At 53.3% G+C, this 58613-nt stretch overlaps 1 protein-coding gene, 1 long non-coding RNA gene and 4 other non-coding genes across 7 annotated transcripts; all 6 read right to left on the reverse strand.

The window, feature by feature from the left end:
• Positions 1-15989: 15989 nt before the first annotated feature.
• LOC144579541 (uncharacterized) lies at positions 15990-19699 on the reverse strand. 2 transcript variants are annotated; one of them, XR_013527362.1, is made up of 3 exons: positions 19490-19699; positions 16816-17055; positions 15990-16488 (listed from the first exon to the last, which is right to left on the reverse strand). It is a non-coding gene; the product is annotated as an uncharacterized LOC144579541 (long non-coding RNA). The 2 variants fall into 2 exon arrangements; XR_013527361.1 differs by lacking the exon at positions 19490-19699 and adding an exon at positions 19258-19389.
• A 23338-nt stretch (positions 19700-43037) lies between these two features.
• RPL3 (ribosomal protein L3) lies at positions 43038-49612 on the reverse strand. Its single transcript, XM_002763492.7, has 10 exons — positions 49584-49612; positions 48438-48630; positions 47193-47361; positions 46466-46601; positions 45473-45659; positions 44803-44963; positions 44237-44338; positions 43802-43897; positions 43339-43458; positions 43038-43138 (listed from the first exon to the last, which is right to left on the reverse strand). Exons 1-10 carry the CDS (start codon positions 49584-49586, stop codon positions 43094-43096), a joined length of 1212 nt encoding a protein of 403 aa, XP_002763538.1. The 5' UTR covers positions 49587-49612; the 3' UTR covers positions 43038-43093.
• LOC118148447 (small nucleolar RNA U83B) lies at positions 43999-44090 on the reverse strand. The gene has a single exon (XR_004735260.3). It is a non-coding gene; the product is annotated as a small nucleolar RNA U83B (small nucleolar RNA).
• LOC118148444 (small nucleolar RNA U83B) lies at positions 45318-45412 on the reverse strand. The gene has a single exon (XR_004735259.1). It is a non-coding gene; the product is annotated as a small nucleolar RNA U83B (small nucleolar RNA).
• LOC118148465 (small nucleolar RNA U82P) lies at positions 46602-46656 on the reverse strand. The gene has a single exon (XR_004735280.1). It is a non-coding gene; the product is annotated as a small nucleolar RNA U82P (small nucleolar RNA).
• LOC118148380 (small nucleolar RNA SNORD43) lies at positions 49025-49089 on the reverse strand. The gene has a single exon (XR_004735187.3). It is a non-coding gene; the product is annotated as a small nucleolar RNA SNORD43 (small nucleolar RNA).
• Positions 49613-58613: the final 9001 nt, after the last annotated feature.

Genomic DNA, 58613 nt, shown 5'->3' on the forward strand with positions numbered 1-58613 from the left:
GATTCTCCTGCCTCAGCCTCCCGAGTAGCTGGGATTACAGGCACTCGCCACCACTCCCAACTAATTTTTGTATTTTAAGTAGAAATGAGGTTTCGCCATGTTGGTCAGGCTGGTCTCAAACTCCTGATCTCAGGTGATCCACTCACCTCGGTCTCCCGAAGTGTTAGGATTACAGGCATGAGCCACTGCGCCCTTCTTTTTTTTTTTTTAATTTTTCATTTTGAAATCATCTTAGATTTACAGGAGAGTTGTGAAAATAGTTCAGAAATTTCCCCTAATGTTTACCTCTTACATAACCGTGCTGCATTTATCAGAGTGCGGGTGTCAGTATTGAGACGATCCTGTAATCTACAGCCTGTATTCAGACACCACAGCTTCTCCACTGATGTCCTCTCCTTGTTCCGGGACTGGCTAGCATCCCACATGGCACCAGGTCATCAAGTCTCCTTCATCCCCTGAGTCTCCTCCCACGTGCGACAGCTCCTCAGTCTTTCCTGATCCTGACACTGTCAGGAGTGCTGGTTAGGTATTTGGTAGAAGCTCCCTCCTTCTGGATATTTTTTTCCTGCTCTTTTTTAGTTGGAGTCTCGCCCTGTCACCCAGGCGGGAGTGCAGTGACATGATCTTGGCTCACTGCAACCTCTGCCTCCTGGGCTCAAGTGATTCTCCTGCTTCTGCCTCCCAAGGTGTTGGGATTACAGGCACATGCCACCATACCCGGCTAATTTTTGTATTTTTAGTAGAGACGGGGTTTTGCCATATTGGTCAGGCTGGTCTTGAACTCCTGACCTCATGATCCACCCACCTTGGCCTCCTAAAGTGCTGGGATTAGAGGTGTGAGCCACTGTGCCCTACCTTTTTTTTTTTTTTAGAAAGAGTCTCACTCTGTCACCCAGACTAGAGTGTAGTGGGGCTATCTCAGCTCACTAAAACCTCCACCTCCCAGGTTCAAGCAATTCTCATGCCTCAGCCTCCTGAATAGCTGGATAGGTGGGACTACAAGCACACACCACCATACCCAGCTAAGTTTTGTATTTTTCGTAGAGATGGGGTTTTACCGTGTTGGCCAGGCTGGCTTCCGATCCTGATCTCAGGTGATCTGCCCACCTTGCCCTCCCAAAGTGCTGGCATTACAGGCGTGAGCCACTACACCCAGCCCCTTTTGGACTTGTTAAAAACAGCTTTATTGAGATATAGCTCATATACCACACAATTCATCCATTTAAAGTGTACAATTCAGTGGGTTCGGTTTATTACATTATTAATAATTAACGGTATTTATTAATACCATTGTTAAATTATAGTAAAGTATATGTAACATAACACTTATGATTTCACCTTTTTTTTAAGACAGAGTTTCGCTCTTATTGCCAAGGCTTGAGTGCAATGGTGAGGTCTCAGCTCACTGCAACCTCCACCTCCCAGGTTCAAGTGATCCTCCTGCCTCAGCCTCCCAAATTGCTGGGATTACAAGAGCCTGCCACCAGGCCTCGCTAATTTTCATATTTTTAGGAGAAACGGGGTTTCACCATTTTGGCCAGGCTGGTCATGCACTCCTCACCACAAGTGATCCGCTCACCTTGGCCTCCCAAAGTGCTGAGATTACAGGCGTGAGCCACTGAGCCTGGCCTATCTTACCATTTTTAAATGTACTTGCTTCCCTCTCAGAAAGACCTCGTGATCACGGCAGGCCTACCTGGATAATCCCCACCTCAAGGTCCTAGACTTGGAACCACATCTGCAGAATTGCTTTTGCCATGAGAGATGGCATAGTCACAGATTCTGGGAATTGGGGAGTAGGCATCTGGAGGGGTCTGCTATTCTGTCTACCTTCCTTCAAGCTACCAGCCCCCTCACACCCACAATCACCTGTGTCCCTGTTGGACCTGGGATCCCCAAGGCTTGGCCAGTCTCCATCCCTGCTATGTCTCCAGCACCTAGAGCAAAGCCTGGGACACCCAAATTCCAACATGCAATTAGCACTTAACTCTAACCTGGAAGTGGGATACAGTCATTGTTTTGAAGAATGGTTAAATCGCCATTCCATCAGGTCCACCCTGACTTGCACGGGCCACAGCATGCGCAGGCTTACCGGGAGGGCCTCGCCTCCCCTGAACAGCGGTCCGTGCACAACAAGCCACCCCAAACCCACTTTACAGATAAAAAACGAAGGCCCAGAGAGGTGAATGAAGTTCCCACATTTGCACATAGGTGTCCCTGCCCTAGGCTGGGAGTCACCAGGACACCATTTCAGGATTTGCTGCCGAAATGCTGAAATACAGGCCAGGCATAATGGCTCAAGCCTGTAATCCCAGTGGACAGATCACACTTGAGGTCAGAAGTTCGAGACCAGCCTGGCCAACATGGTGAAATCCCATCTCTACTAAAAAAAACAAAACTTAGCCGGGCATGGTAGCATGCACCTATGTTTCAGCTACTCAGGAGGCCAAGACAGGAAGATCGCTTGAACCAGGGAGACAGAGGCTGCAGTGAGCCGAGATCACACCAGCCTGGGCAACAGAGTGAGACCCTGTCAGAAAGGGAGAAAGGGAGAAAGGGAGGAAATGAGAAAGAGATAAAGAGAAAGAAAGAGAGAGGGAGGGAGGGAGGGAAGGAAGGAAAGAAAGGAAGGAAGAGAGGGAGGAAGGGAGGGAGGGGAGGGAGGGAGGGAGGGAGGGAGGAGTGGTGGGGGGAGGGAAGGAAGAAATCCTGAAATACACCTGAACCAGTTGTAACTAGCCTCTGCTTCAGGCCTCCAAATGAATGCCCGTCGCACTGCCTGGACCCTCCAGAGTCTCCAGGCCCCCTCTTGAGCCAGTAACTAGTGGTCACTGCTCATGCCAGCAGGGGTTCCCGACCGGCCAGCACCTGACCCTGCTGTGTGGGAAATGCGCTCCAGTGTTCTGGCCCACAGTAGGCACTCAGTGGGCATAGGGGGCTGAAAAAGTGACTCCCAGTCTCACTCCGTGCTCCCCTCTGCAGTCCCCATGAGGAAATGGCACCTCAGCACGACAGGCTGTGCCCCCCTTCCTCTGGGAACAGTGGATGTGAGGGGACCGTAGGGTGCAGAACAAGAGGGCTTTGAGGCAGCCCTATCTCCGGAGGGAAGTGGAGGAGATAATGCAGCTTCTCACTTTCCCAGCCTGTCCCAGAGCAAAGATAACCCAGAGGAGACGGGGTGCCCAGAGCCCTATGAGCAACGGGGCCACCCACCTGCCCCCCAGGTCTCCCACAGGCCCTGCTATCGCAGACTCCAGGCTGAAACCCGAGGAGCCGCTCGGAAGAGTGGCCCAAGACAGGCAGGTGATAAGCTGGGCCACTCAGCGTCTCCTGGAAAAAGACCTGCCAGCTGCAACTGCCCCTTCCCAAGCCTGGTGCCACCCGACCCGGCCCCAGGGAGCCCACCATCACCATCACCAGGCCCATGCTCCCAGAGCTGCCATAAGACATGGCCTCTGCCTAGCTGCCATCCGCAGACCTGAGGGTCCTTCAAAAGCACCCGGTCCAGCCTTCTCACTGACCAATGAAGAAGCTGAAGAGAGGTTGGGATCTTGCCCAAGTCACACAGCATTTTGATGGCTGAGCCAGCACTTGAACCCACATCTCCTGGCTGCTGCAGGGAGCACACCAGACTTCTGTTCTCAAATACTGGTCAAATATTAAGAGAAGGGGGCAGGGGCCTGGAGAGCACCAGGTCTAAACTGCAGAGGGTGGGTTGGGGGTGGAGAGAAAGAGGCAGCATCATTGGAGGAGGAGTCTGGAGCTGGGAGCCCGACACCAGGCTTCCGCCTCCAGCTCTGCACTCACCCACCGTGACACCTTGACCCAGTCTCTGCTCTTCTCTGAGCCTCAGTTTCCTAATCTATGAAAAGGAGATAAGAATGGGGCTTTTTTGTTTGTTTGTTTTTTGAGACGGAGTCTCTCACTGTTGCCCAGGCTGGAGTGCAGTGGCCCAATCTTAGCTCACTGCAACCTCCGCCTCCAGGGTTCAAGCAATTCTCCTGCCTCAGCCTCCTGAGCAGCTGGGATTATAGGCACGTGCCACCACGCCTGGCTAATTTGTTGTTGTTGTATTTTTTTTTTAGGAGAGACGGGGTTTAACCATGTGGGCCAGGATGGTCTCGATCTCTTGACGTCGTGATCCGCCTGCCTTGGCCTCTCAAAGTGCTGGGATTACAGGCATGAGCCACTGAGCTTGCCCAAGAATGGTTTTACCATAAGAGTTGCAGAGTGGGCCGGGTGCAGTGGCTCATGCCTATAATCCCAGCACTTTGGGAAGCCACGGTGGGCGGATCACTAGGTCAAGAGATGGAGACCATCCTGACCAACATGGTGAAACGCTGTCTCTACTAAAACTACAAAAATTAGCTAGTCTCTGCTTCAGGCCTCCAAATGAATGCCCCTCGCACTGCCTGGACCACCAGAGCCCCCAGGCCCCATCTTGAGCCAGTAACTAGTGGTCACTGCTCATGCCAACAGGGGTTCCCCAGGCCACCCGATTGGTCAGCACCTGGCCCTGCTAGGTGGGAAATGTGCTCCCGTGTTCTGGCCCACAGTAGGTCTCTACTAAAAATACAAAAATTAGCTGGGCTTGGTGGCACGCGCCTGTAGTCCCGCAGGAGGATCACTTTAACCGGGAGGATGGAGGTTGCAGTGAGTCGAGATCGTACCACTGTACTGCAGCTTGGTGGCAGAGCAAGACTTCACCAAAAAAAAGAAACAAGAGTTGCAGAGTAGATTGAACAACTTCATTTGATTAAAGGATTTGGGGGAGTGCCTGGTCCCCAGCAGAGCCTCTGAGGTGCTGCCACTGTGACTCCATCTGTCCTCCTTCTCTGCAGAGCATGCTGTGAAGGCAGAGGCTGGAGGTGTTCAGCTCTCAACACAGGTCCCACGCTCATGGTGTCCACTCCTTCAGCAAGTTTCCTAAGGAACAGCTGCATTGCACTCAGCGCTTCCATCAGGAAAGCGTGGGGGCCATGAGAGGCGAGCGCACATGGCTGGATGAATGAATGAGTGAGGGAGCGGATGCATGAATGAATGAATCCATCTGCCCAGCTTCTCCCCATTGGAGGGGCTCCCAGCCTAGCTTCCTCCCAGCCTAGCTCCCGCCTCTGCTCCTTTGATAGGTCTATGCCCCTCCCCCGTCCTGGCCCCAAGTAGAAGCAGCAGGTGGTCGGGGCTACAGCTGGCCAGTGCAGCGGAGGCTCTTGCTCAGGGACAAATGTGCTGCTTCCCCACAGACTAGCAGCCCAGACACTGCCCGTCTGCTACCTGCCCAGCCCCAGCCTGAGCAAGCCTCCCTCACAGGCACAGAACTCTCAGTGCTCAGTGGCCAAGAGTGTGCACTGGCCTGAGACCCAGAGCAGAGCCCTCACCCATAGCCAGCCCTGGAGGGCCAGCAACTGCAGGGTGAGTGATTCCCAGGTCTGGAACCACCAGGGCCCTGCTCCAGCCTTCAGTACATTCACATGTAGCACCAAATCTGATTCCCATGGCAGGATGAAGGCATTGTTAAGTGGGGAAACTGAGGCTCAGGGTAGGAAGTGTCTTGCCCAAGGTCCCAGAGTGAGACGGAGGCAGAGAGGAATAGGAATCAGGGCTTGGTTCTTCTAGCCTGTGGTGCTGGGGGTCCTCAAATGTCCTCATTCCCCACATCACCATCACCCCCCACCCCCACTACTTTGTAATGCCTGAGGACCCTCCCCACCAGGCACAGTGTCCCAGCACAGCATCCCTGTCTCCACCATCCCTCAAGAGCTCCTTGGAACCCCAGTTTCCTCATTGTCAGTGTGGCTAAGGATTCAATGAAAGGCTCTCATTTGCATAGACATTTCTCCAAAAAAGATCCATGAATGGCTAATAAGAGCATGAAAAGATGCTCAACATGACTGCTGATTGGAGAAATGAAAACCAAAACCCGTGCCTTCAGTGGTGGGACCACTTCACACCCACAGCATGGCTATGAACAGAAAGATAGGAGCCAATGTTGGTGAGGATGTGGAGAAACTGGAGTCTTCCTAGGTTGCTGGTGGGAATGTAAAATGATTCAGCCACTCTGGAAACCAGTTTGGTGGTTCCTCAAAATGTTAAATATGGAGTTGCCACATGACCCAGCAATTTTCCTTTTACAGAGAAGAAATACGTTCACACAAAGACACGTACAAGAATGCTCACAGAAATATTATATTTAATAGTCAAAAGGTGAAAACAACCCAAATGTCCATCAATGGATGAGTGGACAAATTGTGGTATGTCCATACAATGGAATATTACTCGGCCGTGAAAAAGGAATGTTGCTCCTGGCTGCTCTACTGGAAGAAATAACAACAAGGAATGAAGGACTGACACCTACCACAACTTGACACTCACTGAAAGAAGCTAGTCACAAATGGCTACATATGATTCCATTTATATAAAATGTCCAGAACAGAGAACTCTCTAGAGACAGAAAGCAGAGCAGTGTTCCAGGGACTGGAGGAGGGGAACAGGGAGTGGCTGCTGATGGGTGTTGGGTTTCTTTGGGGGATGATGTAAATGTTCTAAAATTAGATTGTGGCCATGGTTGTACAACTCTGTAAATATACTCAAAACCATTGACTCATATACTTTAAGTGGGTGAATTTCAGGGTATGTAAATTATCTTTCAAGAAAGCGCTGCAAAAAATGGACTCGTCCAAGTCGAGGCTGGACAGCCCTCGGTTCAAGCCCAGGAGGCAGGAGCTACTGTGGTTCTTCTTCTTGCTATCGGCACTGTCTCTCTTTGACTCCTCACAATGACCCCATAGGGTGGGCATTTGGCAAAGGAGGCAAAGCCAATTTTGGAGAAGTCGGAGCCCCAGTACTTCTCTGGCCTTCTGGACAGACAAGAGCAGGATCGGGGCAGCCTTCCCAGGGAGGCTGGCTGGGGGCTCAGTGAGCTTCAATTCCACATGCCAGGGCTCTGCAGAAGACTTGGGGAGGGGGGACTCTAAGGTCCCCAGGCCTCTGATCCTCCTACCCCTCCCCACTGCAGGCCTCTGTTTTCCCATCTAGCAAAAGGGTTCCTTCAGTGGTTTTCAAATTGTGCTCCAAGGCACCCTGGGGCTAAGAAGAGATTGCAACCACCCTGAAGAAAGGATGTCCCCAAGGTCTTCCTGGGACCCCACCCACATCCCTGTCTCCCCATCAGTCCTGGTCCACCCCTGAAAGGCAGGATGTGGCTGCCAAAGGTAGGTAGGGAAGAGGAAGGCGTGGGGGGCTGTGCGCAGGAATGGACATCCTGGGGACCCGGAGATGGGAACTCCAGGTGCCTGGAGCCCGGCTTCCGGCTCCAGCCTAGGGAAGAAGCCTCGGCCGCCGCCTCCCGGGATGAAGCCGCCTGGCTTGCCGCCCAGAACCCTTCCCGGACGTGGTGCTGGCATCTCAGCTTCCCTTCGAGTGGAGGAGACACTCTGGAGCCGCTTGCCCAGGGCTTGGGTTTCCAGGACTGGATAGTCCATGGCTCTGGCTACCGAGTCCCAGATACCCCAAGTATCTGGCAAGAGAGTGAGGCTGGGCTGTGTTGAGCGCTGGGGTCCCTGCCCATTCTGTTTGCGTGAGTTTAACCCCAGCACACCCTTCTGCAGAGACTACCAGGTTGGGGGATGTGCATGAGCAGTAGGGAGTGGTGGGGTCTGAGGCCAGATGGAGCACCCCTGGCCCTTCCGAAGTGGGCAGTGGCTACATGGCTCCAGCCAGCAATGACCAGACTTTTGATTTTTCAGGAGAAGCCAGAAATCTGGGTTATAATTTGAAATCTCCAGAGTTTGGAAAGTTTTATGAGCAAAACACATCCACAAACAGGGTACAGCAGGCAGGCTGCTATGAGCAACATTATCTCCGAGACGGTACAACCACCACCTTTCTCATCTTATCTTTTACTTTGTTTATTTTTGGTAGAGATAGGGTCTTGCTCTGTCACCCAGGCTGGAATATGGTGGCATGATCATAGCTCATGACAGCCCAGGGTAGAAGTGTCCTGCCCAAGGTCCCAGAGTGAAACAGAGGCAGAGAGAAATAGGAATCAGGGCTCAGTTCTTCCAGGCTGCGGGGCTGGGGGGTCCTCATACCTCCTTGGTCCCACATCACCCCACCCCCACCCCCACGAGTTTGTAATTCCTGAGGACCCTCCCTCCGGAGCTCAAGGACTTCTCCTACCTCAGCTTCCTGAGTAGCTGGGACAATAGGCACACAGCATTATGGCCAGCTAAGTTTGCTTTTTGGGGGTGTCGGGGGAGGGGAGGTCAGGGGTAGAGATGGGGCCTCACTATGTCTCTCGGGCTTGTCTTTTTTTTTTTTATTTGAGACAGAGTCTCGTTCTGTCACCCAGGCTGGAGTGCAGTGGCGTGATCTTGGCTCACAGCAACCTCTGGGTTCAAGCGATTCTCCTGCCTCAGCCTCCCAAGTAGCTGGAATTACAGGTGCCCACCACCACACCTGGCTAATTTTTGTATTCTTAGTAGAGAGATGGGGGTTCTCCATGTTGGCCAAGGCTGGTCTCGAACTCCTCACCTCAGGTGATCCTCCTGCCTCAGCCTCCCAAAGTGTTGGGATTACAGGCGTGAGATCACAGGCGGCTGGCCCCAGGCTGGTCTTGAACTCTTGGCCTCAAATGATCCTTGTGCGTTAGCCTCTCAAAGTGCTGAACATACTGATGGTGCTTGTGGCGTGGGCCACCGCACCCAGCCACAAACACCATCTTGCAGATGAGAACACTGAGGCTCAGGGGAAGCAACACGGGCAGTCCCTGAGTGGTAAGTAGCCAAGCCCAGACTGAAGCCAGAGTCTATGAATTCCAGATTTGAGGAAGGACACTTCCATGAAGCCATTCCTTTACTTAAAAACAAAACAAAACAAAAAAAAACCCTCCCTCTACAGCATCGTCAAATAACAAGGGAACACCCACCCATACACTGCAGCTCAAGGAAGCTGTTTCTGTGCATTGCCTGCCATTCTCCAAGAAAAGAGCCCCGCCATGCACAGGGTGTGTTTAAGGCAGAGAAGAGAATACAAATCCATCTTCCCGCGTACCCGCCTGGGGCAGCTCTGGAAAAATACACTCAAGAAACGGTGCAGGGACGGAGTGGCAGAACTCCTCTCTCACTACGCGTCCTTTGAGTATTTTGATGAGCGGACGTGTAAACGCATTCGCTCTTCAGCAAGTAAATGGTTGTTTTATTTGTTTTTAATGTTCTCTCAATTCATTCTGAGCCTGGAACCTGAAGGGGTGTTTGCAGGTGTCCCTGGGGCCTGGGGCCAGCTCCCTGGGAGCTGGAGAGAATGAGGGAGGGGATGTAAGCCAGGATGGGACCCCTGTGTGCCGACCACCCTGCCAATCCCACCCACTCCTGTGTGCATGATGAGTATACTTGGTCCGCACAACCACCCCAGAAGAGGAGGGCGTTACAATCCTTGTCTACACATGAGGAAACTGAGTCACAACAACCAGAAGTTATGGAAGCTGTTTTGGAGCTTGGGGGCCAGGTCCTAGGTCCACCTCTGCTCCTCCCCAGTCCCTTCCATGTCTCAGCTGAGGATCCACAGTCTGGGGTCCGTCACAGCCCAACCCAGGCCCCAGACCCCAGGCTCATTCTCTGGTTCCCTCCGGTGAGCTAGTGGGGCAGTTCTGGCTCTAATGGCACCATCACACTCCTGCCTATCAGCTGGGCTGGGAGCAGCTGGATTCCTTCCGGAAATGGCTCCATTCCAGGTGCAAAGACCATCTGGGCTCCAGCCAGAGGCATTTCCACCCCTGAACCTCTGATGCAGCTGGGGGCGGCACCCCCTCCCCATGAAGCCCGTCTCTGGGAATCCCTCAGTACTTCCTGCCCAAGGTGGGATTTGAAGGTAGGTTCCCCAGAGAACTCAAGGCGTCCTCTTGGGCATCTCACAGCATTGCCAGGAAGAGTTTGGCACCCCACTGGCTCCTCCTATGAGGAGAACAGACAGATGAGACCATCAGGTGAAAGTCACACAGCCAGTGGGCAGGAAGATAAACTGTGCTGTTATTCAGAGTCACCTAGACCTGCTTTGGGTTATAGAAGAAATATGCAAATGGGGCCGGGCACTGTGGTTCATGCCTGTAATCCCAGCACTTTAGGGGGCCGAGGTGGGCAGATCACATGAAGTCAGGAGTTCGAGACCACCCTGGCCAACATGGTGAAACCCTGTCTCTACTAAAAATACAAAAATTAGCTGTGCGTGGTGGCGGGTGCCTGTAATTCCAGCTACTTGGGAGGCTAAGGCAGGATAATTGCTTGAACCCCGGAGGCAGAGGTTGTAGTGAGCCAAGATTATGCCACTGCACTCCAGCCTGGGCAACAGAGTGAGACTCTGTCTCAATAAATAAATAAATACACACAAAAATTAGCCGGGCGTGGTGGCACAGGCCTGTAATCCCAGCTACTCAGGAGGCTGAAGCAAGAGAATCCCTTGAACCCACGAGGCAGAGACTGCAGTGAGCAGAGATCATACCCCGGCACTCCACCCTGGGCAACAGAGTGGGATCCTACCTCAAAAAGGAAGAAGAAATATGCAAATGGGTTCTCCTTGGAAAGGAGCCATACTATGCAGATGAGGCCCCCCCTGCTCTCCATCCCCCTTCCCTGCTTCACTTTGCTCCCCAGCATCTACCCTCCAGACGTGTCACAGCTACATGTGAATTACTGTCTGTCTTCCATGAGACAAGGACGGTGTCTGTGGTGTTACCCACTGTGTTGTGTTGCCAGTACCCTGAACCTAAAACCAGGCTGGTCTCGAACTCCTGACCTCAGGTGATTCACCCACCTCAACCTCCCAAAGTGCTGAGATTACAGGCGTGAGCCCCCAGGCCCAGCCACCTGGCTAATTATCCTGGATGATTTGGGTGGGTCCAGTACGATCACAAGAATCCCTGAATGTGCAAGAGGGAGGAAGAAGAGCGAGCATCAGGGTCGGAGGGAGCGGGAGAGGCTGTGCCGCTGGCGTTGAGGGGTGGAAGGAGCCCCAAGCCAAGGCATGCAGGTGGCCTCTAGGATCTAGAAAGGCAAAGGTGAGTCCCTAAAGCCACAGGCCCTGCCCACACCATGACTTCAGCCCACGAGACCCATTTCAGTCTTCCGACCCCCGGAGCTGTAAGAGCACACATCCGTGTTATTTTCAGCCGCCACATTTGTGGTGGTTCCTCCCAGCAGCAATAGGAAACGAACGCAGTTGTAGTGTGGGCCCAAAACCACTTTCCTCTGAATTTACGTTTGTTTTGTTTTGTTTTGAACCGAGTCTCACTCTGCCACCCAGGCTGGAGTGCCGTGGCACGATCATGGCTGATTGCAGCCTCAACCTCCCAGGCTCAAGTGATTTTCCCATCCCAGCTTCCTGAGTGCAGGGACCATGGACATGCAACACCATGCCTGGCTAATTTTTGTTTGTATGTTTGTTTAGATGGAGTTTTGCTCTTGTCACCCAGGCTGGAGTGCAATGTCAAGATCTCGGCTCACTGCAACCTCCACCTCCTGGGTTCAAGCGATTCTCCTGCCTCAGCCTCCCAGGTAGCTAGGATTACAGGCACACACCACCATGCCCAGCTAATTTCTTGTATTTTTAGTAGAGAGGGGGTGTCACCATGTTGGCCAGGCTGGTCTCAAACTCCTGACCTCAAGTGATCCACCCACCTTGGCCTCCCAAAGTGCTAGGATTACAGGCGTGAGCCACTGTGCCTGGCCACCTGGCTAATTTTTTTTTTTTAAGAGATGAGATCTTGCTATGTTGCCAAGGCTGGTCTCCAACTCTGAGGCTCAAGTAATCCTCCCTCCTTGGCCTCCCAGAATGCTGGGATTACTGGTGTGAGCCATGGCACCCAGCCTAAGTTCACATGTTTAAAAATTAACTTCCCGAGTGTGAGTTGCTGTTGTAAATGCTTTACACATCTCAACTCACTGACTCCTTGCACCCACTCCGCAGGAGCTGCTGTAATGAGCTCTGCTTTCCAGAGGCCGGGCTCTTCTTTTTTTGCGGGGGGGAGGCGGGACAGAGTCTCACCCTGTCGCCACCCAGTCTGGGGTGCAATGGCGCAATCTCCGCTCACTGCAACCTCTGCCTCCCGGGTTCAAACAATTCTCCTGCCTCAGCTTCCCTAGTAGCTGGGATTACAGGCGCCTGCCTCCACACCCAGCTAATTTTTGTATTTTTAGTAGAGACAAAGTTTCACCGCATTGGCCAGGCTGGTGACTCTGCGATCCACCTGACCTTGCGATCCACCTGCCTCAGCCTCCCAAAGTGCTGGGATTATAAGTGTGAGCCACCGCACCCAGGCAGAGGCCAGGCTCTTAACCACCCACTAAACTGCCCTGCTTCTATGTATGGACATGTGTGCCATAGCTCTGTCTATCTGTGTTGAGGTGTTTCTGTGTTGTTTTTGAGGCGGAGTCTTGCTCTGTCACCCAGGCTAGAGTGCAGTGGCTTCATCTCAGCTCACTGCAACCTCCACCTCCCGGGTTCAAGTGAGTCTCCTGCCTCAGTCTCCTGAGTAGTTGGGATTACAAGCAGGCGCCACCACGCCCAGCTTAAGTTTTGTATTTTTAATAGAGACATGGTTTCACTATGTTGGCCAGGCTGATCTCAAACTCCTGACCTCAGGTGATCCGCCCACCTCGGCTTCCCAAAGTGCTGGGATTACAGGCGTGAGCCCCCAAGCCCAGCCGTGTTGAGGTGTTGGAAATTGTTCTTCCTCATTGGTCTGGGACCCCACCCATTCAGCACGGATCCAGCCCCCTCTTGCCTGTCCCTCTGTGTGGAAGCACTCACAGAGGACTGGCAGGCGTCCAGGACCACTTTTCCTCTTTCACTATGACACACAGTGCCACAAGCGTGTCCATGAGCACGAGGGAGTGTTTCCTAAGACCTCCCAGGCTGTCCGTCACTGTGGGACCTCGGGGACATCACGCCCACCCTCTGAGCCTCCGGGTCCTCATCTGTTAAATGGAGCATCATGGTCCCTCCCTCACAACGAGCTCTCCCTATGCCAAGCTGGTGCCCTCTCCTCTCCTCTTGGCAGGACCCTGCAGGGGGTGAAGGACAGAGCGGGAGACTCCACCCTGACACTCAGCTGTGATCAGCATGTCAGGTCCTGCCCAGCTTGCCCTGTGGAGCGGAGCTCCAGGGAAGGCCCAGCCCAAGCTGCCCACGCACCAGGTTCACAGAACGAAAAATCTCAGTCATGGGTGCTTGGGCTGGGTCATCAGAGCCTCTGAGGTCAGGAGCTCCAGGAGGAAGGATCACAGTGGCACAGGGATGGGGACAGCAGGACGTTGGGAATAGCCTCCACACTGGCCACCCCTTGGCTGGGGACTATGAGCCAGTCACCATCTGTGCCAGGCCTCGGAGTCCTCCCCTGTAAAGGAGGACAACAATGACCCCTCCTGGGCTGTGCTGGGGGCCCTGCAAGGGAGCGAGATGTGAACGGAGGTGGAAATGACATACTTCCTGGCCCTTAAGAAGCTCTGGTCTGGGCTCGAGTAAACAGGCTTTGACTTTGCAGGGAGAGGGGCTCCAAGTGGGAGCTGGGATCTCAGAGGACACCCCCCTCCCAGCCAGCCTGGGGAATCAGGGAGGCCTTCTGGAGGAAGGGGCATCTGGAACTCTTGGGGCCATGCAGCCAAACCCAGAAGTGCCCTTCTGTAGGGGTGGCCATCAGCCCTCCTGAGGCACGGCAATGACCAGGCCAGGGCAGGAAGCCAGGCGGGGGCCTTCAGAGGGGCTTTCTGGGTGGAAGTGGAAATGGGCTTCCTCAAGGTGGAGAACGAGGTTGGGGCTTGGCCAACCTGCCAGGTGATTCCTCCTGGTCAGCCCCTGGCCTGCCCGTCACCAGCCACTGGTCAGGCCCGGGCTGCCTGATGCCCCCTGTGCTGACTCATGTCCGCCCGGCTGTCCCTGGCTGGAGGGAGGGGGTGGACCCTACTCCACACTTGACCTTATCAGGCCTTGCTGGTGTCCAGCCGCCTGGACATGGGCAGGGCCTCAGCCCCGCAGGCCTGACTCTGGACCTCCCCACCCCCTCCCGGCCCTGGTTGGGCAGGGTGTGCATGAGCTCATGGGAGCCCCAGGCGGGGCAGGACAGGGCAGGGCAGGCAGGGCGGCGGCCCAAGAAGGGATGAAGCCAACAGCCTGGCTGGGGTGCCCGTGGGGCCTGCCCGGCTGCCCCCTGCCCAGCGGGACAGGACTGGGCACAGGCTATTTTTAGTTTCCGGGTGGGCCGTGGATGTAGCAGCTGGTACCCTATACTTCCACCCTACAGCCTGGCCTGGCACACAGGGCATGCACCCGGTATGAAGGCACACACTTGTGGACACACCATGCACAGGAACGCTCTTGCAACTGCTCGAACACACACGAGCGTGAATGTGCAGTGGGTGCACCCGGGCATGTGCCCACATCCGTGTACAGAGACATGCCCACGCCACTTCCAGACCTTCACGCAGACATACCAACTGCTATTCACATGTGTATAAACATGCATACTGACATACACAGAGGCTGGCACATAAGGCCCACCTAGGTGTACACTTTGGGGGACACCAGCTGGCTGAGGGAGACCCAGGACCCTGCCTGTGTGTGCACATGCCAAGTACCAGCTTTAGAGACTTTCATTCCTTGCTGGCCCTGCTAATCATGCCCTCCAGGAGGTTCCAGTCTGGCAGCTGTAAACAGGCATGAGCACAATGGGACTCTTGTTGTTTCAGGTGTAGCACAGAGAAGTGATGACCCAACCTGGGGTGGTCAGGGAAGGCTTCTTGGAGGAGTGGGTCCCTGAAGGAACAAGAAGGAAAGGATTTGCCTGTTTGAATGAAGCCAGCCTAGACTGAGTCATTTTCTCTGCCTAGGAAAATCACAACCACAGTGGTAAACCCTTGCAACAGCGCCCATTTACCACACACTTCCTCAGCACCAGGGTCCACGTGTGTCGTCTCATTTCATCCTCATGGCAACCTTGGGAGGCAAGTCCTGCTACGGTCACCATGTGCAGATGAAGCCCCTGAGGCAAAGACCGGCCTGGACACGTGGCTGGTGAGTCTGACCCCAAAGCCTGTGTTCTTAACCCAGCCTACAGGCTCTGATGGTGACTTCCTTGGCCGTGGAGGCTGTTCCAGTTATCCATTGCTATGTTTCAAATAATCCCAAAATGTAGTGGCTTAAAGAGCAACCATTTATCTTGCTCACAGATCTGCAAGTCAAGCCAGGCTCAGCAGGAAGGCACAGCACTGCTCTATGAGGCATCAGCTGGGGCAACTTGAGTGGGAGCTGGAAGTCCCATTGACTCTGCTGGGGCTGAGAGCTGGCAGGGGTGGAGGGTGTTCCTTCCCACATGGGCCTTTCTTTCTGTGGGGCTGTTGAGCTTCCTCACAGCATGGTGGCTGAGTCCCAAGAGGTGGGAAGTGGAAGTTGCCGTTTCTTAAGACCTAGTTCCAGAAACTGACACAGATCACGGGCACCATATTGATCAAACATCCACAGAGCCCAGATTCAAGCAAAAAGGACATAGACTCCCACTTCTCAAGAAGAGGAGTATCAAATAATTGGGGGGAGAGCATGTTCTAAAACCACCAGAGTGAGGATGGCGGGGCAGGACTCCAAGGCAGGCAACCAATATCTAATGCAGAGCCTCCTGCCCTGTTCCAGACCTCACAACTCCAGCCAAGGCCACAGTCAGCCCAGTGCAGACTGCAGGCTGCCTCCACCCACCCCTGCTCTTTCCTACATTTTCTTTTCTTTTCCTTTCCCTCCCTCCCTCTCTCCCTTGCCTCCCTCCCTCTCTCTCTCTCTTTCTCTTTCCCTCCCTTTCTCTCCTTTCTTTCCTTCCTTCCTTCTTTCCATCCTTCCCTCCTTCCTTTTTTCTTTCTTTTGAGATGGTCTCACTATGTCTCCCAGGCTAGAGAGCAGAGGCACAGTCTTGGCTCACAGCAGCCTCAACCACCCCAGTTGAAGCAATCCTCCCAGCTCAGCCTCCCCAGTAGCTGGATCCACAGACATGCACCACCACATCCAGCTATTTTTTTTTTCCTTGTACTTTTTGGAGAGACAGGGTTTTACCATGTTCCCCAGGTTGGTCTTGAATTCCTGGGCTCAAGGGATCCACCTGCCTCAGCCTCCCAAAGTGCTGGGATTACAGGCTCTGTTTACATTTTGTGTGTGTGTATGCCAAGCACAGAGGGGCCACTGCATGTGGCTACAGAGGTCCAGCTGGCCTGGCACCTCAGCTGGAAAAGGGCAGCCTCTGGGTAGAAGAGCTGAGTGCCCAGGGGGGAGGAAAGCATTTCACTCGCCTGCTGCCAGAGCTCCCTCGTAGCCCCAGAGTTCCAGGCTTCCCAGTCCTATCTCCTCTGCTTTCTCCAAGCCCATTCCAGGGAAACAGAAACCCAGACAGGGTTTGGAGGATGTCACTCCTAGGTCCTGAAGTGAGGTCTCAGAACAGATGTTCTCCCGAAGTCTCCTCTCCTAAAATTTCATAATTCCAGGGTTGGAAGTGTCCCATACTATAAAATCCAAAAGTCTATTTTCCTGCTTCTCTTTTTCTTATTTATTTATTTATTTTGAGACAGGGTCTCGCTCCGTCACCTAGGCTGAAGTGCAGGGTGGCAATCATGGCGCACTGCAGCTGTGAACTCCTGGACTCCCACCTTAACCTCCCACCTTAACCTCCCAAAGTGCTGGGACTGCAAGCGTGAGCCACCATGCCCAGCCTCCTCTCCTTCTTAAGACTCTAAGTTTCTAATATGTTTTGACTCGGGTGGACAGCATCAGTCAAACTGCAAAGGGGCTTACCCTTTGACCCAGCAATTCTCCTTCTACGGGATCTTCTAGCCTCCAGAAATCATCAAGCACGTGCAGAAGAGACACGGCAAAAGTGTTCACAGTGGCTTCGTGTGTAACCAGGAAAATCCGGGAGCTGCCCTCACATGCACCAACGGCCAGAGCCATTTCCAGAATGCAGCGTCTGGTACGTGCCTGTGAAACTTCTGCATTCAACACGCCACAGCCACATGTGGAGAACAGAGAGGAGCCCTGGAGGGAAGAGCCGCGGGTGAAGAAGGGCCGTGGGGCAGGTGGCTACTAGTTTCCTGTAATAATTACCATACACCGAGTGGTGGAAATAACAGCCATTTGTTCTCATAGTTTTGGAGCCTAGAAATCCAAAATCAAGGCCAGGCATGGTGGCTCATGCCTGTAATCCCAGCACTTTGGGAGGTTGAGGAGGGCAGATCGCCTGAGGTCAGGAGTTCAAGACCAGCCTGACCAACATGGAGAAACTCCGACTCTACTAAAAACACAAAATTAGCCGGGCATGGTGGTACATGTCTGTAATCCCAGCTACTCGGGAGGCTGAGGCAGGAGAATCACTTCAACCTGGGAGGCAGAGGTTGCAGTGAGCCGAGATCAAACCACTGCACTCCAGCCTGGGTAACAGAGCGAGACTCTGTCTCAAAAGAAAAAAAAGGGTTCTAAAATCACAGAAGAGAAGTTGTCTTCAAAGATCCTTTGCCTCCCAGGGTCAATGTCGCCAGTTTTTCTGGGAGGCCCGGAGGATCCCTCAGCAGTGAGATGGAAAGGGTCAGCATGGCACGGTGGACGCCTCTGGGACCTGCCCAGCTGACCAGGCTGGAAGTTGTGGAGGCATCCTCAGGTGTCCAGGTGTTAAGCCTCCCTGAGTCACGGGCAATGTGACGGCTGACGATCATAGCCCAGCACTTGCTCTGGGTAGGAGCGGGGCACCTTGGGGTATGGCGGAGCTGGGGAGTAGTGGGCAGTGGACTGGGAGCTCTGCCTGGCACCAGCGACCCACTCGCCTATGACAGGCTCCTCAAGGGTCCTGAGTAGTCACAGATCCCAACCCCTCATTTTTGTTTTGTTTTTGTTTGAGACAGTCTTGCTCTGTTGCCCAGGCTGGCGTGCAATGGTGTGATCTCGTCTCACTACAGCCTCCACCTCCCAGGATCACGTGATCCTCCTGCCTCAGTCTCCCAAGTAGCTGGGATTACAGGCATGTGTCACCATGCTCAGCTAATTTTTGTGTTTTTAGTAGAGATGGGGTTTCACCACGTTGCCCAACTCCTGACCTCAAGTGATCCACCCGCCTCGGCCTCCCAAAGTTCTGGGATTATAGACATGAGCCATCACACAGGCCTCCAACCCCTTGTTTTATTGATAGGGAAATGAAGCCTGACAGAGAAGAAAGGGCTTGGCCAGGGTCACCTCCTGAATTAGGAACCACGTGGCCTGTGCCACTGCTGCTCAGCAAGAGGCTCCCCAGCCTCCTCCACACCCGCTGGGGCAGCCCCAGTGCCTCCCTCTGCCAGAGCGGCCCTTCATTCTCCCAGCTCACCCTTCGAGGAGAGCAGGAGATGATCAGCCTTGTGCACAGATGAGGGAAACTGAGGCTCAGGCTGGCGAAGGGGCAGAGGGGTCAGAACCAGTCGGCAGACACTCACTAGGCTCAGATCCCCCCTACCAGTGCCCCGAGGACACAGAGCCACCAGACCCCCAAGTGTGCTGCGGCAGATTTCATGCAGACCCATCCACCTGGGGCTGGGAGGAGCCCTCCTCACCCTGCCTGGCCTCCAAGGTTCTTTCTTCTTTCTTGATGGTGCCTTACTCCCCGTCTCCTGCAAGCTGTGCTGTGGCCCAGGACCCAGGATGGAGCAGGGTTTACTGGACCATGACAGTGACGTCCCTGCCTGTGTCTGTGAGCCTGGAGGGATCGTCTGTGTACCTCCCTGCTCACATCAGGGGCTGTGAGGCCGGGGTACTGGAAAGAGGGTGCCCTGGTCGCAGATACCAGGTGTACTCAACCGAGCCCCTGTAGGTCTTGGGTAATTAATTAATCACTGGGCTGTTTAAAGATTAACAGCAGAACGGTGGGAGAAAGTCTTAACTCATGATGGGGACACAGAAGGGGGGCTTTCCCTGTCCCTGGCAACCTCTGGACCCTGTGACATGGGTGAGGACGTATGAAGGAGGCTGGCTCTGCACCCCCACCCCTTCCTTCCTCTCCCTCACCATCCCCAGCCTCTCCTAGTCTCCAAGAAGGGGTTCTGAGCTCACTGTCAGGGGGCTGAGGCATATAAAGTGGGAGCAGAAAGTTCCAGGAGCAAGACCCAGCCCAGGCTGGGCGTCCCTCCACAGGCACTGGCCGGGCTGTGTGGCCTTAGGCGAGTCACTGCCCACTCTGAACCTTTGCTTCCTCATCTGCAAGAGGAGGGCACTCACAGCAGTGGTTGCAGATTGGAGGAGAGGACGTCTGCCCTGTCCACGAGCCTGGTGCGCAGTGGGTGATCAGGACTTCCTCCCAGAGACCCGGCATCCCAGGTCTTCACACAGTGCCCTCAGATCAGAATCGCTCTCCTCCGAGAATAACAGTCAAGTTTGAGTCAAACCCCCAGGCAAGGGAAAGTGGCCCTTTCTCCAGGGCCAGGTGGGGAAGGTGAGTCAGCTTCCTCACCTGGACTGATTCACACCTGTGTGGAGTGCAGGTGGGGAGGAGACAGACAGAGACGATTCCTCCCTTCGCTCTGGGGCAGCCCATTCCATCAGGCCGGAGCTGGGAGATGAGGGATTCAAGATGAACCAACGCCCCCAGAGGGGGTGATATATTCCCGAGGCCCAGAGAGGGGAGAAGATTGATGGCTTCACACAGCACCCCAGAAGCAATGCCACAACCCTGCATCCTTTCCCAGCTGTCCCCCCACCACTGTTAGGTAACAGAGCCCAGCCCCACCTCCCACCAGCCCACCCAGCTGAGCAGGCCACCACCCCTCCCTCCAAAGGTGCCCAAGGGGTCAGTGAGTCCCGGTGACTCAGGGTGGGAAAGACCCGTGAAGTCATCCAGCGGCCAGGGCCACCTCCTGAAGCTGTCCTGGCTGCTGGTCTGACCAGCCGAGGGAGTTCCCCAGCTGTCTCCTCCTCTGGCTGCAGGATGGAGCTGCCGGTGTGGACGGAGGATGACCTCACAGGCTCCCAGCCCCTGGCTCAACCCCATCGGCCCCAACTGCAGGCCTCAGAGGAACAGGCCCCTGGCCCACCCAGCGCCTTCCTCGCAGCCCCACCGCAGAAAGGAGTGAAGGAGACGCCTCGAACGCAGTGTTGGCGCAGGGCCCAGGGCTTGGCTGGAGCGGGAGTCAGGGAACACTGTGATCATTTCTATGCTCTGCGGGGCACCCACCGGAGCAGCCAAAGCTTCATCACTGAGCTCATCAGAAAGTGTTGCCCTGGACCGAAGGCCGCAGACACTGGAGAAACAGGGACGAAGGTTCAAATTTGACCTTCCCCAGTCTCGAGGCCTGGACCCCTGCACGCCCTCTCTCTGGGCCTCAGTTTTCTCATTTGCCAAATGGGGCAGGTGAGAACTGCCTGGCCTGCTGGCTGGGAGGACAAAATCAGTGTCCCCAAAGGAAACAGGCACAGGGATGTGAGGAAGGAATCTTAGGGACCTGGCCTAGGGGACCAGGTCTGAGCTGTGCTCATCTGGGATGAGGAGGGAGCAGGGGACACCCCACCTCTCCCCACAGCCCCCCTGTCTGTAGTGCCTCCCACTGGCTTGCCCCACTGCCCACAGAGCCCACTTCACAGGCAGGGGGTGAGGGCAGTGGGAGGGCCCAATGGGAATACCTTCACAGCCCGTTCCTGCTGATCACAGCCACGGCCAGGTTTCAATCTGGGCCCTGGGGATACAGCAGTGCCCAAGACAGCCTAACACCCCCTTCCACGGGAAGAGAGAGAGGGAGAGAGGAGGAGGTGAATTTGGAGAGATGTTCTAACCAAGGAAAACCCTACAGGGCATTCAGAGACCACTGACACAGATGAGGCCCCGAGAGTTGGCATAAGGACCCCGACACCCGCCCCCATCACTCTCCCAAAGTCCAGAGAGGTTGCTCAGGCTTGCAGGGGGTGGGGACCCAGGAAGGCTCAGTTGGCCAGCACCTCCCTGGGCCATTCCAGGCTTTGAGCTGCCATGGGGCAGGGCAGGCAGGCTGCCAGCCAACGGAGCCCACCCCAGGGAGCCGTGCACATTCCCAGACGGGCACATTCCCGGGCACATTCCTGCCGGGGAGCCACTCTGCCACCCGCACCGCCCCGCCTGCCCCGCACACAGTGCCCATTGTCTGCCCAGACACTTTGAGCTGCCGCCGCCCCCGGCCTCTGCCACATCCCCACGCCTCCCATTCCCGGGTGGGGCTCCACAAGCCCAAGCACCCGTCTCCCAGCCCCCGGCCCTGAAGGGCAGATGTCATTTTTTTTGGAACCAAGCAAGGATTAGAGGAGGGAAGTGACTTGCCCCAGGTCACACAGGCCAAATCCACATCCAAATCCCTGGACCCGCAATTAATTACTCTTCCCTAAGAATCCTTCCTCCTCCAACCCTACACCTCTGGGCCGAGGGGCACCCTGGGGCAACAGCTTAGACCTTGCCTCCCCAGCACCTGCTGTGGGCCAGGCTCTGTGCTGCCCCCTGCAACCCTGCCTCTCTGACAGGGCCCAGAAGCCCTGCTGGGTGTGAATTTCCCCAATATCACACAGGACCAAGAAGTGACTCAGGGCGGGAGGAGTTTGCCAAGGCCACCCAGCGAGGAAGCCAGTGAGCCGAGATCCAGGCCGGCCCACGCACTTTCCACCTCCTGCAGGGAACAGTGTGGGGCAGAGCCAGTGGGGGTGGGAGGGACCGAGGGAGCATCCAGGGGAGAAAGTGTGTCCAAACAAAGCCTCGAGGGGGAGGGACCGAGGGAGCATCCAGGGGAGAAAGTGTGTCCAAACAAAGCCTCGAGGGGAAGGGCCCTGCTCCGTGAAGCCAGGCATGCCTTTGTTTGCTCATTCACCCAGCGCCATCCAAGCCCGCGGTGTAGACGACGCACCAGGCTAGGATGCAGGAGGGACATGGGGTGAGGAGTCGAGATAGCCTGCCTTCAGGGAGAGGGGTCAGATAATATGCACTCCTCAGGTCATAAAACCAGGGAGCAGCCAGGCACGGTGGCTCATGCCTGTAATCTCAGCACTTAGGGAAGCTGAGGAGGGTGGATCACCTGAGGTTGGGAGTTCGAAACCAGCCTGACCAACATGGAGAAACCTTGTCTCTACTAAAAATACAAAAATTAGCCAGACGTGGCAGCACATGCTTGTAATTCCAGCTACTAGGTAGGCTGAAGCAGGAAAATCGCTTGAACCAGGAGGCGGAGGTTCTGGTGAGCCAAGATCTCGCCATTGCACTCCAGCCTGGGCAACAAGAGCAAAACTCCATCTCAAAAAATAAAATAAAATAAAATAAAATAAAATAAAATAAAACAGGGGGCTGCCGAGTCTAAAATATCAAGCCCCGCTTTCTCCCCAGCCCCCTTCGTGGTTTCCATCTCTCCTTAGCGCTCACGGGGCCTAGTTCTAACCCACTTCAGAGCCCATCCGTAGACAGTCACTCTACTGACCTTCCCTGCTAAGAGGCTTTGCAGGTGCTGTTCCCTCCCCCAGAGAGCCTCAGGCCTTCTCTCTCGCTTCCTTCAGAGTCCTGTTCAAAAAAGACCACCCTATACAAATAGCAACTCCACGTTCACCCCAGCACCCAGCACCCACCTCCCCCAACCCTGCACCCTGATTCTGGCTCTTCCCACTATCTGATTTACCACTCGTTTACTTGCGTTTCGTGTTTAATGCCTGCCCTCCCATCCCCCTGCTAGAATGGAAGGTGTATGAGAGTTGGATTTTCATCTGTTTTGCTGTATGAAGTAGATGAGGGGAGAATCTGAACTGATGATAAGATTTTTTTTTTTTTGAGCCGGAGTTTCACTCTTGTTACCCAGGCTGGAGTGCAATGGCGCGATCTCGGCTCACGGCAACCTCTGCCTCCTGGGTTCAGGCAATTCTCCTGCCTCAGCCTCCGGAGTAACTGGGATTACAGGCATGCACCACCATGCCCAGCTAATTTTTTTTATTTTTAGTAGAGATGGGGTTTCACCACGTTGACCAGGATGGTCTCGATGTCTTGACCTCGTGATCCACCTGCCTCGGCCTCCCAAAGTGCTGGGATGATAAGATTATTTTAACTCAACATACCAGTAAAACCAGCTCCAAGATCAAGACAGAAAATGTTTCCAGCCCCCAAAAGCCGCCCAGGCCCTCCCTCTGGTCAGTGCCCACCCCTGCCCTCAAGCCCTCAAGGGTAACCACTCTCCTGTCCAGGAGCCCGCCTGGTCCAGACCTCTGTGTCAGTGGGACTGGCGTGTGATTTCTTTTTCTTTGTTCTGAGATGGAGTTTTGCTCTGGTTGCTCATGCTCATGCAATCGCACGATCTCAGCTCATCGCAACCTCCACCTCTCGGGTTCAAGCGATTCTCCTGCCTCAGCCTCCCAAGCAGCTGGGATTATAGCCATGCACCACCACGCCCAGCTACTTTTGTATTTTTAGTAGAGATGGGGTTTCTCCACGTTGGTCAGGCTGGTCTTGAACTCCCAACCTCAGGTGATCCAGCCACCTTGGCCTCCCAAAGTGCTGGGATTACAGGGGCGAGCCACAGTGCCTGGCCAGCGGTGTGTTATTTTTTTACAGGCATGGGCTTCCTGCACTCGGCATGAGCTCCACCCACGCTGCTGTCTGCAGCCAGGGTGACAAGTGGGCTTTTACCTTAAGCAGCAGGTGCAGGGATCCAGAGTTCTGGGAGGTGTGGCCGACCAGCCGGGCCCAGATAGGGTTGGAGATGAAAGTGAGGCAACGGCAGCTCATCGACAGCGTTTCAAGCCACGGAATTTGAGTAATTTTCTTTCTTTTTTTTGAGACAGAGTCTTGCTCTGTCACCCAGGCTGGAGTGCAGTGACGTGATCTCGGCTCACCACAACCTCCACCTCCTGGGTTCAAGCGATTCTCCTGAGTAGCTGGGAGGCACCACCATGCCCAGCTAATTTTGTATTTTTCGTAGCAATGGAGTTTCTCCATGTTGGTCAGGCTGGTCTCAAACTCCCGACCTCAGGTAATCTGCCCTCCTTGGCCCCAAAGTGCTGGGATCACAGGCGTGAGCCACTGTGCCCGGCAGGAATGTGAGTCGTGTTGAACCGGCCACGCCACTGACAGAATCGTTTCTTGCCGCTGCAACCTTCAGGGCCACTCGCTGCAGGTCACGCCTCCTGCCCCCCATCCGCTGTGAGGCGCTAGAAGGACGGTTCGGAAACAGCCCTATTTCAGGAACAGAGAGTTGAGGCTTAGCCAGGGAGAGTGACTGGCCCCCACGTCACTCATCTGATAGGGTTGGGCCAGGACTCCTCGCTCTGTGCTGGAGACACCTGCCCTGCCCTCTGAGTGTGCTAGGTCGGCTGGGGGAGGCCGGGCTCACACCCAAACCAGGACACAGCCTATAGTGAGGGTCTGGGTGAGCTGGGAGGTGTTCAGAATAAGAGAGCAACCCATGAAGGCTCCCGGGAGGAAGCAAACCTGGTGGTGACCCAGAGGAGCCTTCGGCAGGGTAACTCCCACCTGAAGTCCCCATCTCCCTGGCAGTGATATCATTAGCAAGACAGACTGCTCGGGACACACAGCCGGAGGATGGGGCAAGCTGAGGCAGGGACCAGGTGGGTGGTTGGAAATACGTCACTAGCCCGGGGACCAACCCCCATTAGCAGCCAATGGCTAGAAGATGACTGGTCTTCACAAACCTTGGAAACCAGAGCAAGAGGCCATCAGGGTGGGGAAGGTGGCCCATCACCTCCTGTCTAAGCACCTCATTTACGGGGAGGGGAACTGAGGCTGGGGGTGGGTAGCGACTATCCCAGGGTTACATGGCAAGTTCGGGGCAGATGCAGGAGAGGGGCCCAGGCCTCCTCCCTCCCAGCAGTGTTCTACCCTCCAAGCGTGTTCCCTGGGATGTCTCGCCCAGCCGCAGGCCACTCTGTTCCCGCACTGCTGGGCTGGGTTAGCGGAAGAGGCAGGAAGGTGGAGGAAGGCGAGGGCTGTGTTCAGGAGGGACCCCGAGGTCATGAGGACGGTCTACGCCCCCAGGGACTCAGGCAGGTGGAGGAGGGAGGGAGCACAACTTAGAACTCATGTTCCTCCCCATCATGCTCCTCCCACAGCCCTATCCCTGCACCAGGTCCAGGAGCTGGCTACTCAGCGATTGTGTTTTCAGGAATTTTGCAAACTGGCTTCAAAACGCAGCCATGATTAGACAGCAATCTATTTATTTTAGACGGAGTTTCACTCTTGTTGCCCAGGCTGGAGTGCAATGGCAAGGTCTTGGCTCACTGAAACCTCCGCCTCCCGGGTTCAAGTGATTCTCCTGCCTCAGCCTCCCAAGTAGCTGGGATTGCAGGTGCCTGCCGGCATGCCCAGCTAATTTTTGCATATTTAGTAGAGATGGGGTTTCGCTATGTTAGCCAGGCTGGCCTCAAACTCCTGACTCATGTGATCCACCCACCTCGGCCTCCCAAAGTGTTAGGATTACAGGCGTGTGCCACCATGCCTGGCTAATTTTTTTGTATTTAGTAGGGACGGGGTTTCACCATGTTAGTCAGGCTGGTCTCGAACTCCTGACCTAAGGTAATCTACCCGCCTTGGCCTCCCAAAGTGCTGGGATAATAGGTGTGAGCCACCATGGCTGGCCTAGACGTCAAAATATTTAAACTTACAATTCAGGGCCAGGCGTGGTGGCTCACGCCTGTAATCCCAGCACTTTGGGAGGTCGAGGCAGGTGGATCACCTGAGGTCGGGAGTTTGAGACCAGCCTGACCAACAGGGAGAAATCCATCTCTACTAAAAATACAAAATTAGTCGGGTGTGGTGCTGAGCACCTGTAATCCCAGCTGCTTAAGAGGCTGAGGCAGGAGAATCACTTGAACCCAGGAGGCGGAGGTTGCAGTGAGCCAAGATCATGCCATTGTACTCCAGCCTGGGCAACAAGAGCAAAACTCTATCTCAAAAAGAAGAATAAATGACACAAAACTACAACACAAAGATGCTACCCTGGCTTCAAGGTCCTGCCCTCTCCTATCCCACAGCTGCAGGGGGTCCCGGCTGATCCATCTTCCTCCAGGCCAGTTCCGGCCTCTCCCCTTCTCCCCAGCTTCTCATTACACAAGCTTCTGCAAACACAGCTCCTCTAAGAGACCCCCCAACCCTCACCCTCCATCTCCCTGCAGAAGCAGGCCCAGCCACTCGCAGACCCAACACCCACTGGATTTGTGTCTTTGCGCAGACCTCTCTGCACCTATCATCCAGATTGCGTCTGTCCTCACGCTAGACTGGAAGCCCCATGTGGTGTGGGCAGGGCTTCTCACCATCCCACTCATGACGTCTCTCCAGCACCTAATGCGCGGCCTGGCACACAGTAGGTGCTCGTAAATACTCAGTGAATGAATTCATAGGAGGGCACAGGGCTCTACAACTGTGATCATCTGTGCCCATGCAAAGAAGAGAAGGGTTGGGGGCGTGGTCAGAGCCTGTCCCCGTCCTCCCCCAGCCCACCCCAGCCTGCCCTGCCAGCCCCAGGCCGTGGCTCCCTCCCCACCCTCCCTCAGTCTGGACTTGCAGCAAGTGCTCTGGTCCTTCCCACAGCAACCCCTTCCCTTGGGGCTGGTGGGGAACAGGCGGGAGGAATTCCTGGCCCCGAGTCAGAGGAGGTGCCCCGGCAGGCAGGAGGGAAGCAGTGCGCACACGCCAGGGACGGTTCCAAATTCCAGCTCCCACGGGGCCTGGGCCGGGGCCGGGGCTGCTGGGAGCCCGCCAGACAGGGCAGGGGAGGGGCAGTGAGCCCCTCCTCACAAGAGCCAGAAGGGCATGGGGAGCCTGGGGCAGGAAGACGGAAGAAGTCAGCGTGGAGACAGGGAGGGAGGGCCGGCCTGATGGTCCACCACCCCCAGCACCCAGATGGGAAGACTGAGACCTCCTGACAGCAAACACTGAGCTCCTGACTCTTCCCGGGCCAAAGACCTGGGGCAGCCAGTAGTGCATGGAGAGAGGGTCGTCAGGGACCAGAGACCAACATTCAGGGATGAAGGTGGGTGTTTGAGGGCCAATTAACAGGAGACCCATGGAAAGAGCGCCAGACTGGCCAGGGGAGTCCTGGGCTACCTCAGCTCTCAGTGAGACCAGGAGTTGGCCCTGCCCCTGGCTGTGCCTGGACACCCCACTTGTCCACTGGGTGGTTGCCCAAGGTGAGCTCAGCTCTGCCCTCCCCTGAGACTGCTCTCCTGTTGCGCACTGAACTCCTAGTGGCTGAGGAATCTCTGTGGAGGGAGGCTCTCAGCCAGGCCTCTCCTGGGTCCCCATCCTGTCCCTGCCCCCTCCCCTTCCTGGGTCAGGGCCAGGTGCAATGGGCTCAGGCAGCGGCCCCTGCCCAGCTGTCAGCTCTGGAGCTGCCGCCAACACCCACACCAGCACACCTGGCCTGCCCCGTGCCACCCTGCTACCTGGCACCCCTTTCCCAGCTCCTCCCCAGCCCCACCAGCTCCTGTGGCCCCCTCAGCCCACAGTGTGGTATCTGAACTGTGGACCACTGGACCAGACTTCCAGAACCACAGTGCCTTTGAACAGAGAATCATAGAATGACACAGTCGTACAACCAGGAAAGTCCAGGACCACGGACTACTGTCTGGTCCCAAGAACTCTTGGTACTAAATAATTTCAGGAATGTGTATCTTTCAAACAAAGATCCGACCCCATGGAAACTAGGACTTAGGAAATTTTAGGAGCGAGGGCTCTTGATTCCCAAGTAACACTCCCATTGTCCCAGAGGAGGGGAGCCCCAGGTTCTTCCCAGCACCCAGACTAACAGACACCCAGGAGCAGAGCCTGCACCCTGTGAGCCTGCGCCTGGAACAGAGAAGGCGGGAAGGGACAGGGGAAGAGAGAGGGCGCTTCTGTGCAAACTGGAGGCGCTGAGGGCCTCTTCTCCAGGCCCAGGGAGGCTCCCTCCACCTTGGCCAAGAGAGAGGAGCCGAACAGAAAGAACACGGTTGATGCCACAGGGCTTGGGCGGTGGGTGTGTGGTCACCGGGGGTGGCAAGAGCTCTCTCCTTCCTGGCGGGGGTTTGGAATTTTCTTTTGGCGGGAAGGGCCCACCCTCCTAGGCATGGAAAACAATCCTTGGCAGTTGGCCCTTGAGGCTGGCAACGTCTTTGACAATCAAATATGACTGTCCTTCCTGCCCTACCCCCAGCCCAGTGCAGAGGGGAAACTGAGGCAGAGTCTCCATCTACATCAAGAATCCAAATCTGTCCCTGGCAGATTCATTCCAGTCTTCCCCATCCCTGACCGTGAAATGCCCAAGAGAGAAACAGAGGTGGGGCCAGGTGAGTCCCTGCCAGGGAAGGTGGGAGCTGAGACCAGAGAGGGCAGTGGTTTGCCTGAAGTCACTCAGCAGGCTGAGGTAAGGTCTCTTATTGCCTCCACTAAGGCTTACCTCCAGGGCCCCTCCTCCAGGAAACCTTCACAGGTCACCCTTCCTCAGGCCCCTCCGCCCCTTAAGCCTTTCTCAGCCACCGAGCAGTGTGCTCTAGTGGTTCTGGCCTTGTTTTTTGGTGTGATGGAGTTTTGCTCTTGTTGCTCAGGCTGGAGTGAAATGACGGGATCTTGGCTCACTGCAACCTCTGCCTCCCAGGTTCAAGCAATTCTCCTGCCTCAGCCTCCTGAATGCTGGGATTATAGGCACCTGCCACCACGCCTGGCTAATTTTTTTAATATTTTTAGTAGAGACAGGGTTTTACCATTTTGGCCAGGCTGGTCTCAAACTCCTGACCTCAGGTGGTGTGCCTGCCTCGGCCTCCCAAAGTGCTGGGATTCCAGGCATGAGCCACCGCGCCCAGCCCCCTGGCCTTGTTTTCTAAATGTTTGATGTGAGTGTCTCACCTTCCCAGCCTGGGCTGTGATGGTGCCTCTCCATCAGCCTGGAACCAGATGGAAACTGAGGCCTCCAAGTCCCTCCTGAAACTCCTCCTGTGGCTCGGCGCCGCTCCAGGACAGAGTCCAGTGCAGCCTGGTGCTTGGAGAGGTGGAGCCTGCGGCTGCACTCCCACCTCATCCTTGGTCCCACTGGGGTCATGAGCCTCCCGAGTTTCTCGAAGCTCTCACCCCTCCATCTCTCCCCCTGCAGACTTGGCCCTCGCTGCCCCATCCCTGTGGCCCCTTTCTCTTCTTCTTTTCTGGCCTGTTCAGCCTCTCCCCTGAGACCGCTTTCCTTGGGACTCCTGCCTGGAGTGGGACCCCTCTGGGGCCTTGCACCTGCCTCCCCTGCTGTCTGCACAGCACTGGTGGCCTCTCCCTCTGCCTGACACCCCCTCCCTGAGGCTGGCCTGGGTCTCACTCAGACTGGATCTTAGACTGGATCTCATGAATGTTAGCTGAGGGCTGACTGTGGGTCTTGGCCGCTCACACGCCTTCATTCATCAAATCCTGGCAAAAACAGGAGGAGGCCTCTCGTCTTAGCATCTCCATTTTTCAGATGATGACACTGAGTCACCGTTTGGTTAAATCACTTCCTCAGCCGGGTGCAGTGGTTCACGCCTGTAATCTCAGCACTTTAAGAGGCTGAGGTGGGTGGATCACCAGAGGTCAGGAGTTCGAGACCAACCTGGCCAACATGGTGAAACCCCGTCTCTACCAAAAATACAAAAAAATTAGCTGGATATGGTGGCACATGCCTGTAATCCCAGCTACTCAGGAGGCTGAGAGAGGAGAATCACTGGAACCAGGGAGTCGGAAGTTACAGTGAGCCGAGATTGTACCACTGGACTCCAGCCTGGGCGACAGAGCGAAACTCCATCTCAAAAAAAAGAAAAAGAAAAAAAAGAAGAAGCGTCACAAAAAAAAAAAAAAAGAAATCACTTCCTGAAGGTCACAGAGGAAGTGATGGAGCTGGGAATGGAACCCTGAAAATCCACTGCAGAGTTTACACACATCCTGTCCCGTTGGGTCACTCTGCCCCAGGGGTAGGGACAGAAGCTCCCAGCCCCACAGCTCTGGGGAACCCACCTCTGGAACCCCTGGGCCAGAGACCAGCTAGCTCTGCCCCTCGAGGCTCTGAGAGATTCCTGGTTCCAGAATCCACCGCTCCCCAACCCACGATACACATGCACACAGACAGCCATACAGACACACGAGTCACACACAGTCTCACACAGACACAGACACATATCCTTGGCATTGGACCAGCTGCAGGAAGAACACAGCTGCCTGAGCCTTTTTCACTTCAGCTTTTCCTAAATTTGCTTTGAGGAAGTCGCTGCTGCCTCGGAGTCCTCCCTGGTCTCTCATGCGCTCCAGACCACATCTTCCCCACCCTCCCTTCTCTGGAAGGCTGGAGAACAGAGACCCAAAGGGCCCTGCCCTAGCGGCAGTGGGAAGGATGCGTGGTGACCACGACACAGAAGTGCATTCTGCTGCTGTCGGACGAGTGCTGTCAGAGAAGCACAGAGTGCAGAAGAGCAGCAGAACCTGGAACAGCGCAAGGCAGAGCGGAGTGCAGGGTCAGGAGCCCTGGGGCAGCACGGTTGCAGCTGAGAAAGTGGCCCCTGCAAAGTTCTAGGGACCAGCATTCCAGGACGCGGGGAGAGCCAATGCAAAGGCCTCTGAGGCGGGGACCAGCCTATCTCATTGCAGGAACAGAGAGGAGACCAGTGTGGCCATGAGGCCGGGGAAGGGGTGGGTCCTGAGCTCTCACTCTGCCTCCAGCGGAGCTATGCAGGGCGTGCAGCAGAGGCGGGGTGCAATCTGACCGGGCTTTGTTCAACGCTGGCTGCCAGGTGGAGGAGATGTGAGCGTCAAGAACAGAGCAGGACTGGGCAATGGTGCCTCACATCTGTAATCACAGCACTTTGGGAGGCCGAGGCAGGCGGATCACTTGAGGTCAGGAGTTTGAGATCAGCCTGGCCAATGTGGCAAAACCCTGTCTCTACTAAAAATACAAAAAGAAACAAACGAACAAAAATAGCCAGATGTGGTGGCAGGAGCCTGTAATCCCAGCTACTCAGGAGGCTGAGGCAGAAGAATCACTTGAACCCGGGAGACTGAGGTGGCAGTAAGCCAAGATTGTGCCACTGCACTCCAGCCTGGGCAACAGAGGGAGATGCCATCTCAAAAAAAAAAAAGAACAGAAGCAGGAAACCAGCCAGGAGACCAGAGGGGCTGGGGCGCTGCTGTTCCACCAGGGCCACGCAGCCCTGACCATCTGGGCAACCTTGGGCAAGTCACCTCATTCATTCTGAGTTTACACGTGCCTTCAAGCAATGGGTCTTTCAACAGACACTCACGGAACTCCTACTATGTGCTCAGCACTGTGCTAGGTGCAGAGGGTACAAGAATAGCCAGACACAACCCGGGACCCAAGGAGGTCGCCGCCTGGCTGGGAAGATGGACGCAGAGCACAAAGCAGGGAGGGAGAAGCAGAGAGTGCAAAAAAGCAAACATCAGACGACCCCAGTGCAGGTGGGGATCAAGGGAGGCTTCCAGGAGGAGGTGACATTGGAGCCAATCCCAGAAGGGCAAGTTGGGGTTCCCACCCCAGACAAGAGGAAACAGCATTCTGGGCAGGGAGGACAGCTGCCCGGGAGCTCAGCTTTGGCCTCCCGCTTCGCCAAGGGGCTTCCTTTCCTCTCCCTCCCCAGGTACAGTTTCTTCTCCTGTGAACTGGGGGTCACCTGTGTGCCTGCCACCCCCTTCCCCAGGTGGGTGTGAGGAGCAAATGGACGATGCGTGACAGGAGCAGGTGCAATGCTTAGCTCACGGGGCATGATGAGCATGAGATCCACTTCCCACACCCGCCCACCCATCCAGGATGGAGAAGGGAGCCCCCTGGGATGAGGTTTAGTGGAAGATCTCAGGGAAGGCCTCCCACAGCCCACCCACAAATATCTCCCTAACTCGCTACCTGCTGTGCCTGAAGTCTCTCTCACAAACTCACTCTGAGGTTGCCGGACCAAATTGAGGACTAGCTCAAACAGGTCGGGGGAAGCACCTCCCCCTAAGTCGCACCCACCAGTATGCCTTATCAATCAGTTTACCGTTGCCATGGCAACACCCAGAAATTGCTGACCCCTTCCATAGCATCGACCCGAAAACCCGGAAGTTGCCCTCTTGTCTTGTAAATTTCTGCATCACTCACCCCTTCATTTGCGTATAATGAAAACAGGTATAAATATGAGTGCAGCCCTGCTTCGGAGCGGCTGCTCTGGGCCCACGGCCTATGGGGTAGCCCAGCAGCCCTGCTCCAGGAGAATTGAGAACTCTGCTGCTGCCGTTCACTGTCCCTTCAGTGAAAGGTGCTGTTTACACCACCTGCTGCCCTTGAATTCTTTCCTGGGAGAGGCCAAGAACCCTAATTTGGCTAAGCCTTGCCTGTCCTGCATCAGTCAATTCCTTGGCATCATAATTGCCCACCCTTCCTATTCAGGTCAGCCCTGGCAGGGCATTCTTCAGCCTTCACAGCTCAGCTCAAGTCTCCCTCTTTCAGGAAGCCTTCCTGATTGCTACAGCCCACAGCAATTCTCTCTGTCAATCTTTTCACTCTGCACTGACCTTTGGCCTTTGGAGTCCCTGCCTCAGAGCTGAAAGGGCTCTGAGAAATTGTGCCACCCTGCCCTCCCTGAGCCCAAGCCCCCATGCTACAAACAAGGAAACTGAGGCCCAGACAGGCCTCACCAAGCCTGCACCTTGTGTCGTCACGGGAGCTGGGACAGGAGGCAGGCCACCTCAGCGCCCAGCCCCGTCACTGTCCACCATGCCACACAGCCAGTGCGGACTGGGCTTGCCATTTGTTTGCTTCCTGTTTTATTTATTTATTTATTTATTTATTTATTTATTTATTTATTTATTTATTTATTTATTCGAGACAGTGTCTCGCTCTGTTGCCCAGGCTGGAGTGCAATAGCTGAGTTCTTAACTCAGCTCACTGCAACCTCTGCCTCCCAGGCTCAAGCAATTCTCCTGCCTCAGCCTCCCAAGTAGCTGGAATTGCAGACACCCGCCACTGTGACTGGCTATTTTTTGTATTTTTAGTAGAGACAGGGATTTCACCATGTTGGCCAGGCTGGTCTTGAATACCTGACCTCAGGTGATCTGCCCACCTCGGCCTCCCAAAGTGCTGGGATTACAGGCATGAGCCACCAAGCTGGGACCCATTTGCATGTTTTAAATTAAGTATAAAATCTTTCACAGATGCGGAAGGAAGGGTGCAGATATCTAGCTGCAATGTGGGCATTTCTCTGCAAATTGCCCTTTTTGCTCTGCACTGACAGGTCCCTCCATGAGGGGCACTTGCAGCTCCAGCTCTACCTGCATTGAGGCATGGCGCTCCCAGGCCAAGGAGACAATGCTGTATATGGTGGCCTCGAGGCCAGTGGACTTTTGGATGATTTCCAGGCTCATGCTATTGATCTGGTTTTTTTTGTTTGTTTCAAGACTAAGTTTTGCTCTTGTTGCCCAGGCTGGAGTGTAATGGGGCAATCCTGGCTCACTGCAACCTCCACCTCCCTGGTTCAAGCAATTCTCCTGCCTCAGCCTCCCAAGTAGCTGGAACTATAGGCACTCACCACCGTGACTGGCTAATTTTGTATTTTTAGTAAAGACGGGGTTTCTCCATGTTGGTCAGGCTGGTCTCGAACTCCCGACCTGAGGTGATCTGCCCACCTCAGCCTCCTAAAGTGCTGTGATTACAGGCATGAGCCACCTCACCTGACCCATTGATCAGGTTTTTAAAGATCAAAGTGTGGTGGCCAGGTGTGGTGGTGCACGGCTATAATCCCAGAACTTTAGGAGGCCAAGGCTGGAGAACTGCTTGAGCCCAGGGGTTCAAAACCAGCCTTAGTGACTTAGTGAGGCTCTGTCTCTACAAAATAATTTTTTAAAGATTAGCCAGGCACCGGGCTCGGTGGCTCATGCCTGTAATCCTAGAATTTTAGGAGGCTGAGGCGGGCGGAACACGAGGTTAAGAGATTGAGATCATCCTAGCCAACATGGTGAAACCCCGTCTCTACTAAAAATACAAAAATTAGCTGGGCATGGCAGCTAATGCCTGTAGTCCCAACTACTCAGGAGGCTGAAGCAGGATAATTGCTTGAACCCAGGAGGCGGAGGTTGTGGTGACCTGAGATCATGCCATTGCACTCCAGTCTGGACAACAAGAGCGAAACTTCGTCTCAAAAAAAAAAAAAAACTATTCGCCAGGCGTGTGTCTGTAGTCCTGGCTATTTAGGAGGCTGTGGCAGGAGGATCGCTTGTGCCAGAAGGCCAAGGCTGTGGTGAGCCAGGATCACATCACTGTACTCCAGCCTGGGCAACAGAGTAAGACTTCATCTCAAAAACAAAAAATGGTCAAAATCTACCAGCTCCTGAATTCAAGGTCTCGTGTAAAACAAGCTCACCCAAATAGGTTTCCTAGGAACGGCCAGTAGGCACTTCATTTGTCCCTCTGACCCAGTCTCTTTCACCTCCCAGTCCTTCGCTGAGCACCTCCTGTGTGCTGGACCCTGCTGGGTGCCAGGCCGGCCGAGGTAGCTCTGAGATGGAGGCTGGGCAGCAGCTCCGCAGCTTCTGCTGCCACCAGATCACCCCATTGCCCAAAGAAGCTGGAAATCCGAGTTCTGTGTGAAAGCTCCTGACTCGTAAAGGTCAGCTCCATTTAGTTTTCTTTTGCAACTCTGAGGACCAAACGAAACATAACTGCCGGGTGGGCTGGCCCTTGAGCTGCCAATTGCTGCCTCTGTCTTAGTGGAGAAGGTGGTGGGCTTTGGAGTGGGGGACTAAGTGGTGCCTCTGGACCTGGTTTCCTCTCAGAGCCCTGGTTTTGCCATCTGTGACATGGAAGTGACCTTGAAGGTATGACCTTCTCGTAGGCAAAACCAGTCATTCAGCAAGTATTTCCCAACAGAGGGCTGGGGGTCAGAGCCTGAAAGGGTGAGGGAGGGGTGCACGTTGAATAAAAAACAGGTACTAGGAGCTGGGCTGGGCTCATCGAGAGTCGCCCATTTAATCCTCAAGACAGCCTTTCTTTTCTTTTCTTTTTTTTTTTGAGATGGAGTTTTGCTCTCGTTGCCCAGGCTGGAGTGCAATGGTGAGATCTTGGCTCACCACAACCTCCGCCTCCTGGGTTCAAGCAATTCTCCTGCCTCTGCCTCCCGAATAGCTGGGATTACAGGCATGTCCAGCTAATTTTGTATTTTTAGTAGAGACAGGGTTTCTCCATGTTGGTCAGGCTGGTCTCAAACTCCCAACATCAGGTGATTCCCCCCATCTTGGCCTCCCAAAGTGCTGGGATTATAGCCACTGCGCCCGGCCAAGACAGGTGTCCCAGCGCTGGGAAGAGGCTAGCCAGGAGCCACCCTCGGACAATTCTCTTCCAGGCACCACACCAGGATTGCAGACAGGGACACCAAGACACACCCGGGAGGAAGGATGACGCTGGTGGTCCCGCGTGGCTGAAGCACAGCAGCCTGGGATGAGCTGGCAGGCTGCAGCCGCCTGGTGAAGAGCCTTGAATGCCTGATGCTTAGTTAGTGCTTAATAAGGGTTGGTAATGGTGATGTATGAATACAATTGACCCTCAAGCCTGGGCACAGTGGCTCAAGCCTGTCATGTTAGTACTTTGGGAGGCTGAGGCGGGCAAATCACCTGAGGTCAGGAGTTCGAGACCAGCCTGGCCAACGTCGTCAAACCCCATCTACTAAAAGTACAAAAAAATTAGCTGGGCATTGTGGCAGTCACCTGTAATCCCAGCTACTCAGGAGGCCGAGGCAAGAGAATTACTTGAACCTGGGAGTCGGAGGTTGCAGTGAGCCGAGATCATGCCATTGCACTGCAGCCTGGGTGACAGAGCAGGACTCCATCTCAAAAAAAAAAAAAATACAGTTGACGCTTGAATAACATGGGTTTGGACTTCAAGGGTCCACTTCTGTTGTTGTTTTTTTATATATTTTTTGAGATGGAGTCTTGCAGGGTGCAGTGCAATGGCACAATCTCGGTCGGCTCACTGAAACCTCTGCCTCCTGGGTTCAACCTCAGCGTCCTGAGTAGATGAAAGTACAGGCATGTGCCACTATGCCCAGCTAATTTTGTATTTTTTAAGTGGAAATGGGGTTTCACCATGTTGGTCAGGCTGGTCTCGAACTCCTGACCTCAGGTGATCCATCAATGACCCACTTCTATGCAGATTTTTTTCACCTCTGCCACTCCTGAGACTGCAAGACCCCCCATTCCTTTTCCTCCTCCTCAACCTACTCAATGTGAAGACGATGAGGATGAAGACCTTTATGATGAGTCACTTCCACTTAATGAAGATCAACTATACTTTCTATTTCTTAAGGTTTTATTTTTTCTCCTTTTCTTGTTAGAGACAGAGCTCACTACAGCCTCAAACTCTGGGGCTCAAATGATCATTCTACCTCAGCCTCCCAAGTATCTGGTCACAGGAACTTGGGCAGGTGAATCACTTGAGGTCAGGAGACCTCAAGTGATTTTGTATTTCTCTACTAGAAATACAAAAATTAGCCAGGCATAGTGGCAAGCACCTGTATTCTCAGCTACTCAGGAGGCTAAGGCAGGAGAATTGCTTGAACCTGGGAGTCAAAGGTTGCAGTGAGCTGAGATTGTGACACTGCACTCTAGCCTGGGCAACAGAGCAACTCTATCTTAAAAAAAAAAAAAAAAAACACCAAGTAGCTGGAACTAGAGATACACGCCACCACACCTGGCTTTTTTTTTTTTTTTTTTGGGTAGAGATACGGTCTATGTTGCCCAGGCTTATCTCCAATTCCTGCGCTCAAGCAATCCACCTGCCTCAGCCTCCCAACGTGCTGAGATTACAGGTGTGAGCCACTGTGCCCAGCCAGATTATCTTAATAACATTTTATTTTCTCTAACTTACTTTATTGTAAAAGACTATAGTATATAATACATATAAAACACAAAATATGTGTTAATCAACTGTTTTCACAGTCAACAGTAACTTATAGTTAAGGCTGGGCGAGGTGGCTCACACCTGTAATCACAGCACTTTGGGAGGCTGAGGTAGGCGGATCATTTGAGGTCAGGGGTTTGAGACCAGCCTGGGCAAAATGACAAAACCCCGTCTCCACTAAAAAATACAAAAATTAGCCTAGTGTGGTGGCAGGCATCTGTAATCCCAGCTACTCAGGAGGCTGAGGCAGGAGGATGTTTTGGGCCCGGGAGGCGGAGGTTGCAGTGAGCCAGATTGCACCACTACACTCCAGCCTGGGCTACAGAGCAGGACTTGGTCTCAAAAAAAAGTTATTAGTAGCCGAGTTTTAGGGGAGTCAAAAAGTTATACCTGGATTTTTGACTGCATGGGGGCATCACCACCTCACCCCCACCCCGCATTGTTCACGGGTCAGCTGTAAATGAATGTGCAATATGGAGCCGGGAAGCTGCTGAGGTGGGAGCTCCTGCCTCTGATTAAATGTGCCTGTGAAATGCTGGGAATAGTGGTTCCCAGGAAGAGTGAAGCGCTGAGCATTGGGCTGGATTTTGTCTGTTGCTCCAGATCCTCAAGCCACCCTTCCACCCACTGCCCCATGCCCAGGATGCTAACCTCTGGGGACCATATCAACCCAACTCCCTTGCCACTTCCAGCTAGGTTCAGCCTTTGGTGTCACCAGCGGAACAGAAGGTCGGGGCCAGTGCTATGCTGGTAAATGCTAACAACCAGCTCCCTGCAGGAATGCCCTGATCTCTAGTGTCTGCCTATTTCCCTGGTGTAAATACTCCCACTGCAGGTAGAGATGGTGTCACAGACGGATGGGGGATGACATGGTGTCATCATGGGCCCTAGGCCATGGGGGAAGGTGGCGTGGTGTGTAGAGATGTGTTCCAGGCGCTGGCGTGGGGATGGGCTGGGGCTTTCACAGCAGCTGGTCCTTCTCTGTGCTTGGACCCCCATCTATCATGCTTCTTCCTGCCTCCTGTTGAGGGGTTCGTGTGCAACAGGCACAGTCCTGCCTGGCCCAGTACCTGGGGCCAATGAGTCTTCATTCACAGCAGCCTTGGTGGTGACCATCGCCTGGGTCCCTGCTCATACCCCAGGCTGGCTAACCAGGCTCAAGGATGGCCTGGAGTGGGGGGGCTGCTGGAGGGGTCCACTGGGGAGGAGGCAGCGGCCAGTAGGATGGGGAAGTTGGCAAGGTAGCTATCTTTAGCGCCTTCCCTCACAGCCATTTTCTTTTGCCAGGTGGGAATCTGGTGCGAGCCGATGGGAAGGCGTCACTTCTCCATAGTCACGTGAAGCCCAGTGACCTGGAGGCCAGCTATGGAGGCTCAGAGCCCGGCCAGGGTGGGGCTGGCTGTAGTACCCGGCTCCTGGGGGCCTCATCCATAAAGAAGCACAAAAGCCCGGCTAAGCAGGGTAACTCACACCTGTAATCCCAGCACTTTGGGAGACCAAGGTGGGTGGATCACGAGGTAGAAGTTAGAGACCAGCCTGGCCAATATGGTGAAACCCCAACTCTAGTAAAAATACAAAAATTAGCTGGATGTAGTTGTGCATGCCTGTAGTCCCAACTGCTCGGGAGGCTGAGGCAGGAGAATTGCTTGAACCCGGGAGGCGGAGGTTGCATTGAGCCGAGATTGCGTCACTGTACTCCAGCCCAGGCAACAAGATCAAGACTTCATCTCAAAAAGAAAAAGAAAAACAAAGACCAAGAGTTTGAGACCAGCCTGTGCAACGTAACAAGACCCAGTCTCTACAAAACATGCAAAAATTAGCCAGGCATGGTGGCGCATGCCTGTAGTCCCAGCTACTTGGGAGGCTGAGGTGGGAGAATCACTTGAGCCTGGGAGGTCAAGGCTGCAGTGAGTCGTGATCACACCACTGCACACTCCTGCCCTAGGTGACAGAATGAGACCCTGTCTCAAAAAATAAAAATAAGGTAACCCTGAAAGTCTAATACAAACCCTGGCACATAGTAGGTGTTCAACAAATGAGTCCTCTCCTCCCTTAAGCCAGCATCCACTTTACCAATCCCTGGCAGCCTAGCGTGAGGGTGAAGAGACGCCTCGGCTCACATTGAACTCCACCAATCACACACTGTGTCCTGGGAAACTTACTCATCCACAAGCCCCAGTTTCTTACTGTGACATGGGATCATAACAGAACCTGCCTCAAGGAGTGAGCCTGAAGGCTTTTTCTCTATGTAAAATGCTCAGTGCCCGATACAGAGCAAGATGCTCACAGTTATTGCTAACTGCGGTCCTGCGCACAGCCTTGTGGTGTGAGTGTTGCCGATTGTGGATGAGTGGCTGGGGAGGTTGGGCTCTGGATGGTTCCTGGATGCTCCCTTCCTCCCTCACTCTCCGGCCTGTGGAGTTACAGCAGCGATCCCCTGTGATTTCACTTTCCTTGATCACAGTTTCCAGCAGCTAGCCACAGCCCAAAAATATTAAACAGAAAATTTCAGAAATAATTCATAATGTTACATAGCATGCCATTCTGAGTAGGGTGACGAAATCGCGCAGCAACGTGACTCATTCCTCTGTCCAGTGTCTCCGCACAGTAGGCGTTCCCACCCGTGAGTCACTTCATAGCACTCTTGGTGATCAGAGAGAAAAAGCCTAATCCACAGAGGTTCGGTACTATCCGGTTCCAGGAATCCACTGGGGGTGTCGGAGGGTAGGCTCGAGGATAGGGAAGGCTACAGTAATTTCCTGCCTCCTGTGAGGTTTGCACCAGGCCTCTCTCCTAATTGGTGGCCTGGCCTGGGCTCCTGAGACTGCTCCTGAAAGGGAAGGAGGACAGGCGCAGTGGTTCTTGCCTGTAATCCCAGCACTTTGGGAGGCCAAGACAGGTAGATCACCTGAGGTCAGGAGTTCAAGACCAGCCTGGCCAATATGGCAAAACCCTGTCTCTACTAAAAATACAGAAATTAGCTGGATGTGGTGGTGGGAGCCTGTAATCTCAGCTACATGAGAAGCTGAGGCAGGAGAATCACTTGAACCCAGGAGGCAGAGGTTGCAGCGAGCCCCAAGATTGCACCACTGCACATTCCAGCCTGAGCAACAGAGTGAGACTCTGCTTCAGAAAAAAAAGAAAAGGGAAGGGGACTTTGGGCTCCTGGGAACTGGCCAGGAGACAGGGCAGGGGGACCACCAGAAGCTCCAGCAAGTAGCTGCGTTCTCACCTGGAGGAGGGTGGGCTGCCAGCTGCATGGGACTGAGCCCTCTGGGCAGGGGATAGAGGTGGAGCAGCACAGCCCTCACCAGCAAGGCCATCAGTGAAGATCCAGGCTCTCTAGAGAGCACTTTGCGGCGAGCCCACAAGGTGGTGGCCAGCCACCCACCGCTCCACACCCCTTGGCCATCCCCAGGTGAGCTAAGTCCCTGACTCTGTCACACCTTTTAAGGCAAAGGCAGCTCCCGCCACCACCTCCCTGTTTCCACTTGCTCAGAAATTCCCAGCAGTTATTTTTTCTTTTTTTCAGGAAGAATGGAATGAGACTCCTTGTTCTGTCACCGCAGGATTCCGGCAAGGCCTGTCTAGGGGTTCTGGTGAAAGAAAAGTGACAGAAAACACATGCCAGCAGGCACTTGGAGATGCACCCTCAGTGACATGCACAGGCACGACGGCCACCCCACCCACCACAGGCCTCTGCTGGGGACAGCCAGGCACACACATAGCACAGACAAGGCCTAGGGACGTGGGGACCTCCAACACACTCCATCCAGTTGGGAACGAGGCAGGCACAGGCACAGCCCATAGCATAAAGCCCCTCCCCCCAGCTCATACCTGAGCCCAGGAGCCTCAGGGATTTCACACTGTTCCCTGCCACGAGTGTTCCAGCACAGGGCTCTGTGGGCAGGACCCTTGACACCCTTCACATCTCAGAGAGGCCTCCCCTACCCCACCCACGTGACTCCATCCCAGTGGCCTGTTTTATTTCCTCAGAGCCATCATCAGCTCTAAACTGCCTTGCTTTTTTCTGGAGACAGGATCTCGCTCCATCATCCAGGCTGGAGTGCAGTGGCGCGATCATGGCTCACTGCAGCCTTGACCTCCTGGGCTCAAAAGATCCTCCCGTATCAGCCTCCCAAAGTGCTGGGATTACAGGCTTGAGCCACCACACATGGCAGGCAAGAAAGAGGGGCAATGGGGCTATCAACAGCAAAGGCTCAGCCCCCAGTCAAGCCAGGCTGCCCATAAGAAAGGCTTTCTGTGCACTTGGGCACATGTGAACAGGTATGGGTGTGATGCGAGCCTCCACCTGAGACGTGCAGGTGTGTCCTGAGCTTGGAAGCAGACAGACTACCCCTAGGGGCCTTTGTTCTTTGCATCCTGTCATCCCAACCATACCCACAACCGGTAGCAAGGCCCGGCCAGGATATGTCAGACCAGCAAAGCCTTTCCTACTTGGGCTGGGTGGGCAGCGAGGCTCTAAGCCCAGCCTAAGGGATAGGGAAGGGAGGGGACAGGCTGGGACCCCTGCCCACTCAGCATTCCCATCAGGACCAGATCATACCAGGGAGACAAGAGGCAGCATCCAGGAGACCAGACAACCAGATCTCAAACCCGGACCTTGGGACACTAGGTTGTAAGCCACTCCAGCTTCGCACCTGACTCCTGTGACTGCAGGGCATCCTGGGACCCTGCTCAATTCGCAACCCCTGGCAGGGCCCTCTTGCAGGGCAGGTGCCACACACCCCCTGGTGGCTCTAACCTGAAGTGCAGCTCGACACCCAGGCCCAGGCTTCAGTCAAGGATGGGAGGGGCTGCAGGAAGGAGGGTTCCGCTTTGAGGCCAACTCCAAGCTAAGCTCAGAAGGGGCTGGAGACATGCAGGATGGACAGACACATGGGGGAGGTTCCTGTTGCACACAACTGACCCGCCCCTGCCTCAGGACCCACAGGGTACTTACCCCCTCTGCACCTTGAGAACTTTTTGACACTGTAGTGCTTCACCACACACCCTCACATCCACAGGTAAACAGCAACTATCTCCCCCGGGTACCACACCCCCTTTTCCCCAGCCCACGGGCACACCCAGCTACTGGAAAGCCATCCATATAAGCACTTAGGCACGCATGACACGGGCCTGCCAGACACTGCTGGATGGTCAGCTGCTGCAGCTGCGGGCTCTTACCAACAAGCAGCTTGGTGGGGCTGGAGAACAGCACAGCGCCCTGCACACAGCCACAGCAGCTGAGGCCGAGGGATCAGCTTTGATGGCATCGCAAGGGCACTCATATTCCACACCCTGTCCTGGTAGAGCCTAGATGCAGCAAACACGGGGTCAGCCAAGTGGGTCCAAGAGCCAGGGCCTGTGCTGGGCTTCACTGAGCTCATCAGGCTTCAGGCCAGCTCACAGGGGCCAGCCCAGGGCCTGGAGGCTTCCTTCAGCTTCGCATCCTGGGCTTAAGACTGAGGGCGCAGGCACTCAACATGGGGTGAGGTACAGGGGCCATCTCCAGTTGTAACAAGGACTGCACCAGCCAAGTTCCAGAAAGCAGACCCCAGCCCAGAAGGGACACAGCCCTGACAGGTTCCAACTAGGCTTCCAGCTGGCTGAGCCTGGGCAAGTTACTTCACCTCTGTGTGCCTGTGCTCATGTTCTCCCAGTACCAGACTTTGGGTGCACAGATTACAAAAGAACCTGAACAAGCCTTAACTGGAAACCACCCTTCCCTGGATTAATTTAAAAGCAAATTAGCTTTTCAGACACGGAACAGACGCAGGGTCTGCGTGCACATCAGCAAAGGCGCCGGGGAACACCTAGTACTCCTTGTCTCCTTCCCTTCTCCATAGGACTGGCATCACCCAAACTGTGCAAATAGCAGAGACCCAACAGCCTCGCCCAGGTGACAAACATTTGCACAATGCCCTCTGTTCGAGGCTGGCTTTCTACAGCTCAGCGGCAGAACCAGGCCGCTTTTACCTCCCTCCAGGGACTGAGGGTGGGGACAGAGTGGGACGTCAGAGGGTAACCAGTGTAGCTACAGAAAGGAGGGCAGTGGCCTTGGGGAGCACAAGGCACCTTGGAGGGCCCCATCTGCCTCCCCAGTCCCAGCTGCTCTCCTGGAGAAACAGGCAGATGTCAGTGGAAAGTAACTTTTATTGAGACCCCACCAGCTGCATAATGTGTTCCTGGCATTAAGCTCCTTCTTCCTTTGCAATTCGGTCTTTCTTGAGTGGTCCCTGTGGGGAGAGTCAGTGGTTAGAGGTAGAAGGTTCAGGCCAGCAGATGCCCACTCTACAGGGGACCGAGACTCTGGGCCAGGCTCCACAGCCCCGAGAGGTCCAAGGCATAAAGACCACCCTCCACCCCACCAGGGGCCAAAAGCAGGCAGATGGCCAAGCCACCCATCCAGTGAGGGAAGCAGGCAGGAGGTGCTCACCATGAACGCTTTCTTCTCCTCCATGGTCTGGAAGCGGCCATGGCCAAACTTAGAGGTGGTGTCAATGAACTTAAGGTCAATCTTCTCCAGAGCCCGCCGCTTGGTCTGCACCAGCAAGGACTGTGGGCCAAGAAGGGAAGTGGTTTAGGATTACAAGGAGCCAGGCTTTCCTTAGCCCCTTGGTTAACAGTACCCCTGCATCTGGGAAGCCACAGGATCACTTCAGCCTCCAAGAGCCCTCCCCCACTGCCAGGCCAATGAGAACACACTCAAAAGAAGCAAACAGCCCAGCAAGGCTGGACTAGGAATTTCCTCATCCCAGGACTTCAAAGGTAGTGTGAAAGGACTGCCAATACCCTCTCCTTCCTTTCAACACTCCCGCCACAGGGCCACCAGCACCTGTGGCTTTGTATCCTCCTCCCTCCACTGGAGGGCCCCTACAACCAGGCAGGGCCTGCCTCACCTTGCGGAGGGTGAGCACTCGCTTCTTGGTTCCCACCACACAGCCTTTCAGCATGACAAAGTCATTGGTCACTTCACCATAGTGGACAAAGCCACCCTGGAAAACAAGACCACTGGATCAGCACAGGGCCCGCACTAGGCACAAGAGGGGATTGTGCAAGGATGACCCCTCCAGGTTCAGGCCCTCCTGACCACAGGGCTGTTCTCAGAAGCAAGGCAACAAGAATGGGTCCGCAGTCTGTCTCGGGCGCTGTGCCCAGCGCACATTCCAGGCCTCACCACTGAGCAGCTGAGCCCGAGACTCCACTGCTCACCAGCCAACCCCAACTGGTGGACTCAGTGACACATTGCTATTTGCACGGTACACAGCTAGGTGCTGTGCCGGCTTCCGTTAACCTGCTAGCAGGCCCTAGGAAGCAGAACACCCGTTACTTACCAGAGGGTTGATGCTCTTGTCAGACAGGTCATAGTCAGTGGAGGCATTGTTCTTGATCAGCTTGCCGTCCTTGATAAGGTAGCCCTGGCCGATCTTATAGATCTGAATGAACAAGAAGGGTGTCAGGCTGGGGGCATTAGGGACAAATAACCCAGACATGCCAGTGGGGCGACATGCAAAACACTCTATAGGAAGGCAGCTGAGGCCTCAGTCCCAGCCATGGGGTATTCCAATTTCAGAGCAAAAAGGTGGCCGGCCCTCCAGGTTCCCTTCTGTCACGTGGCTAGGCTAAAACTAAAGGTCCTGCTGTACAACGCAGGAGGCCTCTTGCCCCCTGGTGGTGGGACCAGACACCAGTACGTCTAGTATCTCCAGCCACACCAACCATCAGCCCACCACAGCCGCTTTACAGGATGGCACCTTACAAATCACTCGAGCCAGAACTGACCCGAGACACAAGCCACTGACGTCTACATGATGCTCATGAGTCAATGAAGCAGTGCTGACACAGAAACCCCAATCGCGGGGTCATCTCCCACCCCAGGGAGCCACTCTCAGAACCTCACCTTCTTGTTGATCTCAGTGCGGTGATGGTAGCCTTTCTGCCCAGCACGTGCCACAGAGAAGGCCACACGGGCAGGATGCCATGCCCCAATACAGGCCACCTTGCGCAGGCCTCGGTGGGTCTTGCGGGGCAGCTTCTTGGTGTGCCAACGACTGGTGACCCCTGGAATGGATACATATTACTGCACCTCAGCGCCCAGCACCTCCCACTGACCCCTTCCCTGCTGGCTCAACAATCACCAACCGTGGCTGGGTCATCTGAGGGACAGCGATGGGATTATTTTGTGTGCATTACCCACAGGTCTCCCCTGTCAAGCTGGATAGGCTCTGGGGTATAACTGCACTGGGTTTGTGAATGGGTGTTTTCAAGGCATCCGTTAAAGTTCCCATCAGCAGGGAGTGACATGACGCCAAGTTCCCCTTTGCAGTTATCAGTCAGCTACGAAGAGCAAAGGGTGCAGGGACATGGTAAGGTGTCTCCCGGCCCTCCGCTATCCCAGCCACTCCTGACCACAAGGCTGTTCTCAGAAGGAAGGCAGTAGAGAATGGTTCCACAGTGTCTGATTCGGGCGCTGTGCCCAGCGTGCACTCTGAGCCTCATCACCGAACAGCTGGGCCTGAAACCACGTCTCCCCCAGGTTAGGACACAACACAAGCCACTGAAAAGCTCACCTTTGTAGCCTTTGCCCTTGGTCACCCCGATCACGTCAATCATCTCGTCCTGCCCAAACACTTGGTTCACAGGTACCTGCTGCTCCAGCCTCTCGCGGGCCCAGTCCAGCTTCTCAGACACGGTGCCTCCATTCACCTGGATCTCCATCAGGTGGGCCTTTTTCTGGCGCAGAGGAAGCAGGCGCATCTAGGAGGAAGTGGGCACAGCTCAGCTCCAGCTGCCAGCGCTCCTCCCACAGTAGAGGACTGCAGCTCCACACGTCTGATGCCAAGCACATGGTAAAAAGAAGCCAACTCTCAACAAGTCACTCAACCTCATCAAGATGAAGGAACTTCCATTTCTGCCAACAGTAACAACTTCATTTTGGCTTCTGGTGCCTGAATTGTCAGGATGAGCCAACGGGGCCCACACGACAGGCAAACAACCAGTTCCCGGCACCTGCCAGCCCCGTGCTCCTGTGGCTGTCCTTCTGGTCAGTTCCTCTGGCATACTGCAGTGGTTTTACCAAAGCCACCTACACTTGCCCTAGTGACAAGCCTGCTTTTTGAGAGCACAAGCTCTGGGTAAAAAAATGCATTTAAGCATAAAGCTTTTGCTTCAGGACAGCCTGGCAGCGTCCTGACAGAACTGCAGGTGGACACGCACTGTTATCTGTGATGGCCCTCACCACAGGGGGCTGGACTGAGCACTGGGAATTGGCCAGGATAACAGACAGCCAGAGGCACCTACTCTAACCAAGTCGATAAAGGGCCTGCTCAGCACACAAGCCAGGGTTCAAGGAGAGCAGCCAGCACCTTTCAGTCAGGCATTTCAGTGTACTGGGGAGTCACCAGTTGGGTCAACCAGTTGAATTTTAAAGGGGGATGCCTGCCTTGCTAAGGACCAGTAAGGACACAGTGCCCTCTCCTGGCAAGGGAGAAGCCTACCCACAAGATCACATAGGTCAACTCCACACAGTGGCAGGCCCAGCCACCCCGTGGGACTGTGCTCACCTGGGTGTGGGCAATGACGCGGATGACTTGGCAGTATTTCTTCATGCTGCTGAAGTCCTTCTCCAGCTGCTTCTTGCCATCCTCATCCTGCCATTTCTTGCAGTACTTGGTGAAAGCCTTCTTCTTAGATTTATGCCTTCAGGAGCAGAGCAGAGTTGGGGAGGGGGCCGGGTGCAGGCCTTCATCACCCGAGGGGTGAGCGGAAGGCACACTGGCACCACATGAGGATGGGGCTCATTGCCAGCTTCTAAGGAGCCTTTTCCACCGGCAAGCGGAGCCTGGATGGAGCTCATCGGGCAGAGCCGAGCGGAGCTGAGCAAAGGTCCACAAGGTTAATTTAAGTCACAAGCATTCAAAAACATTGCTCCGGGGTGCTAGAAAGTACTCTACCCTGGGGGGAGCACTCACTTAGTGATGGAGGAAATGGGACATTCCAGCCAGGGCCAGAGGCCCTTGCCACCCCTACGGGGGTTGAATAATCCTGCTACCTCTCCTGGTTTCTAGTTGGACTCAAACACTGGGTCCTCAGCCACCACCCACTACTAGCCTGGACTCAGAATGAGGGTGTCAGCTCCAACTGAAACCCAATGGCTGGTCAATGTCTGTTCAAGACGCAAACTAAACCTGAGACAGAAGCTCCCGCCTGCTAGAAAGCTAAGAGGCCACGCACATGCTGCTCCCTGCTCTCCAGCTCCCAACCTAGGGACTGCGTGCCCTCCTCCCTTACCAGTTCTTATAGAAACGCCTTTTGCACTCATCGCTGATGTGTTCGGCGAAGACAGTCTTGAAGGTCCGGAGGCCTCGAGGGGTTTCCACGTAGCCCACAATGCCCACAACCACCATGGGTGGCGTCTCCACAATGGTCACAGCCTCCACCACCTCCTTCTTGTTCACCTCTGCAAAAAAAGGCGGTCGTCAGACATGGCAGGAGCCAAAGCAAGTGGTGCAGTGTTTTCTAGAAAATGCAAAGTGCCCATGTAGGCCCACATCTGCAGTCTAGACTCACAGGACTATGCTTACTATGAATTTCTCATTTGGTGTACATTTATGTTTTTTTTTTTTTTTTGAGACGGAGTTTCGCTCTTATTACGCAGGCTGGAGTGCAATGGCACGATCTCGGCTCACCACAACCTCTGCCTCCTGGGTTCAGGCAATTCTCCTGCCTCCGGCTTCTGAGTAGCTGGGACTATAGGCACGTGCCACCATGCCCAGCTAATTTTTTGTATTTTCAGTAGAGACGGGGTTTCACCATGTTGACCAGGATGGTCTCGATCTCTTGACCTCGTGATCCACCCGCCTCGGCCTCCCAAAGTGCTGGGATTACAGGCTTGAGCCACCGCGCCTGGCCCTTATGTTCTTTAAACAAAAAGTATCAGGACCCTTAACACTTAACAGCCAAATACCTGCCCAGCTTCAGTTCTCTTCTATGCAAACCTGTGGAGGGAGACAAGGTTTGCCATTTATCTGGACAATGCAGTGTCCTGAATATAACTGGGACACAGAAACAGCTGAGCTCAGCTTAGAGTCACTATCAACTGCCTAACATTAGCGTCTCCATGGCTCAGCAACCCATGCTATCAGACGTCTCAGTAGAACACACACGCTAAGTGGCTATTATTGAAACCTTTAAGTGAAACACATATGAACAAGCAAAACCTGAATGAGACAGCTCTTATTCCAGCCTCAGCAGCTTCAACCCCACACGACTGTGACTTCTCTTTGCTAGGGCTCTTGGGAAATTTACTATGCTCTGAAATCAATACTCACACCTAAAACAAACAGTGCTGGCCATCTGTACCCTTGGAGTATCAGCCTTGAAGTCGAGCATTCCCATTCTGCTGTAAGAGCACTTCTGACAACCTGTAGTTTCTGCTTAAAAAGTCTGCCCGCTGCTAACAGCTTGACTCCATCTCTACGGTTTCCCTCCCCGCTCAACTCCTATCCCCGAAACTTTTAGGATGCCTGTACTTACTGGATCCTGGCCTATCGACCTCCCGCACGATATGGGTCATGCCAGCCTTGTATCCCAGGAAGGCTGTGAGGTGGACCGGCTTGGAAGGGTCATCCTTGGGGAAGCTCTTCACCTTCCCACGATGCCTGCTGCTGCGCTTCCGAGGCAGGAAGCCGAGGGACCCATGTCTGGGAGCGGAGAACTTCCTGTGAGACTGGGTGGGGGGAGAAAATCACTGTCAGCACCCAAACCAAAACAGTCCCCTCTTCTCTAGCTCCCAGCTACCTAAGCTACAAATCTCAGCCATGTTGAATCCTGACCAGACACCCAGCAAGCCTAATAAAAAGAAGGATAATTCTCTTTCCCAGGCTCGCACGTGTCAAGAATGCTTTTGTAATCAGCAAATTTCAAATCCTCAACGTCTAAGAAAACTAGCCTGTTTTCTCTAAAACCTGACAAAAATACACTGAGTAGGGGACACTAAAAGCTGCTTAACAGGCAGCTTTATGTGCCAATTAGCAAGATTTTGACCACTGAAGAGACAATGCTGGGTAGCAGCCAGGACACTAATTACACCGATACACGTAGGCCAGAGAACTCGGCAGAGCCAGATCAGAACATTGACAATCAGCACACAGTTTCTGTCCGCCCGTCAATAAGTTCATCATCTGTGGTTTCTGAGAGCTCCAGAGGCCTTAGGAGTGCACCTGCGGTCCCAAATACTTCAGGAGGCCTCGCAACCCAACCCTCCCCTAACCTCTCCTCTCGCAAGCTTCTTTACCACCCAGTAAGAACAGCGCCAAGAATCCTCACCCAAGGTCCTCATAGCCAGGCAAGCTCCCGATGGACCCTAATCGCGATTAACGAAACAGTTGGTGAGGTCGAAACTCAGAAATCACTCATGGCTTTAAAAATGCCAGGCCTCCGAGCCTGCTCCCACCCTGACGGCCTCCCTCTGGCCGACCTGCAGGCCCCAAACCAGTCCTCCAAGCGCTTTTCTCCACAAGCCTCTCGACTTTCCAGAAAATAGGCCTGAGTGAGGCCCCCGCTATGTCGCCCGTGCCCCTAGAGTAGGTCCCCGGCGCCGGCCACGGCGGGATGGCAACGATGCGTGGCGGATTCAGCCGACGCCGGTGACAATGAAGTAGCCACCATTACAACACATACCATGACACCGTCAAATCCAGTCGCAGAGATCGGTCCGCCTTCCGTATCCGCTATATAAAGCCAATTCTCGCTCCGCCCCTTCCGGCGTGCGAGCGCGCGCCCGTGGCAGACGCCGGGTCGGGGGCACACGTACAGAGCGCCATTTCCGCGCACGCTCTTCCCCGCCTAGCATTCGTTCCTTGGTGGACGTCAGCTTCGGAGGCAGAAATTAGACACTCTACGGTTAGGGGTTGGGATCAAACTTAATGAAAAGACGCTGAGACGTGGGCTAAAAGTTTGGTGTGCCACAAGTCTACGGCGTCCGGCAGCAGCCAGACTTAATAATCATGAAGACAAATGGCTGCGTCGCTGTTTTTCCTGTGATGTGCAGCTGTCTCTGGAATTGGCAAGGAAAGACTGAAACCCTCGTTTCCTAGCTTCCACGCTGATTTTGCCGCGACACTAACTTGCCTTTAATACCTTTCATCTCGGGCATCTCTCCCTCAAGCCCTATCTCTGCTGTTTCTCCCATGCTAATGCAGTGGCCGGCGCTTGATTCTAAGGGTCTCAGGAGCGTCCCAAGCCGACGGAACGGCCTCACGACCTCCGGTCCTGCTGTATCCAGCTGCCCAGTCTCCCGGAGCCTCACGCCTTCCAGCCCTTTGCATCAGCGAGGGCTCTCGCTGATTTCTGCCTGGGCTCCAGGGTGACTCGGGTCCTGACTGATTGATTCCCTGCCTCCAGGCTCATCCCCTACAAATCTTTCTAAGAATCAAGTATCTCGTTACTTCCCATGCGCCCCCCACCTCCCCGTTGTTTCCTCGGGATTAAGCATCAACTTCAGCTGCCGCTGAAGATGCTGCCCGGCAGCGTCTACTCCAAGCGCGAGCGCACCTCTCATATCACCTGCTTCCTCCATCCCCCGCTGTCATCTTTAATTCTGGGCCTGGCCTTTGCTCCCACCGTCGTTTAAAAAACATTCTCGGGGAGAAGGAAAGCAAAGCACACTGCCATGTGTGTAGCTACGCAACTGTCTTGCGTGCTCTGCTCATGTACCCCAAAACCTAAAATCCAATAAAAAATTAAAAAAAAAAAAAAAAAAAAACATTCTCATGCACTGGCGCGATGGTTCCAGCACTTTGTGGGGCCGAGGCGGGCAGATCACCTGAGGTCAAGAGTTGGAAACCAGCCTGGCCAACATGGCGTAACCCTGTCTTTACTAAAAATACAAAAATTAGCTGGGTGTGGTGGCATACCCCCGTAGTCCCAGCTACTCCGGAGGCTGAGGCAAAAGAATCGCTTGAACCCGGGAGGTTAAGGTTGCAGTGAGCGGAAATCGCCCCATTGCACTCCAGCCTGGGCGACAGCGAGACTCCATCTCAAAAAAAAAAAAAAAAAATCCTTCCACTTAATCCTCACACCATCCCCGAGGGACATAACTGATAGGTTCTCATTATTAGAAATCCTGGGGGTCACATATGTTTCCAATTCAGCATTTTTTGAGTTTTAGAAAGGTAATTAGATGCACATATTGTATATTATATAATCCAGCACTCTTTAAAGAAAAACAATATTCCATAAGGAAACATGAATGTTCACATAGAGTGGGATAAATATAAATAGACGGACATCAGTTCAAGGCTGACTTTGCTGCCCGAAGAAATACATCAGTTTACTTTTTGCTGCCAAATAATTTAAGAAGCTTTTTTTTTTTTTTTCTTGAGAGAGTTTTACTCTTTGAGACAGAGTATTTTTGAGACGGAGTTTTGTCGCCCAGGGTGGAGTGTAACACGATTTTGGCTCACTGAAACCTCCACCTCCCAGGATTCAAGCGATTCTCTTCCCTCAGCCTACCAAGTAGCTGGGACTACAGGGGCATGCCACCACACCCAGCTAATTTTTGGATTTTTAGTAGAGACGGGGTTTCACTATGTTGGCCAAGCTGGTCTCCTGACCTCAGGCAATCCACCCGCCTCAGCCTTCCAAAGTGCTGGGATTAGGCTGGGTACAGTGGCTCACGCCTGTAATCCCAGCACTTTGGGAGGCAGAGGCAGGTGGATCACGAGGTCAGGAGTTCAAGACCAGCCTGGCCAAGATGGTGAAACCCCATCTCTACTAAAAATACACAAATTAGCCGGATGCAGTGGTGGGCACCATAATCCCAGCTACTTGGGAGGCTGAGGCAGGAGAGTCACTTAAACCCAGGAGGTGGAGGTTGCAGTGAGCTGAGATCGTGCCACTGTACTCTAGCCTTGGGGACAGAGCAAGACTCCGTCTCGAAAGGAAAAAAAAGTGCTGGGATTACAGGCATGAGCCACCGCCACTGGCCAATAAGCAGTAATATTTTGAAGGAAAACAATCCTAGCTACTCAGGAGGCTGAGGCAGGAGAATCACTTGAACCTGGGAGGCAGAGGTTACAATGAGCCGAGATTGCGCCATTGCACTCCAGCGTAGGCAATAAGAATGAAACTTCATCTAAAAAAAAAGAAAGAAAAAGAAAACAGATGTGCTGTCAGTCAGGCTTTGTTCTACTTACAGAGTACAGGCAGAGTAAACGTAGCATAATTCTTTTTTTTTTTTTTTGAGACGGAGTTTCGTTCTTGTTACCCAGGCTGGAGTGCAATGGCGCGATCTCGGCTCACCGCAACCTCCACCTCCTGGGATCAGGCGATTCTCCTGCCTCAGCCTCGTGAGTAGCTGGGATTACAGGCATGCGCCACCATGCCCAGCTAATTTTTTGTATTTTTAGTAGAGACGGGGTTTCACCATGTTGACCAGGATGGTCTCAATCTCTTGACCTCGTGAATCACCCGCCTCGGCCTCCCAAAGTGCTGGGATTACAGGCGTGAGCCACTGCGCCCAGCCCACATAGCATAATTCTTAAGGGCCTTCAGATTTTCAGAACTGTCAGTGAGCAATTGGCTTCAACTTAAAGTCACCAGCTACACTAGCTCCTGAGAAGAGAGTCCTCTGAAACTTTGAAGCCAGGCATTGATTTCTTCTCTCTAGCTATGAAAGAACTACTGGCATCTTCTTTTGTTATAAGGCTGTTTCATCTACACTGAAACTCAACTATTTAGCGTAGCCACCTTCAGCAAGGATCTTAGCTAGATCTGGAGAACTTGTTGTGGCTTCTCCATCAGCACTTGCTGCTTCACCTTGCACTTTTGTGTTATGGAGACAGTTTCTTTCCTTGAACCTTATGAACTTGCATGAAGAGAGCTGAAAAAAAACCTTCTGAACCAACCTCTGCTACTTCCGCTTTTCTTCTACAGCTTCCTCATCTCTCCATCTTCATAGAATTGAAGAGAGCTAGGACCTTGCTCTGGATTAGTCTTTGTTTTTTTTGTTTTGTGGGTATTTTTGTTTGTTTTTTGAGACAGAGTCTCTCTCCGTTACCCAGGTTGGAGTACAGTGGCGCAATTTCGACTCACTGCAACCTCCACCTCCCAGGTTCAAGCAATTCTCCTGCCTCAGTTCCCTGAGTAGCTGGGATTACAGGTGCCTGCCACCACACTCAGCTAATTTTTTGTATTTTTAGTAGAGACAGGTTTTCGCCATGTTGGCCAGGCTGGTCTCAAACTCCTGACCTCAGGTGATCCTCCTGCCACAACCACCCAAAGTGCTGAAATTAGAGGTGTGAGCCACCACACCTGGCCTAGTCTTTGGCTTAGGGGAGTGTTGTGGCCGGCCTGATCCTGTATCCAGACCACTCAAACTTTCTCCCTATCAGCAATAAGCCTGCTTCACTTTCTAATCATTCATGTGTTCATTGGAGCGGCGCTTTTAATTTCCTTCAAAACCTTTTCCTTCGCATTCACAACTTGGCTAACTGCTTAGTGCAGGAGGCCTAACTTTCAGCCTATCTTGGTTTTTGCCATGCATTCCTCATTAAGGCTAATCATTTCCAGCCTTTGATTTAAAGCAAGAGACATGTGACACTTCCTTTCACTTGAACACCGAGAGGCCATTGTAGAGTTATTAATTGGCCTAAATTCAGTCGGCTTTTGTCATGCCTTCCTCACTAAGCTTGATCATTGCTAGCTTTTGACTGAAAGTGACAGACAGGACTCTTCCTTTCACTTAGACACTTAGAGCCCATTGAGCAGTTTTCAGTTGGCCTAATGTCAATACTGTTGTGTCTCAGAGAATAGGGCTGCCTAGAGAGGGAAAGAGACAGACAAATGGTGAGTTAGGGGAGTCAGAGCACACACATTTATCAAATTCACCGTCTTGGGCCGGGCGGACTGGCTCACACTTGTAATCCCAGCACTTTGGGAGCCTGGGCAGATCCCTTAAGGCCAGGAGTTTGAGACCAGCCTGGACAGCTTGGTGAAACCCTGTCTCTACTAAAAAAAAAAAAAAATACAAAAATTAGGCAGGCATGGGGGCACTAGCCTGTAGTCCCAGCTACTTGGGAGGATGAGGCACGAGAATCACTTGAACCTGGGAGGCAGAGTTGTAGTGAGCCTAGATCGTGCCCCCACATCTAGCCTGGGCAACACTGTGAGACTCTGTCTCAAAAAAAAAAAAAAAATTCACCATCTTATATGGACACAGTTCACAGCTCCCCAGAATAATTACAATAGTGACATCAAGGATTACCGATCACAGATCACCGTAGCAAATATAATCATGAAAAGATTGGACCTATTGCTAGATTACCGAAGTGTGACACAGAGACAGGAAGTGAACACAGACTGCTGGAAAAAAATGGTGCCAAATGATTTGCTGGGTACAGCGTTGCCATGAACCTTCAATTTGTAAAAAATAGAGTATCTGCAAAATGCAATAAAGCGAAGTGCAATCAAATGAAGTGTGCCTGAATGCAGATAGGATCTCGCTCTGTTGCCCAGGCTGGTCTTGAAACCCTGGTCTCAAGCAATTCTTCTGCCTCAGCCTCTCAAGGTGCTGGGATTATAGACATGAGCCACCACACCCAGCCAACAAGAGCCTTTAAACAACACAGAACTAGATAATCCCTGACAGCTCCAGCATGTTGGCTAGCCGGTAATCTCTTTTGCCTATCCCAAATCTTTCAATTTTCCCTAAAAACTGGTCTTCAGATTTCATCTTTTTGAGATGGAGTCTCGCTCTGTTGCCCAGGCTGAAGTGTGCAGCTGTGCAATCTTGGCTCACTGCAACCTCTGCCTCCCAGGTTCAAGTAATTCTCCTGCCTGGGCCTCCCAGATAGCTGGGACTACAGGAATGTGCCACCACACCCAGCTAATTTTTTTTGTATTTTTAGTAGAGACGGTGTTTCACCACATTGGCTAGGCTGGTCTCAAATTCCTGACCTCGTGATCCGCCCACCTTGGCCTCCCAAAGTGCTGGGATTACAGGCGTGAGCCGCCATGCCTGGACCCAGATTTCATCTTCTATGTGATTCTTCAGGAGCCTTTCCCAGGCATTTGATCTCCTAAGCCTTTCTCCCACACCTCGTCAATCCTTAGCTATCTCAGTTTCTTCTCAGAGCACCTCTCTCCCACTGTAGATTTGATTTGATTTGATTTAGAGACTGAGTCTCACTCTGTCATCCAGACTGAAGTGCAATGGAGCGATCTCAGCTCACTGCAACCTCCACCTCCTGGGGTCAAGCAATTCTCCTGCCTCAGCCTCCCGAGTGGCTTGGATTACAAGTGTGCAACACCACGCCTGGTTAGATTTTTGTATTTTTAGTAGAGACAGGGATTCACCATATTGGCCAGGCTAGTCTCGAACTCCTGACCTCAGATGATCTACCCGCCTTGGCCTCCCAAAGTACTAGGATTATAGGTGTGAGCCACCACGCCTGGCTATATTGGTCTTTTGGATGCACAAATATTGTCAGTCGTACCCCAGGCGTGGCACCCCCTTGGTCTCTCTAAGCTAAACTGCATCTCTATGAAGATGGGGCACAGCCTTTTCTGTCAGAATATTTAATGGTACAGTTTTGTGTTCTGGCCTTAAAGTCTCTGGGAAGGGATCTTCTTTTGTTACCCTTCCCAATCACCATGGCCTGTGCCCCAGAATTTCACTAGTTTGGCTAGTGGACCTAATATCCATCTGAGCCTTTCTTTCCTCTGGTGTAAAGTGTAAACAAACGCATTTAAATCAAGGGGTTACTCATCTATCCATTCAACGAATACTGAAAGATGTCCCATTACAGGGCAGATTCTGTTATATTCATTGTATAATTACATAACGAATATATTCACTATGTAGTTATAATATTCACTATCTCAGTCCATCTTCAAAATCTCCTGAAATAGTGCTTCTCAAACTTTTTATTTTTATTTTATTTTGAGGTAGAGTCTCAGTCTGTCACCCAGGCTGCAGTGGCGGGATCTTGGCTCACTGCAACCTCTACCTCCTGGGTTCAAGTGATTCTCCTGCCTCAGCCTCCCGAGTAGCTGGGATTACAGGCACCCACCACCACATCCAGCTATTTTTTTTTTTTTTTGTATTTTAGTAGAGATCAGGTTTCACCATGTTGTGCAGGCTGGTCTCGAACTCCCAACCTCAGGTGATCTGCCTGCCTCAGCCTCCCAAAGTGCTGGGATTATAGGTGTGAGCCACCACACCCAGCCATGCTTTGTATGTATTGTTGTTTGTTAACATGAAGCATTTTGTAAACTTACGTGTCATTCTTGCACAGGGCCAGGCTGACCTAATCTCCCGTCTTAAGCTTAGAGGTCCTTGAGGCGAAGAAACATTTAATTAAAGTTTAGCCATCTCTTTATTTTCCTGTTAAATTCAAGAAAAATACATAAAATACTTTAAATGACATAAGGTAATTTCTATAAAATATATTATCTGTTTATTCTGCAAACATCTGTATATTTGCATACACAAAAGTCTAGATCAGGCTGGGCGGGGTGGCTCATGCCCATAATCCCAGCACTTTGGGAGGCTGAGGCAGGGGGAACGCTTGAGCCCAGGAGTGTGAGAACAGCCTGGGTTTGGATGACCAACCAGGCATAGGGAGACCTGTCTCTCTTCTTAGAAAGGGAAAAATAATAAGAAAAACTCCAAATCTCTAGAGCAATGTTTGTCGAGGTGAGCACTGTTTATGTCCACATGGGGGCTTTCCAGTGAGTGGCAGTGAGCTGAGATCACACCATTGCACTCCATCCTGGGCAACAAGAGCAAAACTACTTCTCAAATAAAGAAAAATTTTAAATGTGGGCAGTGGGTCAGGGGTGGGGCATCATGCCTCTGGGGTGAAGGCTCTGTGGATGGGGAGGTCCTCTTCCTCACCCTGCCTAACATCCCTCCACCTGGCCCCTCACCCCAGAGGGGGAGTGGTCTCTCTTGAATCAGTCACTGGAGGAAGCCAGCTGCCATGTTGTCAGGACACTCAAGCAGCCCTGGGGAAGGTCCACGTAGGAGGGACTGACGGGGGGTGCAGCATCAGGGAGGTGGGTCCCCAGCCCCAGGCAGACCTTCAGATGAGGCTGCCTCAGTTGACACTGAAACCGAGCCTCAGGAGCATTCCTGAAGCAGCACCAGGCCCTTCTCAGAGTCCCAAGCCACAGAAAATGTGGATGATAAATGTGTGCTTTGTCAGCAGCTCTGCTTTGCAGTGATTTCTTATGCAGAATCAACCAGCACAGAATCCACGTACATGATCACATTACATGTAAATGATAGGTAGGCTGATTAAAAGATTAAACATTGGCAGTCTGCAATGTTATGCAGAGAAACATGTAAAACATAAGCTTATATAATGAAAGAAAAATATACCAGGAAAATCCTCACCAAAATAAAATTAGTAACAATCTGAAATCTCTAAAGCAAGAACTGGCAGAATTCCATGCATCCCCAAGATTCTTGTCATCCTTTGCTTAGTAACCGATAAAACAAGCAGACAAAAAAAAAAAAAAAAAAAACTAAGGAAATGAAATATGTCAAAATCTGGCCCAATTCATGATACTGAATAATTTCAGAATTGCACATTATTTGCACTGAGAAACATTTATAAAAATTGACCACCTAAAGCAACTGACAACCAATTTCTAAGATAATGGTCTCTAACCAAAATACAATTAAGTTTACAAGGAAGAGAAAGAGCTAACTAGGCCAGGTCTGGTGGTTTACACACACCTGTAATCCCAGCAGGCTGGGAAGCTGAGACAGGCGGATTGTTTGAGCCTAGGATTTTGAGACCAGCCTGGGTTTTTCCTGGAACATGACAAAACCCTATCTCCACCAAAAAAAAAAAAAAAAAAAAAAAGCTAGATGTGGTGGTGAATGTCTGTGGTCCCAGCTACTGGAAACGCTGAGGCTGGAGGAAGGCTTGAGCCTGAGAGATGCTGGCTGCACTGAGCCAAGATCGTGCCACTGAACTCCAGCTTGGGTGTCTCCAAAACAAAAAAAAAAAGTAACTATAAAATCTGATGCTACTGCATTTCTAGGAAACTGATTTCTAAGTAACTGAGGGATTAGATAATTGTAATGAAAATTAGAAAATATTGAACTGAATAATACCAATAATATAACATTTCAAAAAATTTTAGATTCTGTTAAAACAGAAAATAAAGGGTCTCTGGTGACACTGATCAAGACGGGAGAGGGAGAGGAAGACACAGGTAATATTAGGAATAAAAATGAAGGCATCATCTAGTCCTACAAAGACCAAAAAGATAACGTGCACGGTGGCTCATGCCTGTAATCCTAGCACTTTGGGAGGCTGAGGAGAGAGGATCACTTGAAGCCAGAAGTTTGAGACCAGCCTGGGCAATAGTGAGACCCATTTCCTTAAAAATAAAAAATGAAAATGAAGGAATGCAAGGTTAATTTCACATTCAAATCAATCAATGTCATTCACCACATTAACAGAATAAAGGAAAACTGCCAAGTGAACTTGGGGGATGGGGCAGGAGGGTCCTGCGGGAGAACCCTGGCAGCATGGCTGGCACGTGGGGATAAAGGGCGGAGGAGACCTTCCCTTTCCACATGAGAATCTGGCACTGGGCTAAGTCTCCAGCTGCCTCCACTGATGACCCGATAAAGGTAAACCTTAACTCCTGTAGTTCACAGCACCGCTTACTGCAAATCTGCCCTGTGGC

Source organism: Callithrix jacchus, chromosome 1 (assembly GCF_049354715.1).
Source record: "Callithrix jacchus isolate 240 chromosome 1, calJac240_pri, whole genome shotgun sequence".
NCBI classification, from domain to species: Eukaryota; Metazoa; Chordata; class Mammalia; order Primates; family Cebidae; genus Callithrix; species Callithrix jacchus.

Bases quoted from the DNA above. Each gene is read 5' to 3' on its own strand.
- RPL3 (XM_002763492.7), bottom strand. The intron at 46,602-47,192 runs GTAAGGGAGGAG...CTGCTCCTGAAG, and splicing joins AGGCGTTTCTATAAGAACTG to GCATAAATCTAAGAAGAAGG. The intron at 45,660-46,465 runs GTGAGCACAGTC...ACTTCCTCCTAG, and splicing joins GCGTCATTGCCCACACCCAG to ATGCGCCTGCTTCCTCTGCG.